The 72,089-nt window shown below is 36.8% G+C and overlaps 2 protein-coding genes across 2 annotated transcripts in view; both read left to right on the top strand.

Annotated features, from left to right (window-relative positions):
- Window positions 1-13,331: 13,331 nt before the first annotated feature.
- Window positions 13,332-46,491, top strand: LOC121320404. Its single transcript, XM_041258697.1, has 14 exons — window positions 13,332-13,435; window positions 24,240-24,563; window positions 26,462-26,758; window positions 27,801-28,094; window positions 30,731-30,893; window positions 31,941-32,104; window positions 33,122-33,403; window positions 33,627-33,911; window positions 36,564-36,845; window positions 36,942-37,074; window positions 37,544-37,704; window positions 38,130-38,214; window positions 45,987-46,020; window positions 46,241-46,491. The coding sequence occupies exons 1-14, from the start codon at window positions 13,387-13,389 to the stop codon at window positions 46,397-46,399; spliced, it is 2,712 nt and encodes a 903-aa protein (XP_041114631.1). The 5' UTR covers window positions 13,332-13,386; the 3' UTR covers window positions 46,400-46,491.
- Window positions 46,492-71,452: 24,961 nt separating this feature from the next.
- The window catches only part of LOC121321271 (T-cell surface protein tactile-like), a 20,541-nt gene continuing 19,904 nt past the window's right edge, over window positions 71,453-72,089 (top strand). The window contains exon 1 of the mRNA XM_041260172.1: window positions 71,453-71,560. Coding sequence (XP_041116106.1) covers window positions 71,500-71,560 — 61 coding nt within the window. The 5' untranslated portion in view covers window positions 71,453-71,499. The remainder of the gene's footprint in view (window positions 71,561-72,089) is intronic.

Genomic DNA, 72,089 nt, shown 5'->3' with positions numbered 1-72,089 from the left:
CTTGGTGGCATCTCTGACCAATGCCCTTCTTACCCAGCTGATCAGTTTGGGAGGTCGGCCTGCTCTAAGCAGATTCTGGGTGGTGCTGTATACCTTCCACTTCTTAGTGATCGACATGACTGTGCTCCAAGGGATATTCAATGCCTTTGAAATCTTTTTATACCCCTCCCCTGATCTGTGCCTTTCCACAACTTTATCCTGGAGTTGTTTTGAAAGCTCCTTGGTCTTCATGGTAGTCTTTGCTTTGAATGTACTACCCAACTGTGGGACCTTACAGAGACAGGTGTATTTAATCTGAAATCATGTGAACCACTTTTATTGCACATAGATGGACTCCATTCAACTTATTGTGTAAATTCTGGCAATTGGTTGCACCAGAGCTTATTTAGGAGTGTCATAGCAAATGGGGTGAATACTTATCTAATGAAGACTTTTCAGGTTTTTATTTTTAATTGATTTTTTTCACACATTGAAAGTAGGTTCAGTGGGTTGTGTAAATCAAAGGGGAAAAAAAATCCCATTTAAATGCATCAATATTTCAGGTTGAAATACAACAGTGAAAACGTCCAAGCGTGGTGAATACTTCCTATAGGCACTGTATAACCTATTGTTTCATTTTGAACTAAAAGTATCATTGGGCTAAAAGGAAAAATGAACTGGTATAGAGTACATTAAGATTTATTTCAGTTAAAAAAGATATGATTGTATTATTTACAAGTGTGTTTTCTGCTGCAATGTACACATTCAGCCGCCACAATTGTATAATTTCCATTCTAGAAATATTATAACTTTAAAACCCAGTATAAATCATAACAACACATGTGATGAATTTGACCTTGAACTTGAATTAGATGTTTTCTCTTCCTCCTTTATAAAAAAAATAAATAAATACCATAGTAAAGTTAAATAATAGGTAATTGTCACAAAGACGGCTGAGTGGAGACGTCAGAACCAGGAAATGAATACACAAAGGCAGGACATGGCACTTTACACCAAAACAAAAAGACTAACAAAACAAACACGGTAAGCAGATCGACACACTAACCAACACGTTGAGTTTAAATAAACAAGTATCGTGCTGGTCCCACCAGCACGCAATAGCAATTGATTTTAAACTCTTACTCTTTCTCTTCCTCTCACTCCCGTTCCCTACTCACCGAACACCCAACCCCGAGTGAGTAAAACGTGCATCTATATATATTGTTGTGCTGGGATTCAATTACCAATTAATTATTCACTTGAATCCCAGCACATAAATTAATTATGTGTAACCTCATGCTCACATATTAACTACTTTAAATGCACATGAAGTGATGTACAATCCCGTGCCTAAATACAATTATACATTTTTAAACACATGTGAACCACATGATATGCACATTTTATACTTGCTCCTGTCACACAGGTCAACCCTGCTTTATCAAAAGCAGTGTGAAATTGCGTACCCAACCCGAAATACATCAGGTCCTGCCCTGGTAGGTTCTGACCCAGGTAGATCATGCTAGTGTGAAAGGGGCTTATCACCTCAATGACAGTCATAAATCTTCGATTGGTATCATTCTCCTCAAGGTGTCTGTTTTTGTATTTCTTGCTACTTTTATTGAGATAAGCTGGTTAATCATGGTCCTTGTATCATCTTTTTATGTGGCCAGCTCTAGGATCTGCACAAGCAGCTGCTTGAACTGCTCCATGATACCATGCAGCTGGCCTTGAAGAATGTACAGATGCATAGAAGTACACAGATCTGTAGGGATATGCAATATTCAAACGCCGCTAGTCTTGCTTTTAATCAAAACAAAGCATGAAAACTCTTTTAGGTAAGATAACATTATAATTATGAAAAAGTATGATTGTGCAACACTGTGAACGTTAAATAATGATACTGGGGGCCCAATTTGCATGATGTGGCAAGTCTCTAATTCTAGGGCAAAACATGTTTGCCCTTGATTTTGATAAAAAAAAAATAATAATAATTGGCGCAAACGGGAACAAACAGCCTTTGTCCTGGAAAGTGATTTTGGTGACTTATTTGCCCTGTCCTTTTCTGTCTGAGTTAGAGCCAGTGGTTAGCATAACATTTAAGATGTGGCCTTATTTGCATGTTAGCTTTGAGTGATTTCTGTGACAATGAAGACAGCGGTGACTGCGTCTCAAAATAAGCGGTTAAGGGGAGGTTTATTACAGTTGGTCTCATTATGCAAAGGGAACAGCAAGTGATGAAAGTGAGAACACACATTTTCCAAACAATGTTCTATATATATATATATATATATATATATATATATATATATATATATATATATATTATTTTATTATATCTAAATATATCTAGTTCTTATATTTTAAAATAAACAATAAATAATATATCTGTGCGAACGGGCCTTGTTAACTTTAAGGCTGCTCTGAAAAACATATATTTATACGAAAAAAATGCAGACAAATATATATATCTTACTTCATAATTACAGTAATTTATTCCAAAGTGTTTTACATTTGAATATGTATGTAATAATTTTCTGTGTAGGGCCTTTGGGAACTTGCATATGTTTCAAACCCCACACAGGTAGAAAATATTCTCTTAAAAATGCATTATCTGGAGTACATTATTTTATACAGGTATGGACTTTATATTATTTAAGGAAACAGTTTTTCTTTGTCAGAATTTTTCATTAATATATGAAGCCAGTACAGATCATTCTGCCTGTAAGGTGTCACTTTGGAGACGTTGTAAAATCTATATCGAAAAGATGTGGTTGATACTTAAACTTCAATGATATTGTGAAAAGTTCATCCTTTTGAATGATGTATTGGATTAGAAAATAACTGAATTTATAACGATGTATGTACTTTCATTTATAAGCATAAGTAACAAATACCCCTAATATTATTTCTCATTGATGTTCTTTCTGTCTATCTGTGTTTGTTGCAAGCTGCCATATTATATTACAATGACGTGAGGAAGTGGAGTTGCTGCATCAGAACTACAAGAAATTATCTATGAGTCAATTAAAGCCAGAGGAATGGAGAAAGGCAACATATGAACTAGACTTTCATTGCTTTTGCACCATATAACTAACAGACTTTCTAAAATCAACACAAATGGTCATAACTCTTTACCCCTGGCAGATTTCAAAACGGGTCATCTTTGTTCCAGTAAAAATACAAATACAAGCTTGTAGCCACATGGATAAACTAACAGTTGGTCTCAACCTTGTGTGAAAGATTGCAGCACTCACTAAAACTCACTAAAGCCCGCCACCTCCCTCTCAAACTCTAAAGGAGTCATGGTTGTTTTATAGCATGTTTACACTTACAACTCGGACCTGAACTAGTTCAGAGTCCATCAGTTTAGAGCCACCCATCTGCACTTGAGCACAGACCTGAGCCATCATTGCGCATGCTGAACTGTAGTGTGTGTCAGATGACCTCATATCCACCACCCCTTGCGTGAAGCCATTTTCCATCCCCAGAACACAGAGGAAGTGTTTAACTCACCAACAAGCCTGTCATTTGTGTCACTTGTGTGTTTCTACTTCAAGGTGGTCATTCCCTGCTAATTAATATTTAATTTTGATATCGGAAATGGAGCGAAGTATTGAAAAATAGATCAGTTATTACCATTTAAACATGTGACACACAAATTATATAATTGGTAGTGCTGTGATGGATATAATTAAATAAGTGCTATGCGTAGGTCTAAAAGCACATTACTTTTTAACAAAAGAGCTCTATTCACCCCTTGAAGGGAACCTTTCATTTTCATAGCGTAATGGTTTGTTTAATATTATATAGAAGTACCAACAAAACCGAACATTTCATAATATTGATACATATCAAAATATGATCACAGGTTACATTTGTAGATATGTGGGAAAATTTGATTCTGACAATAAAGTTTTGCGGAAACTAGGCCTGTTACACATTTATCCCACATGAATTATTAAATGTCTCACATTATAGCACAAATATAAAAGTCTGTTTGTATGTTTGTCTCTCTCAGCCTTCTGTCAAAGATATTTTTGGTTCCACAAGTGTACGTGGCAAACATAAGCCGTCTCAGGGATCGCTGTGTTCACAGTAGACCAAAAAACAGACCAAAGCTGTCACAGAGCCCCTTCTGGAGCAAGCCACTTTTAGGATGGCTGGAAATGGGACAGCCACTGTATATTTACAAAAAAATAAATAAATAAATAAATAAACCGTCTCTGTGTAAGAGCTAGAGTAAATGGTATTAGAAAGTGGCTGCTCTTGTGAGTGATATGATTTCAGTATTGGCGTGTGATACATTAAAATATTATGTGGTTTTCAGTTTAAGAAATTTGCCATGGTTCAACATTTGGCTTTGTGCATATCCACTGCTGAAGATACACTAGAAATGAAATAGGTAGATGAACTTTTTCACAAAGTGGTGGAACTAAAACTGACCTACAGTTAGCAGTTTAATGGTAATATTTTGTTTTCATTTCATAGAATAATATTTACAATTGAGAAGCATGTTTTAAAATGGCCTTTGCTGTGTTTTAAACTGAAATGTTCATACATTTATTTTATTCATTCTGAGTTACTGCAAAAAATGTTTCTTTTCTTCCCGTCTATATAAAATTAGGATACATAAAATGTACAAGTAGATGACATGGCTTGCCACAATGTATAAAGAGAAGCTGGGTAAAGAGAGACTAGGACAAAAGTTAATGGGATGGCTGAAAGATAGTGCCAGTTTAATTTAATGATTTCCCTAATACATTGGAGGATATGCAGTAATTGGAAAGTAATCTGAGCAGCTCATGAATTTTTCCTTTTATTGACAGCAATATGTTGTGGGAATTCCTCAGCTTTTCCTTGACTGTATTTGCTAGCACGAGTCGCTTGATGCTTCTACTCACTTTTAATTGTTGGGGCCGTTGATGCTTCATGTATATGTGCGTGTTGTTATTTTGAGTGATTGGTCATAAAATGCCACGGAAGCATTAGTTTGTAAGACACCAGTGCCGGATAAGAAAACAGTGACAAAAACTGTACCCAAATCTGATACAGCGGTCATAAAAGAGAAATACATTTCTGACAGTCATGAAAAAGTCTTCCTGTTTACTCACCAGCTAACAGAATTTATGTGGTTTTTGTGGTACTATGACTGGGTGGCTATCTATAATTGTGTCACCCAGCTAATTTCTATTTAGATAAGCCTAACGACTTGCATACCTGAACCCATTAATAATGATTGTGACCCAGATTTATCAGGCATATTTAGTGAGCGGAAGACGAACATGAACAACAGGCATGGTTTGAATAAGTCTCTATTTCCCCATACAATTTTGAACTTGTTAGCTACTACAATTATGAGTAAACATTAAGAAGATTATTTACAAAACCTGTTCTCTTACACTATATTATAAGAGCGAGCTAATGAGAAGGATTTATGTGGGTTAATTTGTTTTCTGTGTTCAATGGAAGAAAATTCATCCACAGTTTTAGCTGTCTCTTTGAAATGTGTCTACTGTGTACCCAGGAAACAATGAGCGTTGTTTTTGTTTTTCAGATGAAATCTAAAAGTTAAAAGGCTTAGAATGTGCATCTAACAGTTGTGTTAGGTGTACACCTATGGAAAACCCTTGGCACACATTTACAGAAAATAAGTTCTGAACTTGTACTGTTTTAACAAGTTTTGAGGGACCACAATACAGTCCAAATTCTTGTTAGAGGGTTGGCTCATTTCAGTCACTGCTGTTACAGCACACATACAGATGCATGCAGGACTTTGGATAAGGAATGGTGGGGGCTACAGTAGGGAGCTTCAATGACCAGTGCTCATATAAATGTCTGGCAAGGAAAGCCTGGGGTTGGGTTGAGAAAATATCTGAGATCCACAAGCAGCTACAATCACATTTTAGTGGGTTTGCTGGCGTGCCACAGCGATATCTTTACCATTATGTTCTGAGAATGTTCTGTTGATGTATAGTGTATGTACTGGGATGTTAACGTAACAGAAATGTCTGTGCCAGCTCTAACAATGAACCCTAATACAGACTGTAAAATTACTGTTTGGGAATGTAAATATATCTGTCTGTAACTCATGAATATGTACAAAATTCAAATGTTTGAAAATAAAGCAGTTAACCGGTATACTTGACCTGTTCGCACCAGGGAGACTTAATCATTTCACAGCCAATTTGTTTCTGTAAGTAGACAAATATTGGCTTTTGTATTACTTTTTGCATTTTGGTACTGGCAGTTAATCATTTAATTGTTTTCTCAACATAGCACCTTTGCCTTTACCTTTTCTCAGCACTTTTTGCCATAAATGTCCTCATAGAAACCTTCTGAAACTGATGAATAGTCTATTACTCATACCGTATTAGATAAATGACTCAATCTATGCCAGCCGTTAAAGGTTCACCCTGCAGTACCCAAAGACACTTACAATTTTCCCACAGTCTAATCATTTTGTGAGAAACCATTTTTTGACAAAAGTATCTCATAATCATGTATTTAAGTGATTTTTACTCCAGCCCACTTTTTAAGGTTTATGCATAATTGCTGAACCTAATTAAAATGAAACAGTGCATATATATATATATATATATATATATATATATATATAATATATATATATATATATATATATATATATATACACACACACACACACACAACAGATACATAGATAAGACATCAGTTCAAGACATAAGAAATCTTGTGATAATGCATATTACACTGGAGACCATTCTTGTAGAAGTATTTTCTACAGTTGTTAGATTTAAAAAATACGAGAACAAAGATCACTATAAACCTGAAAGCCGCAAGCGTTGAGGTTTACAGGTAAATAAGGCCTCAAAAGGAAACACGTGAAACTCTCCATACACTTTTGTGGTAAGTGCATTTAATGTTTTTTTTTTCTTTGAAAACTATGTGCAATTGTATTTTTATTTCACTATTTTAAATCATGCAGTTTCATTCACTATGTACAGTAAGCCTCACATGTGCAGTTCTGAATGATGCAACATGTTTGATAAAAATCCTACATCTGGTATCAGGGACCACACTACTTTAAAGAAAGCTTTTAGTTGGCAAGACTATCACATGGTCTATCATACTTACACTTCCTAGGCCATTTCACCTCAGCAATTAGGTCAAGACATGTCAGCCATTAGGGGAAATTGCTAATTGTTTATTTACAGCAAAGAAGGCACTGAAATGAACTAAGAAGTGCAAGTGAAACAGAGTACCTGAAATATTTTTAATCATGTATGGTACCAAATGCATATTTTTGAACGACAGACAAGAATGAATTTCTTATCTGTAACCTCTTTCAGACATAGACATAAATAAAAAGCTTAGTGATATATATATCATGATCGACCAACGCAGCGCTAAATTGATGGAGTGTAAAGTAACACTCTGCCATGGCACAAATAAACGAACAAAATGACAAAACAGTGGACAAACAGACAAACAATTACTGTATTGGTGATTCCAGCACATTGTAGCAGTTATTACTTTCTTTTTATTTTCTCCTTCTGTCGTGCATAGTTATGATGTATATCTAGGGTTTATGTTACAACTGTGTCTTCGCCAATTACCATTAAAGAAAATACCCATTATAGCTCATAATGTAATTATTAATCATAATAAACACAATACCTCAATAAGAACTAGCGATTCTGGTTTAATTATCCCTAGATTCATGATGAAAAGAGATTAACAATTCATATTATCTATGTTTAAATAATTCAAATCAATCATAAATGTGTATGTGTGAAGCACTCTTAATAGTTCATCACGCATTGTCCAATTCAGTCACACATTACGTATTCAGTACATGCACCAGCTTCCATGTGGCTAAGTATGCATGTGACGATATCAATATCAATGCTTCAGTTCAGTTACTTGTAAACACACAATATAAGTTTGATACTTATTCTGTTGGTGCAATGTTTAAAACAAAGTCTTCTTAACACAGTCGTCCTCTCTTTAGAAGTTAGTTGGGCAGCGGCACAGTGCAGTATCTCTGTGAAGTCTGTAGGCAAAAGCTTCTGTCATTCCGGAGAGAGACTATTTTCTCCGGGACAGCTTTGAAGATTACATCATTGCGTCTTCGTTGAAGAACTTCAGAGTTTGAGTTAAGTGCGATGAGATGTTTTGAAGAAAGAGCGAATCCAGCGAGAGTCCAGAGAGAGTCTAGCGTACAGAGAGAAGAGCAGAGACGAGCTGAGAGAGTGAAAATTCTTGTTTTGAGTTTAAATAACACAATATATAGGTGTTCCCTTGTACCTGTAAACAAGTCCTTGTCAGTCCTTCCGTGGTTCACGGTATTTGATAGACAGTTGCGTGTCACAAAACAGGGTGTGTTAGAAATGGAATGTATCCGCCTATTTTGTTATCAAAGGATTTTACATTTATCATTTAAACATCCTATTCAATATAACTTTAGTCACATTCATAGGAGAAGCATACAAATTTCAGTTTCATTCTCTATACAAAATTACGACAACAAGTATATAAAACAGATCATAATACAATCAAAGGATAATATTTAAAAATAATTATTAGTTTATAATATTAATTTAAAATACAATAAACACCTCAGATTTATTGGGGAGCATTACTTAAAATAACTATTAAACTCGTGTCCACAAGTTATGTAATTAAAAATGATTCTTAAAGCATTTTAACTAACTTTTAACACAATAATGATACAACTGCATTGTAGCTATAGCTTGCCTTGGTAAGTTTTATGACCCGTTACAATCAGATAACATTTTGGAAGGTGAGCTTCAAAGAGGTAACACAGTTTGTGTTCTGTGCCTTATCTACTACCTTTGTAGTGGATCTGGTTAAAATGTTCTGGAATCGGTGTTAACAACCCAACCCCCACAGCATGCATACAGACAACAGAATTAAATATCTGAGAAATGCTTATATTAAAATGAATTTAACCATAAATTTCTTTGACACTTCTCGCTCCACACCCGTTCTCCACTCATCGAACACACAATCCATAGTGAGTGAAACGTGCATCTATATATATACAGCTGTGCCAAGATTCAATTACTAATTAATCATTCACTTGAATCCCAGCACATGAATTAATTTGTGCAATCCCCGTGCTCACATATTATTACATACTTTATCTGCCTGTGCCTAAATACAACTGCATATTTTAAATCACTCGTGCTGCACAGACGCATTTATATCCCGTGCAGCAATATCTATACACCAACATTAACACGCAACACAGAACACAAATACACAGAGGGGCAGGCACTTGGCCACAAAGACCTATACAAACAATTGTACATAAGCAAATAGCCAGTATTGAGATAGAAGTTCATCCTCAGGTAGATCAGACCCTAAATACTCTCCCTTCTTCTCAGTACTCTCCCTCTGTAATCTGGGTTGTTCAGGAAGGTTAGGAGCATGCAAAGAAATTGTGTATTTGTCTGCCTGCTGTAGCCTTATTGCCCACATTGTCAAAACAGGTAACCCAGCAATAACAGAAGAGCCAGAGCACTTGCAATTTTTATTTTTTAATCACTCTTCCAGCAGTGAGGACAGATCTCAAACCCCAGTGTACTACAGCGGACATTTTGAAAAGAGCTTAAAAACAGACTTTAAAGTTATAAACGTAAAAAGTTGTCAGAACCCAGCTTCTTAGTCTTTAAGGGTGTGAATGTATATTCAGATTCATTATTTAGACTATGAGTTTAGAAAATATAAATGCTAATAGCTGAAGAAAGAAATTTGTACTGAATTAAAACAGTGTGTTTCTTGACCACCCTAAGTACAGTACAAAACTCAAGCAAGGTATCATACATTTTGTTGTACATTTACCAATTACAAACACAATGAAATTGCAAGTGAATTGTAGCATACAAATTAGGTCAGTGCATAGATGGAAAATGCATAGAATAATATATTGTAGCGATCTCGGTTAATGCAGGCAGACAAATCACAAAGGGCGAGGCAATCCACACACAGATGGAGGGCGGGAGCGAACCCGGGACCTCTCGCACTAAAGCATAGCGGCAATACTGCTGTACAAAAGGAACGCAAGGAATGTATATCGGGCTTATGTCTCTGTGTGTGAATATGTCACCTACCAGCCCTGCCGCTGCCTTCCCCCGTGCGTATCTATAAAAAAGACTACACACCTCTACACATCATTATTTTATTGAAATCATACCCCACATTGCAGACCCCTGAGTTATGAGACGCTTTGACCCGGGTTGAGCAAGGCACCGGGTCCCAACCCGGGTAGGTTCCGACCCGGGTACAGCACGCCATTGTGAAAGGGGCTTAGGTACTTTCATCTCAAGGTAATATGCACCATACATTCTGCTTTAGAGTTTCCTTAAAAATCAGGTCAGTCTACAGGATGGAAAATGCATTTAATAAAGAATGTTAAACTAGTTATAAAAACAAGACACAAAATTATACACATCACTATTTTAAAAAGCTCACACAGCAAACCCCAGAGTAACAGCATTCTACAGTAGCCCCCAAATCATTTCTGGCTTTCAAATAAAATGAATACATTATTAATGTCCCCTTAATGTAGAATTGTGATAGTTGCAGAAGTAGGACAAATGCCTGCTTAAAACATCCATAAAGGCAAGAGGTCGCTACCATTGGCGGTGTTTGCTCAACAAAAGCCATAAATACCACATGTATCACTTAGCAAAATTAGCACCATGCTACAAAAAATTATCAGAAAACACAAAGTATTTATACAGGATTTTTTTACATAATAGAATGCCGGGCTAAAAATGGTCTGAAACAGAAATTCAAGTTGGCATAGCAATGCCACTAATCAGTCTCCCTGGAAATCCATAGGAAAACCTAGAAATACAATTTAAGTACTTATTATTGAAGGATAATATCACATAACTCCTCTCCAGCCACATTTTACTAAGTTTACCATGGATCTACTGAATCAAATCTTAACATTATGGATGATAATCAAAAATACTGCTAAATATAGGACTGTGTACTGTGTGGGCCATTTACAAAACCCTGGTTTATGTGTGCAATTGCCACTTTCTTTTTAAACATAATCATGACTGTTTTGATATGTACCAGGTTTTTAATTAACTAGGGGATTACCGCAAGTTATTTTCTTGCCAATCACACAAGCTGTCTGGGGAAAAATCTTCAGTCTCTTGTCTGACGCCACATTGTGCATTTTATTTTGGGAGCAATCGCCCAGTTCACTAATGACACACACCACAATAAGTCAAAACAATCATGATGTTTATAAAGAAATAAAGAACAATACATACTGCCAACTACACAATGCAACGCACTACTTCATATGAAATATGGATCATAGTTTCTTCTGGCTGACAGTTTATTTTTCCGATTACAAAAACGTTTTACTTGCAATCTGTCAACCAAGCATATGTTTGTCTGGGAACTCTACAAGTGAAGTCATGCATAACATGATTTTCATTAACTTGTCATTGCCCCCAGCTACTGTAGTTCTTTCTTTTGTCTTGATGTCCCCAGTGGTATTTTCACTGCATCGTGTTTATTCCCTTTGGTATAAATTAGCAATGAAATATGAAATATTAAGTGCATGCATGAAATACTCATGCAATTAACATGCTGTGTGTTCCCAATCTCATGTGGGATATTTAAGTGAAAAATGTAAACTTGCCTATGCAGAAATAGAATGAAATAAAGTTGCATATCACTGTGGTTACTGCTGTGTAATGAGTGTACTGATTGTAAAATATATTTTATGTAATGTGTGGGATGACGGTTAAACTTATGGCTTGTTCTGAACACTTTCTTTTTACCTTTGACTATTGAAAAATTGGTTGAACATCTGGTCTGCTTTTATGGCACATTTATAAGAAATACAGTACAGTATAATTAGGACTTCTGATTTTTGGTTTTAACTCAAAAAAAAAACGATGAAATACCCCTGATACAAAAAAAAAAAATCAGTGTATATCCAATAAACACTGGAAATGGTTACTCAATTCATGTTGACTTGATCCCTTTGTCAGTGAAAAAAATGAATGAAATGCCTACAAAAAACATTCCCAGTGCAGTTCAGCAATGTCCCGCCTTCCCGACTTGTTGTATCTCACATTGATTCGTTCTGAATACTTCAAATCCACCCCAACTACTGAGTGGCGGCACATTCCTACATTTCTATTGGAGGATTGTAACACGTTTTCGAGATGTTCTTGCGGCGAGACGTAACGGTATATCACAGTATGATAGGTAGTATTTACACGCCCATGGAATTTAAAACAGAATTGCAAATTGAGGAAAAAAGTAAAAAAAAACCAGAAGAATATGCCCGTACCCATGAGGATTTCATTGTGGACATCAGCAAAGGAAAGAAGATACAACTGAAGTGTACAAGTACTGTCGAGTTACTATACATATTACAACAGCAAAAACCTAAAGTAACCAAAAACATTCATACAGTATATAAAAAACTAAAAAAATGTATGATTTATATATAACACGGAAATAGCTAAAAAATAAAACCTGAAAAATGTAGTGAATAAAAACTGAAAAACAGAAGCCCTAAGTATAATAAAGCTGGAAAGCTGGGATTTAGCATTGGTTCTAGAGGCCTGCGAGAAGAATGTCAAACTGAATTGCTCCCTCACTCCTAAGATGGTGGTTTCTCTGGGGCAGGCTTAAGGCATGTTCCCAGGGCAACATACTACCTGTAATGTGTAATAAATAGAGTTCTAGCTAGTTAACCAAATGAAATAGAAAATGAAATACTGTTGTGCAAACTTCAGTATCAGGTTTCAAATTAAGCTTTATGAAATCTTTATATTAAAGTATTAATTAGAACTGAATAATACGCAAACTGTGTCTGTCTACATTATATACCATATGAATAACCTATAAATGTATGCTTCAGCCCTGTAGGTAAGCATTAATAAAGCCATGTATTACTGAGTTATTAATGGCTAATTATAAGGTAGGAACACAAATTCCATATAATTAAAATATAATCTAAATTTAAAAAAAAATCATTATGTATTGATAAAGTATAATATGGAAAGTGTGACTGATAAAGAACCGTTAAACCGTTAAATATCTGATCATTAAATCCCATACAAAAATGGTACTGCAAGATAGTTAGATTTCTTTTGAAGTAAAATAAGTATCTCAGAGGGCAGGGCCAGCAGGTAAGGATGAAACAGCTAAGGGGTGGCACTACATCCAAATTACAACATGTGGAAATTATAATATGTAAATCACACTTCACACACACACACACACTCCCTTTTAGGGTTTGGGGTTTAAAACAAAACAGGAGATGTGACTGTGACCACCACAGTATTTGTTTTGCAGCATGCCATTCTAGCAAAGCTCCAAGGGTGAAGCAGTCTGTTACTCCATCAGTGAATAAAGATGAGTTTCTTCATTTGTCTGCTTTTAGGTGTATTTCTCAATACAGTGGGTAAGTCATTTATAATTGGTACTGGACACAACCACACACCTACAGACAGACATACATACACATTATATATATATATATATATATATATATATATATATATATATATATATATATATATATATATATATAATTGTTCATTTCTGTCTTGTTTTTCTTGTTTTTTAACTGATATAAAGTGATATGAAAAATGTGATTTCTAATATTTAATGAATACATAAATTAAATACATTTACATCTGTAATTGTAAATTAATTTATGGTATTACAATTAAAGTCAATTGAAAATAGTATTTTGCATTAGTAAACTCTAATAACCATGCAAATTATATTAAGAGGTGTCACATGCATTTTGGGACATGGATAGATTACAAAACAATGTTAACAACTTTAATCATTTTTAACCCTTGTTAGCCCACTATTATGCAAACATGGTTAAACGAAACCATAAAACTAAATTTTAATACCTTTAGTGTTCTCATTTAAAAAACAGATCTTTGCATTTTTTATATATATAAAATGTTTAAGGTAACAATCGTTAGTTTTGCAGATTTGCAGTTGGCACTTTATAGGCGGATGTTTAACTGTCAACCGTCATGAGTAAAACTAAATCTCAGTAACTTACCCACCCCCGTCTTCCTGTCACGGAATCGTCCGTTTTGAACTTGAGGAAATACCACAACTAAGGTGTTTACAATAGCAACAAATTCCTGAAAAATGATAAGAATGTTTCAGTATTAGTGTAATGCACAACAGGGCTCCCCCAGTTTCTGGTTTAGCTTATTGTTTATACCAGGGGTGGCCAACCCTGGTCCTGGAGACAACAAGTCAGCAGGTTTTATAGATAACCCTTAATCATCAATTTCTAAAGACTTGAAACAATTAAATTTTGACTAGTTAAGCAGTACTTTTTCAATTGAAGTAGTCATTTGTTCAATTAAGTAATTTAGAGATAATTTGGAAGAAAAACCTAACCATCCTGCAGCTCTCATGGACCAGAGCTAATTTCATTGAACAAGTTAACTTGCTAAATTGATCAACAACTTACATTCTTTAGAAATTGGTGATTAAGGGTCACCTATATAACCTGCTGGACTGTGGCTCTCCAGGACCAGGGTTGGACACCCCTGGTATATACTGTACTAGTGTTCCAGAAAAAAAACAAAGAAGCATATAACACAATTGATACATGTTGTAAACAAAGGTGTTGAATGTACCATATCATCCACAGTGGACTAATTATATGATAAACAACCTACTATATCAGTGTAACTTTTTGTAAAGGTTTCCAAACCCTACATTTAAAACAACTGGAAAAAAATGATATCACCCAAAGATAGATGCCTTTGTAGAATAATATGTAACTGTCACTTTAAAGAAGATTCCCAAATGTTTTACTGAAAACATTACTGACCCACTACTGTATTAACTATTACACAGACGGTAAAGGAAATGGGCTAGCTACTTCAGACGAGACTTGTTAGATGTTGAGGGACTTTCTAATTAGGTCAGTTGCAGAAAGATATTTCCAAACAAAGATCAATCCAAGCAACATACAGTGTTTTGCAGTGCTTGTAAACAAATTCCATTAAAACTTTATAGAAAAAAAAAGTGAGATATATATTTCAATAACTTCCTCTGTAGCGTGTTTCCTTTATAGTGGTTATTGAGTCCACAGGCACAGCATTTGTAGAAAATGATTTATAAGACAACAGGTACTCTGGGAAATTGAGTGCCCATGGATCCTGTTTTACAATCTGCAGTACAAGTTTGTGTATCCCCCAGAGGCTGGTATACTATAGCATAAGTTCAAACACTTTAGTGTGTAAAAGATGTCTCTCAATACTGAGCATTGGCTGCTCAAACTGTGCAAATTGATTTCTCTTCTAAAACGATACTATATGCACAGTGTTGCTTCAATCACAAAAATGAAGGTTAAACTGAGGAACTGCTATTATTAATGAGTTATTATGAGTCACTCGAGACTGGATTTGAAGTACATCTTTTTGTAGCACTCATGTTTACTGCATTAGACATCACCAGCTTCTGCAACACACAATAGGCAAAGTCAAAACGGAAGTGAGGGTCCAGTTTCACATTTAGTTATGTGGCTACATTTTGTGTGAACAGGTGCTTGAGATAAAAATTTAACTTAGATGAGAAATACATTTTTTTGCAAAACACCTGTGGATTGCATGATGGTGATCTATTTTAAGATCTACAGTACTGTGCAAAAGTTTTAGTCAGGTGTGAAAAAATGTTGTAAAGTAAGAATGCTTTCAAAAATAGACATGTTAATAGATTATATTTATCAATTAACTAAATGCAAAGTGAATGAACAGAAGAAAAATCTAAATCAAATCCATGTTTGGTGTGACCACCCTTTGCCTTCAAAACAGCATCAATTCTTCTAGGTACACTTGCACAAAGTCAGGGATTTTGTAGGCATATAGTCAGGTGTATGACTAAACAATTATACCAAACAGGTGCTAATGATCATCAATTCAATATGCAGGTTGAAACACAATCATAACTGAAACAGAAACAGCTGTGTAGGAGGAATAAAACTGGTTGAGGAACAGCCAAACTCAGCTAACAAGGTGAGGTTGCTGAAGACAGTTTAATGTCAAAAGTCATACACCATGGCAAGACTGAGCACAGCAACAAGACACAAGGTAGTTATATTGCATCAGCAAGGTCTCTCCCAGGCAGAAATTTCAAGGCAGACAGGGGTTTCCAGATGTGCTGTCCAAGCTCTTTTGAAGAAGCACAAAGAAACGGGCAATGTTGAGGACCGTAGACGCAGTGGTCGGCCGAGGAAACTTACTGTAGCAGATGAGAGACACATCATGCTTATTTCCCTTCACAATCGAAAGATGTCCAGCAATGCCATCAGCTCAGAATTGGCAGAAAACAGTGGGACCCTGGAACACCGATCTACTCTCCGGAGAGGTTTGGTCAGAAGTGGCCTTCATGGAAGACTTGCGGCCAAAAAGCCATACCTCTGACGTGGAAACAAGCCAAGCACTCAACTATGCACGAAAACACAGGAACTGGGGTGCAGAAAAATGGCAGCAGGTGCTCTGGACTGATGAGTCAAAATTTGAAATATTTGGCTGTAGCAGAAGGCAGTTTGTTCGCCGAATGGCTGGAGAGCGGTACACGAATAAGTGTCTGCAGGCAACAGTGAAGCATAGTGGAGGTCCCTTGCAAGTTTGGGGCTGCATTTCTGCAAATGGAGTTGGGGATTTGGTCAGAATTAATGGTTTCCTCAATGCTGAGAAGTACAGGCAGATACTTATCCATCATGCAATATCATCAGGGAGGCATCTGATTGGTCCCAAATTTATTCTGCAGCATGACAATGACCCCAAACATACAGCAAAAGTCATTAAGAACTATCTTCATCGTAAAGAAGAACAAGGAGTCCTGAAAGTGATGGTATGCCCCCCACAGAGCCCTGATCTCAACATCATCGAGTCTCTCTGGGATTACATGAAGAGAGAGAAGCAACTGAGGCTGCCTAAATCCACAGAAGAACTGTGGTTAGTTCTCCAAGATGTTTGCCAACCTACCTGCTGAGTTCCTTCAAAAACTGTGTGCAAGTGCACCTAAAAGATTTGATGCTGTTTTGAAGGCAAAGGGTGGTCACACCAAACATTGATTTGATGTAGATTTTTCTTCTGTTCACTCACTTTGCATTTAGTTAATTGATAAATATAATCTATTAACATGTCTATTTTTGAAAGCATTCTTACTTTACAGCATTTTTTTTCACACCTGCCTAAAACTTTTGCACAGTACTGTATATTTATTAAACTATTCAATACTTTGCAATTGATAAACTGTTACTGAAAAAAAAAGTGTTATCAGTAACAGTAGCCGATAGTCACTGAGGAATCAATGCAGAACAATAAGTGCTACCATGGCTGTCCTGTTTACAATGTTATGGCAGGTTAGTTTTTCCTTCTTTTTCTGAGTATCTCTGGTGTCTCCTTGTACTGTATTCAAAGGCTGTGGGTTCAACCCTCAAAAGAGCTTGCCTTAGACAGTCATGGCTCAGTAAATATTCAGGTAAAGTCTTTTAATTACTTTAGGCTTCACAAGAGAAGATAACAAATATGATTGAAGAATATTGAGTTTCATTAATGAAATTTAGTCTTTATTGAATCTATCTTTTAGCAGCTGCTGTGCAGTTGTCAAGCGTGTCAAGAAACATTTTCATTCACATTTATTCACCAGGGCCCTGGTGCTCTTGCATTGATTATGAGGATTGAGGACACTCCTCAGTTACATTTTTTTAATTGCTGCTGTACTATCAGAGAGTGAATATCCACATGCCCTATTATGTTAATAGGCATATAAAACAGAAAGAATTTTGTAAGAAAAACATCATTAAAAACATTGCCTTTTCAGTTTTAAAGTAAATATATTACTTCAAAGATCCTGGTACATACCTCAGAAGGTGTACAAAGAATATCTTTCTAAAACATAATTAAATGCCGTTTGTGTTCTCATTCTTTTACAACAGCTTATTAAACCGAATATGACAGCTTATTAAAACTGTGTCTGCATTTTAAACTAAATTAGCTCAAATTCATTTTAGTGAGAAACTTAGTTTGCACATTGCAGAGCTGAATTAAAAGTAGACATGCCTACAATAAAATGAATGTATAATGATTGTACTGAATTGTTCAAAGCGGGTGTGCTTAATTAAGTGGTTCAGTAGTCTGTGGTTAGAAAAGAAAAAAAAAAGGCGAAATCATCAGAGTACCTGAACCCTTTCATTTGGGGACAATCCCCAAACGTTTCTGTGGGCCCACAGGTGGAGGCGCGGAAGTGGGCCATTGTAGCTAGAGAGAGCGGTACAGCAGCAGTGCTGGAGGCAGTCCTCCCAGCACCCAGCCAAACACAATGAAACACTTCTCACATTCTAACAAGTATTTATTGGAAATATATACATTACATATGCATATTTAGAAACGTTTTTATAAACAGCGGTGCTGCAAGTTTTAAATAATAAATATTTGTATAAAAACTAACCAAGCTGCAATCTTTATAAGTGAAAATACATTTTAAAATACTAATTCCTCCGTTTAAACATAAAAATACTATCTTGTCTATACATTTGCCAGCTTTTCTGTCATTGTTAAAAAGCAATCAATAATTACTACAATTTTTAGAGGATTACTTCTATTATCATGTCTCTTAATTCACGTCAACAGGCACAGTTGGGTGCTATGGCACATTGTACTGCAGAGAAGGTTGCTGACAGTCCTGCCTTCATCTGCAACACTACCCTGTTGTACAATATATGCTCGATATAGTGGCCAGTGTCAGCTGTCTGTCCTCATTCATATTAGCGCCCACACTCTCCCCCATTCATTTCTCAACATCTTACAAGTAAAAAATAAAGTATTATTGATGTATATTTTGTTGATTGTTTATCTGCAGTAAAATAACATTTAAAAAACAAATTGCCATGGTGAATCGAGCTTGCAAGTAGCCTACATAAAATACAATATTCACAGCATTTTATGGAATGGAGATCAAAAGTGAAAACTGCACCTGAGGCTTGTCTGAGCTGCTGGACAAAGTATTTCAATTTAGAAATGATAACGTGGAGATCAGAATTCAATCACTGTATTAATCATTTCACAAATACTATATCCAGGTTGTGTAGGTTGCTGTGGGATCCTGTGGGATCCTTTGAATATACAGTATATATTACACTTCAGCTATCAACACCAGGCATCATACAATCTACAAGGATATCTACAAGAAACACAAATGGATGGAGATGCAGATGGATCACATTAGTTTACTGTAAAGCTACGTCTTAGTTGGTGCCTATCTTTGCGAGAGCAGAGTTCAAATCAGCATGAAGTTTTCACATCTACTCTCTCATATATATATATATATATATATATATATATATATATATATATATATATATATATATATATATATATATATATATCAAGAAGCTGATTAAACAGCATGATCATTACACAGGTGCATCTTGTGTTGGGGACAATAAAAGGCAACTCTAAAATGTGCAGTTTTGTCACACAGCACAATGCCACAGATGTCTTAAGTTTTGAGGGAGCGTGCAATTGGCATACTGACTGCAGGAATGTCCACCAGAGCTGTTGCCAGAGAATTGAATGTTCATTTCTCTACCATAAGTCGCCTCCAACATCGTTTTAGAGAATTTGGCAGTACATCCAAATGGCCTCAAAACCGCAGACCATGTGTAACCACACCAGTCCAGGACCTCCACATTCCGTTTCTTCACCTGAGGGATCATCTGAGACTAGCCACTCGGACAGCTGATGAATCTGTGGGTTTGCACAACAGAAGAATTTCTGCACAAACTGTCAGAAACCGTCTCAGGGACGCTCATCTGCGTGCTCGATGTCCTCACCAGGGTCTTGACCTGACTGCAGTTCGGCGTCGTAACCGACTTCAGTGGGCAAATGCTCACCTTCGATGGCCACTGGCATGCTGTAGAAGTTCGCTCTTCACGGATGAATCCCGGTTTCAACTGTACCAGGCAGATGGCAGACAGTGTGTATGGTGTTGTGTGGGCGAGCGGTTTGCTGATGTCAACGTTGTGAACAGAGTGCCCATGGTGGCTGTGGGGTTATGGTGTGGGCAGGCATAAGCTACAGACAACGAATACAATTGCATTTTATCGATGGCAATTTGAATGCACAGAGATACCGTGACGAGATCCTGAGGCCCATTGTCGTACCATTCATCCGCCGCCATCACCTCATGTTTCAGCATGATAATGCGCGGCTCCATGTCGCAAGGATCTGTACACAATTCCTGGAAGCTGAAAATGTCCCAGTTCTTCCATGGCCTGCATACTCACCAGACATGTCACCCATTGAGCATGTTTGGGATGCTCTGGATCGATGTGTATGACAGCATGTTCCAGTTCCCGCCAATATCCAGCAACTTCGCACGGCCATTGAAGAAGAAAGGGGCAACATTCTACAGTCCACAATCAACAGCCTGATCAAATCTAGGCGAAGGAGATGTGTAGCACTGCATGAGGTAAATGGTGGTCACACCAGATACTGACTGTTTTTTTGATCCATGCTCCTACCTTTTTTTTTTTTTTTTTAAGGTATCTGTGACCAACAGATGCATATCTGTATTCCCAGTCATGTGAAATCCATAGATTAAGGCCTAATGAATTTATTTCAATTGACTGATTTCCTTATATGAACTGTAACTCAGTAAAATCTTTGAAATTGTTGCATGTTGCGTTTATATTTTTGTTCAGTATATATACCCTAGTGATGCTGCATCAATGATTTCACAGTGGCCAGTTGACTCTCTTATCCAAATACCCACCTAGGTAAACAGAAGATTAAGAACATAAGCACCCAGGTGCTACTTTGAACAAACACAGTAATTGTTTTTGTTTAAGATACACAAAGTCTACCCTCCAACGAGTATAGGGGACATCAGTACCTATTTTTGGTGTTACTGTATCCACAAAGCATTTAAATAGTCAACATATACTGTAGTTTTATTGAAAAATTGCTTCCAAGATATAGTGACCCTATTCTGAAGTACTGTACAAAGAAAACAACTGCCACTTTTACGACTTTACAATTGTTCTATTCCGTCAGAAAATGTTCTGAAAGACGATCGAGATTCCAGTACTATATTAACAAGTCATTCGCAGTTTGCAAGTCATTCATGCATACATCAAATTTGTGCAAGTGTCTGTCAAATTATAGCCTTTAATTACTCAGCCAATCAGGTGTCAATACAGAACTATGAAAAATAACAGTGTGTGATGATATATTGTAAAATCATGTCGTTTAATCAGATTCAGACGAGCATTTCCTAAGGTATAGCCATCAACAGCAAACAAGTTGTCAAAAGAAGTAGGTTACCCTACATCATTCACAGTATTACGATGTAAAATAATGTGTTTATCTTGTTCAAGCAGTAAACATATCGGGTTGTCTATTTATTTGGTTTTCCATAGTAAAAGCATAACATGTAATAAAACATTGTGAAAGCATGGTAAGTAATAGGTAAGCATTGTAAAACACAGATAGGTATATCAAACCAGGGTAAACCATGGGAAATGTGTAAAAATATAGTACCATACTGTGGTAAGCATTTATAAGTGGACCTCTGGTGGCTGGGTAACTAAAAAAGAAAATGTGGTTAGTTAGTATCTAAATAAATATATAAAGAGTGGTTGTTAAATCTACCTGTTTCAGTATGTAACAAATACAGCAATGTAGCAGGGGTGTTTTGTTACAGCGTGGGTATCCACCGAGACAAGAGAGAGACACAGAGGGTTTGATGTTGAAAAGCCGCTCAGGCGTCCAGGCTTTATTGAAGTACACATAGGCAGTTGCAGAGGTTGGTGACTGCCACTAGGATACCAACAATGGTAGGCCTAGTGCAGAAAGACATGTACATGGAAATACAACAATACAAAACACTGTACAAAAACAACTAAGAAAACAAAAGGTGGCCAAACTTGGGTCCTGCACTAGTCCCACTACACAGGGAGGTCCCGCACCAGGAACCTTCTTCCTAACACAGATTGATTATACTTTCTGGGGAGATTAAAATCCCCTCAATTAATCCCTCTCACAAACATTGCAGTTACCCCAGTATGCACACAGTGATAACTTCAACACAGAACACTGGGATACATGTGCTCGTTCTTGGTTGGTTCACTCACCCTGGTTCAGACACACAGTCATGAGGCTTTCTGCTTGAGAACGAAGGGCTGGCTTTTTCAGTGCCGTTTTAAAAGCATGTGGCCATGGTTAATTGATAATCAATTAGACAATTAACACCTGGCCACCTGCTGCTCATTAAGTTTCAATTAGGCAGTCTAATCTCCCAGCACTTTATTTTACAAAAATTAAACACATTATATTTCTAGTGAAACAAACCCATATTTTCTTTATAAACCCCACCAAAAAAAACACAATATTTACAGGGGTTGGCCTTAGCCTCGCCACAAGCAGTCACCTCTTTCTTTTTTTTTTTTACATTTTACCAACAAATCATTTAGGCATTGTCTGTCAATGTAAACAACTATGGGAAATGCTATAGTGGTATGCAAATGAGACGAGTAAGAATGTGCCTCCCTAATAATTGAAATTGTATGTGCTGATTCATGCCTTGTTCAAGCCATAGCCCGCTGAAAGGTGTCTCCTGTCAGAGTTTGTGAAGCAGTGGGATTTCCCTAATTTAAAATGTTGCCGAAGACTGAGTTTTGAACTGTGCGCTTAACCAGGCAATGTCTTTTCCATCAGTCACAGGTGTTTTGATGTGTTATATTCTCGTATGCTGAGTCAACATCAGAATTTATGTAACCACTGATATTAACACTCGACTTGACTCAAACTTTTCAGCTGATTGTAGTGTCTGTATGTTGTGTTTTAATAATAGCACCACTTTACATGCATTCTGAGCAAAAGAATACAACCGAGTGGTAGTTTCTAAATCAATTAGAAAGACACTGAGTGACGTTAAGCTGAAAAGTTCTCCAACTATATTGGAAAATATGTCACAGTATGTATAGCACAGAGCCTGTCACACTAAGGAAGGAGTTTGGTCTACTCTTTACACTTTTGAAGTGCATATGCAGCAGATTTTTTTCTATGGTGTTAAATGTTTATCTTAAATCGTATGTAGATGCACTGTCAATGCATTAAAGACCCCTTGTATATCCAGGTATACATATTCAATGTGTCTATAGTGACCACTCTGATAAATCCCCATAAAATACTACAAATATTTCCCATGTGAAACCATATGACGAAATGTTCAAAGGAGCAGTACCTGTGCCTTAATACCAGGGCTTCTCAAACTCGGTCCTGGGGACCCCGTGTCTGCTGGTCTTCATTCCAACTAAGCTCTCAATTACTTAACTATACCCTAATTTAATTGATAATTTGCTTAATTATATCTTTTTATTTGTTTTCAGCTCTTGAGCAGTTGCATATTCCAAGTTAGCCATAAAATTTTATAAGTAACTTGAACTGCAACTGTTTAAGAACTGAAAACAAGAAAAAGGGTATAATTAAGCAAATTATCAGTTCAGTTAATGGTCTAGTTAAGTAATTGAGAGCTCGGTTGGAATGAAAACCATCAGCCACAGGGGGTCCCCAAGTCTGAATTAGGGACCCCTGTTTTATACTGTATAAACAGGCTTGGCTATAATACTTAGAAAAATGTTGGGCACTTGACCTTTGTTCTTTTTTTTTTTTCCCAATTATTAATAAGTTTGGATGTTTACTCTCCAATAATCACTTTTGAGCCAACTAGTATTCTAAAAAAAAAAAAAAAAGATAAGAAGACGACAGTGAATCTGAAACCCAGGTACCCAGAAACCCAGGTAACCACCTGCTGCTGTGAATGCATTTAAACCTGGTCTATGTTCTAGAAATTTATAGCTGCTTAAAAATATATTTTGGTCTTTCAATTTTATTTAAATTGCTGTTTAAAACAAATGTTATTTTACATTATAATGTTTTAGAGTCTGTGAAAGCAGAAAAACTTGTGTTGGTCCACCATTTGTGAGTGTAAAAATTACTTGGATACCCAGATATGTTATTATTTTCTTTTTTTTTTTGGAGTGAAGTGCCTTCTATCTTTCCCTGGAAGTCTAAAGGTTATCCTGTTATGTTGTAAACGTGCTGCATGACCTTGTACTACAGATTTCTCTGCAGATCTGTTAACAATCACAGTTGTCTCGAAATATTTTTTGTGAAAGAAGTGTTAACCTTTTTTTCTTTTTTTTCTAATAGTATCTGAGAATTCCAAGAGGATCTTAATTCAGAAAAATGTCACAGGTCTGCTGGGTAAAGAAGCTATCTTACAATGTGAATATACTGGAATGGAAGAAGTATCATATTCCAACTGGTTTATAAAAAAAAACGGCGCAAAAGAAAAAGTTGCTGGCTATACTGCAAAGTCCTATGTAAAAAACCAACGCTTTAGTTCTCCACAGTCTAACAAAAACCTAACTGTCAAGATTAATAGAACTCAGCTTGAAGATGAAAAAATATATATTTGTGCTTTCTCTACTGATTCACAAGAACTGGAAGAAACACTCTATCTCACAGTTTTAGGTAAGACGTTTTTGCAAATTGTATTATTTTTGTGTGATTGATATTTTTTTTTTTTTTTTTTTTACAAACTGTCTCACACCTGATAACAGGATGTGGTGCTTAAAGAAGCAGACATATGTGCACAAATCACATCCTCTGGGGACACAGTCTGCTCTGTGAAAACCAATAGCTTTTGGAAACTATTTAAAGATCCTGTTGTTTTAAAACACCTCAAGTAAAAGTAACTCTTATTATGCATTTCAGTTGATCATGTCTGAGTTATGTGTTTGATTGGACATTAACATGGTGGCAGCAGATGGATTAGCTTCACAATACATTTCTTTCTAGTGCAAGCTTAGCACCTGATAGCACGTTAAAGTAGCTGCCCCTTACATTTTCATCATGTTTGCAATCAATCTGAGTAGTTCTTATTTCATTTACTGTTTTTTTCTATTTTTTGATAAGTCAGTGTTAAGGTGTTTTCAACAGTAAAGGAACTTTCAGTTCTCGACTTAGATACATGTGACAGCTAGAACCACCACAATGTCTTTGTAAACTAAAGAGCCAGAGACATCTAGTGATCTGTGACTTAGACTTTCATTTTTTTCTGGTACAAAGCAGTGCTCCAGATGCTGCCGGAACTATTGGTATCAATGGAACTATTCCGAAAGATGGCAATGGACAGTAAAAAACACATCTATGGAAATGTAATTTGGTGCTACTTATGTTTTTAATTACAAAAATGAATAACACAGATTGTTGTTTCTAGAGCTCATACATAACTATTAGCTGTATCTTGCTAGTGGTAAATTTGTTATTCATTAAACCCCCTCAAAATTAGTTGTTGTAAAATAGAGAACTAATGGCCAACTCAGGTAGTTCTGCATAAGAATACATGGGATATTTATCTGTCAGGGATATCATTATATTGCACTGACAAGGATCTGAATGCTGTAAAACATGCAAATAAATGACCATCTACAGTTGTTATGCATTTATTCAAATACCCCAAAATGTTTTGAAGACAGTGTATGTGTATCATAAGGTGTTAGGCACTACTACAGTGTGAGAAAGTGTTTTTTGTAGGAGTTATGCTTCATCACATTGCTCAGCCAGTGATTGTAGACTTTGAGGAACCTCTTGTCTGAGGTTGATTAACTCAGTTATCCTTACACTGTACCAACCAGGGTCTTTTTCTCACAGATCACAGCCAGTATGTCTAGACAACATGCAAATCATAACACAACAAAGTTAGCTTGCTGTGACAGCCATAAAGGTTTTTGTTTTTCTTTTGGAAGCTACACTACACTAACAGATATGAAAGTCTGTGTGCCCAAGCAAGATATGAAGACTTGAGTGAGAATATAGAAGCAAGTAGTACACAAAATGTTTGCCTACATTCTAGGTTAGGCTATAAATCCTTTGGTACAATGATGCACAGAGGAATAATAATTGGATCACTTACAGATACAGCCATAAATTTTAGCCTTGTCCTATGACTGCACCATAGCAAGGGCCAGGGTTGGGTTTTCCGACCTTTACATTATAAGCTACTATATGTATGCTAACAGATGACATTGTCTGCTATATATAGCCAGCATCAAAACATTTAAAAATGAAAAATGTATAGTGTTTTTTAAACAAAAAAACCCCAAAAAAACACCTAGGGCAGGAATTTGTAATCTAGCGAAAGTACACAGAACAAAGTAACCAAACCAGAAACAAACAGCTCAGAAATTGAGTTAAGATTGTGCTTCTGAGTCTGAAGTTGTTTCCTATTAGTTTTATAGTTGTAGTGGGTGTTTTTTTTCCTTTTAGACAAATAGCCCTAATAACAATTTTGAAAACCTAGCTTTGAGAATCCAACCCTTTATAGCCAACTGTTTAAATATATTTTCAATTCTTTTCAACTTTTAAAGTTCCACCAGATGTCTACATATCCAGCTCGGCACAAACAGAAAACGAAGATGAGCATCAATCTATTGAATGTGCAGCCTTCAATTCCAAACCAGCCGCTAATATCTCCTGGGTTGTATCTGGCCTTATTGCTGAGAGTATTAAACAAACAACAAATAAACACCTAAATGGCACATTGACCCAGAAGAGTGTATATAGATTCCCTACCTATTTACATGAAGGAAAGGATATAACTTGTATGGTAGACCACCCAGCATTTACTGAGGTAAAGACAATGATGATACAAGTGCCATCCTACAGTAAGTATTTTTAATTTAATTGAAACTCATTCTATGTGTCATTTGGTTTAATATGTTTCATTATGTCTTTCCAAAAGCAGTCTGGGTTGAACAAAACCTACAGTGAATATATAGTGTACAGGTCCTACCTTGCAAGCTTGGTTTAAATTTGCCATTTTAGAACAACAATTGAAAATGTTACTGTTTAGTATCTTAATTGCTTTTTAAACTCAAGAGAGGTCTGGGTAAGAGTTTATATGGGGCAGCCGTGTTGTAATGATGCAGTAAATAACTTTAGGAGAACAAGGCAACACAATGCAAAAGGGCTAGTTAATGTATCCTCTAACATGGCATTAAACAGGAAACACCTTACTCAAAACTATTAATCTTGATAGCACAGGTACAGCTGGTATTGGAAGTCTTCGTCTGGAACCATTTGTTTAGTCTTGGTGAGAGTTTCTCCCAGTGCTTATGGCCTATCCTGGATATTCACATAATCTCCTGTGCTCCTATGAGAAAGGTTGAAAGAAATGTTTGTGTTTCCATACCTGTAGAAGCCCCTTGTTAAATGTATAATAAGGCAGAAGCTGGGTGCAAACCGGTAACCACACACATACCTTAGCCACTATGCTAAAAAGCCCGACTCGTCCGCATTTGTGGCTATAGCGTTTTTAACCTCAGCTCACTGAAATGGGCAGAATCCTTAACAGCAGGGCATCACACAACCCAGCCTGTTAACTGTTTCCCTTAAAACTTGGTTATGAAATCTGAGTCACCGGTCCAGAGGTAACACAGGGCAGCAAACCCACAACCAAGCCTATGGAAGCGAGAGTCTTAAACACTTTTGAAAAGAGCCAAGCCAGTCTGCATTGGTTACTGAGCTTTTAACTTTATTTCCCCAGCCAGGGACAGAAACCGTAACAGCCCTGCATCACTCTGTTACAAATGTATTTATTTTTTCAGAAGTACATTAGGGATCAAATGTGTCCAGTATTTCTTCTGCAAACCTGAAATGTTACAAATTCTGACACTGCTAAAATGCATTATTTTCTTTTTACTAAAGCTGTCCCGAACACAACCGTTCAAATATATACAACAAATGAAAATGAAACTGAATATAAAACTATTGAATGCACAGCAGCTAAAGGCAAACCAGCAGCAAAGATCACTTGGGTCCTCCCTGAAAACAAAAGTGGGGAAATCAACTATGGTATTACAGCAGACAATGGGACCAAGACAGTTACCAGCACATACCGATTTCCAACACATCTGCATGAGGGGCAGAACATCACTTGTGTAATAGAACACCCTAAACTTTCCATTAAAGAGGTGAAAACCGTATCACTTCCAGCTTATTGTAAGTATTGATTCAAATGTAATTACCACATAATCCTGGCTTTGTTCTAATCATATATCATCTATGTTTGCTCTTGAAATTGCAGTGCATTATATAATTAGTTGAAAGGATGGTGAATGCGATCTGTTTGCTTTTTAGTTTTATTTGTATTTTAAATGTATAAGTCATTGAGCTTGAAATAAAACTAATGTGCTTTGGGTAGGCTATGCATGTTACAGTATATTATGAAAAATATATATAAAGCTGTACACTACTCCTATACAGTACAGTAGTAAAATCAAATGAAAGTTCCGGAAGACTCATTGTTAACTTAATATCTTTCACAGAAAATAATAATTTGAATGCTTGTCTGTTGCTTTCTGTAACAAACACATGTTGTTATTGGTTGCCATGTTTCATAGCTATGGGTGTTCATAGAATGCAAGCACACTCTGCTCTAACCGTTAAGCCTGAGTTCAGCTTTTTGGACCACAGCCTCAAGTTAAATAGCACAAGTTAAATACACCACATGGTCTCAATATAGCAGCACAAAACACTACCCAAAGTGTCACGACTGCCATTGAGCACAGTCTAAAAAAAGAGTGGCCAAGTATTGGATGAACATGGGGCCCAATTCCCCAATTTTTTAATGAACTATTTGTGACGGACCTTTTTGAATAATTAAATCAAGTTTTCTTTCCATGAAACCCTTTACAGCTGTTTTAGAGTTGATTTGTTATTGAATTTAAATTTTAAAGCGTTGTTCAACCAACAAGAATATTTCTAAACATACCTCAAAAAACTGTTTTGCGAATAGGGTTCCAAGGAGACAGAATTTCTCCCTTTCACATCTAGAGCGTAGTCCTTCCAGGGTAGGCTTGAGACAGCCAATCTTACAGCCAAATCTTATCTTATCCCTGTTCTGTCAATAAATAGAGATTTAGTCTCCTGTGCTGTCATGCATACCGGAATTGATTAATAGTTCTGGATTGTATTTCCTTTCCTTATAGGACAGTACACCCTAAGATAATCATGGTATTAAAAACATGCCAAGATAAATGTTGCAAAACTAATAGAGAACTATACAGCTTTGCTGCCAAGAAGCATAAACAGGAACAGATCATTATACAGGCCAACAAGGTTCATTTATTTGTTAAAAAATTTTTAAACTAGAGCATTCATTCTCTATGATTTATTATAGTATACACTGTAATGAGATTTAGATTGAAAGACACATATTCTCATCATTCCATAAACAGTACTGTATTATTTAAGTTTTTAAATAAATATACAATAAGGTTTGAGTTTTCTTTCCACCCAATCTTATTTTTCCATGTTGAACTCATGATGTTTTTCGTGCTCTCTTGATTTGAGTACTGACTCCATTGATGTGTGAGCAATGGTGATTGCTGACTGAAGGGTGTGCGGGCTGCACAGTGTTATTATCTTTCTCTGCTTATGTGTTCTTTTGAAATGAACAATAATCATGTTTATCACGTGCATTTTCTTAACTACAAAGCACACATATATGTATCGTCTGGCAGGTTCTCTTGTATACAATTAGCCCCCTCCCCTTTTCATTAAGTTTATTGTGGCATACCGTAACCACAGAGGGTTCATGTCACTGGTTTGGTGATGTCTTTCCCCACGCATTGAATATTTCTGAAGAACCCATGCTTTTTGTTACTCCCACTTAAAAAGCAGTACACACAAAAAAAAAAGAAAGAAAAGCTCCTTAAAGAGCAGCTGTTACACCAGAAACATTACATTTTCCATTAAAACAGATTAAACTCCGCTAGTGTTGGTAAAGGAAAAGTACAACAAAAATTGTACATCCACACACTAATGTATCTTCGCATTCTGTGTTTGGTTTTGATCCATGCACAAAACATTGTGATTGTCAGGTTACCACCTCATGCAAATAAATCCAGGTAAACGAACACATGCGCTGGATGGAAAGGGTAGCTATCAACTTACAAATGTAACCCTTGCATAATATTTTAATGTCATTATTAAATTATATATTTAACATGTAGAATAATATCACCATTTTCCAATAAGGACCTAGGGGGCTTCTTAAGTATGTTTCTGGTTCGCTGTAAGTCACACAAGGTGGGTGTCAGACATCAAAACCCAGCTTATCTGCTTACCGTCTTCGATGTCTTGGCTCGTCAGAAACAGCAAATCCATTTTATTGCATGAAGCAGTAAAAGAGTTTGACTTTACTGCCATCCTGTTGCACAGCTGACTGGTTGCTAATGCTTCGATATAGAGTTGGAGCCTAATAAACATGTTGCTAATAAAGGTGAGCACTATATCACAGTAGTGTGTGCATTCCTAGAATAAATACATAGTAATAATAAACAACCCTGAACTTAGGATATAGTGTGGTAAAGAACTAACAAGCACGGTTAGAGCAGTATTGTGCAGAATTGTAAAGCAAAAATATGCATGGTAAAGAGGAACTCTGACTTCTGCTTCAGTTCCAAACATATTAGATTGGCTGTGCTTCCCCCCCCCCCCACCCCCATCACTGTCAAATCATTATTGTGGGTACCGTAGAATGTTGCTTTGCGATTTACATTACAATGCTGTGTGGAGATTCACAACGTGAGGATGATTGACATATTCTGAAATGTACATTCCTGTCCCGGCAGACCTTTCCTCTATGCATGTGCGGGATGGAGAAACTGTAAACAAACCAAATCCCATTGAAAATGAGGTCATGTACAGAGTAGTGCTGAATTTGGGTCAGCGTAATCAAACCATTGTGATAGAAGTTGAAGGAAATGTCCCCCACTATACATTGAAATGCATCAAGTAAGGATTTTTTTATATTTCATATTACTAGAGTGCAAGTAATAATAATAATGATTATGCAGTACAAATAGGTAAATAATAGCAAGTTGTTTTGAAATCATTTAAATCTACATGCATTCCTTTTGCTTGGATACTCCAAAGATACTCTAAGTAAGATAGTTTTCTAAAGAATGGACTGTGACCTGTATTACCTGGGTTAAGGGTAACAGTGGTTAAATATATATATATATATATATATATATATATATATATATATATATATATATATATATATATATATATATATATTATATACTGTATTTTGGGTGAAACTACTTTTGATTTAAATATATTTGTTTTTTTTTTCAATGAAAACGCGCACACACACATTTACACACAAAGTCACATTACTCCTTGTTATCAAGATTACAGATGTTTATTTATGCTACATCTTCAGAGAAATAACTGAGCCATAACTAAGTATATTGCTATAACAGATAATTAAAAAAAAAAAAAAACTGATTCCAAATTGCTACTATTCAGAAAGGTCAAGTTAAAAACAGTTTATGTTTAATAGTAATTCACAACTGCAATGTTCATCTTTTGTTATTTATAATAAGTTAATACAATGTATGTGGGGTGTTGCTTTACAGTCCTCCAAACTTCAAGATGGCATCACTTATAATAGTAAGGGACGATCTGCACACTACTTAAGTTCTATTAACTGATGCTTACGGAAATCACATTTACCCTGTCTATAATAAACACATTTCCATTTTACAAAACTATAACCAAAATGAAGATAACAAAGGTATAATATTACTGTATTAATGATTTCCCTGTGTAAAGTGGCTTGAGGTGTTTCATTACATGAAAGGCACTACATACAGTAAGTCTAAGCAGAATTGTGTTGTGTTGTATAAAGTAGATTAGAGTGATGGCTCCAAAGTAATCTATTATCCTGTACTCAAAATATGACCAATTAGAGTGATGGCTCCAAAGTAGTCTATTATCCTGTACTCAAAATATGACTGGTTATTCATTAATACTATCGCAATTTTAATTTAGACAGAATAATTCACTTCCACTTGACATAAAAATGGTGAAAAATGGCATGTTTTTTGAAGGACCAATTAAGGAAAGCCATTCGGGGATTTTTATTTGTATTGCTTCCTACTATGGCCATCAACTGTCAGTCCCAGTGGAAATACAGGTCTGTTCAGAAAAGCCAGGTATGCAATGCATTCACATATATTATTATTATTATTATTATTATTATTATTATTATTATTATTATTATTATTATGCATGGTGAATGTTAATTAGCCTATAAACTTTGATATTTTATAGACTTATTATACACGGTGGTGGCACTAACCCATGTGGTACAGTATACTGTAATACAATTGCCTGTCTATAATTAGGTTGACGATAAAACTGCTCACCTGAATTATTAAAAACAAACTCCACCAGTTCATGAACACAATTACTCGTCATTTATGATTTCATTTGAACAAAGCACTGCCAATACCATATCAAACAACAATGGCCTGCCGATGTAAGTACTCTTAGAAAAACAAAGAGAAATGACCTCAGCCACATCCCCTCTGTGGGATTGCTAGGCAGTTTAGATTGATTCAGCTCCACCTTCCAAAAAAGACACACCACTTTTCTACTCCAATTCTTAGTAATAATACATGTAGTTGACCCACACTCCCTCCCACCCAAACAAATGTTAATAAAAAAATACTGAATGTCACAATGTACAGTATTAGAACAAATAATATACATCAAACTATATATATTATATATATATATATATATATATATATATATATATATATATTATAGAGAGAGAGAGAGAGAGAGAGAGAGAGAGAGAGAGAGAGATAGATAGATAGATAGAGCCTACAGCTCTCTCTCCTCTCTCTCTCTCTCTCTCTCTCTCTCTCTCTCTCTCTCTATCTCAGGTTTCTGGTGACAGAATATTATTAGTATTATTATTATTATTATTATTATTGTTGTTGTTGTTGTTTTTCATTTTGTTATTATAATAGAGCCTGTTATTTAGCAATGAGTTTAGAGGCAAGCAATGCCTTGCTAGATTTTATGATGTTCCAGCATTTTTTTTTTTTTTTTTAGAAAAATTGATTGTGTTGGTCATTGCCCGTGTTTCTAAATAAAGCCCTGTGTCTTTGGTACATATTAGTAAAGACAAATAGCAACAACTGTGTTTCTTCCACATTTAGTTCCACCCAACATTAGCACTCTGGTGTTCGATGAAGCAGAACATAAAGTCATTAGGTGCATAGCAGCCAACAGCAAACCAGCAGCAAGGATCACTTGGCATCTGCCTGGAAACCTGACTGGAGATGTGATGTATAACAGCGCATTTGAAAATGGAACACACACGGTTACTGGTGCTGTTAGCTTTCCAGCAGACTTGCCTGAGGAACACAATATCACTTGTGTGATTGAACACCCAGCATTTGAAGCTCCAGAGACCAGGATAATACACATTCTTACATCCTGTAAGTAGCTGATCTGTGGAGATCCTCTTAACTTATGCTTATGTATTTAAAGGACAACAGCAATATAGGAAACAACAACCTTTTGTTGGACATGATAATGTATTAGGCACGATTAGCACAGAATTTTAAATGATATATTTACGCCCTCAAACAACAAAGAACCTACCAAATGTGCCGAGTCTGTAAATAGTTGTAATTGTTTATTTCTTTTTTACTTTTACAGTAGTTCCTCCAAACATCAGTTTTATGGTATTAGACGAAGCAGAACAAAAAGTAATTCAGTGTATAGCAGCCAATAGCAAACCAGCAGCAAAGATCACCTGGAATCTGCCTAGAAACCTTCCTAAAGAAATAATGTATAACAGTACATTTCAAAATGGCACATATACTGCAATTAGTGCTTTTAGCCTTTTTGCATACTTGCCTGAAGAGCACAATGTCAGCTGTGTGATCGAACACCCAGCACTTCATGATCCAGAGACCAGGACAATACACATTCCTCCATGTTGTAAGTAGATGCAGTTTTTTTAAACTTTTCAGAAAGGGGATGTGTATGGTAAAGCATAAATAGTGTGATAGAGAAACATAATGTGTTGATTGTTTTGATGGAGAGGCGGGTAGTAAAATGGTAAAGCATGTTTAGGATAAATAAAGTAAAAGACCAGAATGCAAGTGTAAGCTAACCATTCAGAAAATGAGAAACATGTACAACTCTGACATAAGATTGACTAATTACAGGATCAACATTTAGATAGATGAATGAGAAAGGCAAACTGAGCAAATTGAGCATAACCTAAACACTGACATGGCGATAAGGCCTAACTGACTAAGTAGATTTAATACAGAAATGTCAACATAGAAATATTACGAAATGGTAAAATAAATTTACCATTTAAAAAAAAATGCTAAAAAGAACAAAGTTAATCAAAATTGTACATGTTTTAGAATCCCAAAATAATGGATCTGTTTCTGTCTTTGAAGTTCCACCCCATATTACAATACGGAGTGTGACACAAAACAAAAAAGACAAAGAATGCACAACTGTTGAATGTGTGGCAACCACCAGCAAACCTGCTGCAAATGTTACTTTGATTTTGCCAAGCAACAATACTAGACAACTGCAAACTGCAAAACACAGTCACAAGAATGGAACCGAGTCAATGGCATGTAAATGCACATTTCCTTCTTACTTACATTCTGGGCAAACCATAACCTGTGTGGTAAATCACCCATCACTTGCTGACACAGTCAAGAGAAACATAAGCATTCCTTCATACAGTACATTTTTATAGTATCTTAAGCTTCACAACTGTTCTTAAATTGTAGTCCTCTGTCACTGATGAACCCATTTTGGTCACTTGTATTTTTGTTTCTTTGAACATTGATATAAATCAATAAATCCATGAGACTGAGAAAGTTTAGAAACTAAGTTATATTCTCTCTGTAGTGCATGTGGGCCAAATTAACTTAAGGGGCATAACTGCCAAGCAATCTCTTTAAGTGGAATACACATTTAAAAAAAAAAAAAAAAAAAACTACAGTGACCGAATAGTTTTGTCTGCTATTAGGCTATCTGGAAATATATTATATTTGAAGCGTTTGTTACAAAAAGAAAGGTACCATATAATTCTTTAAAGGGAGTGGTGACAAAAAAGGTAAAGCATGCAGGAAATTAGCTTGTGAAAGTGTTTTGTTTTTGTTTGTTTTTTTTCTCATAGGACCTTCTCTGATGATATTTTTGAAGACAGTGGTAAATTACTCATTACTTATGATTGCATTGCTAAACTAAAGCTATAGCAATGTTTATAACCTTTTTATATAGTATACAACTCATTGATCAGCCAGTCGGGGTCTGTGTTGAGCACACATTATCCCATAGGTAAATGCCCACTATTAAAGCTAACAGACTCAAGAGTCTTGACACTCGCTTTAAACATCGACATAAAAAGGCCAAAATATAAATTTAAAACACATTTAAAAAATGTCTTCATTGGCAAAAACATGCATTTATTTACAAAATCATTAATATCCTCTGCAGCGGTTATTAGATAATTTACCTTGTTTTTCTTGAAGTGCTTTTGCCATCGGCTCGGGACTTCTAACTGTCACCGCGTTAAATTAACTAGCAGATAGTGGTTGTTGGCTTGAACATTGATGCTGAAATAATATTAAAGTATATATCTTCATTGCTTCCACCTGTCCTGACTGTCCATTATTGTAATAATTAAAGCAGACCCCTATGAATAAAACAAATATTCTATCTTGTATTCATATCCATAATGAATAATCTGATGTAGCTTGTTAAACATCAGTTGAACCAAGATCTGCTCTGATATTGGAACCACTTAGTAGGACTTACTGGCAGAGATCTGATCTAATTTCCAAGAAGAGAAAATCACTCTCGGTCTAACAATTGATAACATAAATCAACAGAAAAGCACAATTTACATTCAACAAGGCATGGTCTCCTTGATCCATGCTCGCAATGTGAAAATTAACTTGAATGCAACAACCAATGCCATCTTAATTTCCCAATGATGGGCCTTATTTCTTCAACATTATGTGAAAATAAAAACAGTATCCTCTTCCATCCCCATGCTGAACTGAGGGTCAAAAGAGGATCTTAAGTGTTTACTGGCATGCACATTAATCCTTAAATAAACAGAAATGAAGCAAAGCGGTGGTTCAGGCTGGGAACTCACTTTTAATCAGTTAATCAAATCAAGCTTATTAAGTGTCTATTGAAAAAGCTGTACCATATCACTAACAACATAATTACTTGTCCAGTGAATGTCAGGGAATGTATTAAACTCTTACCTGATCCATTACCTCCCCGCTGTGAGTCAGAGTTTGCCTCCTTCTCCCCAGCCTCCACCTGTTTTTTGGCTCATCTAAGGGGGAGGGCAGCTATCCTGCCCCCTGCCCATGGCTTCCCTACAGTCAGCCTCTCCACTTATCGGAGACAAAATATATGGGCAGGGGTTCCCCGAGGCGAGGCCAAAGATGTATTATATGTTAAATGCTTTATCCAAGAATGTATAATATGCATAACTATGTTATCGGGTCTTAATCTGTAATAAATATTTTATCTATCGCATGACTTCCCTGACTGATTTGTATTGTGAAATTTACTATAAAAGTCTTTCTTGATTATTTCCAGATCCAAATATTATCATTAAAAGTTTTTTGGCTACACCAAAAAACACACAAAATAGATTAGCTGTATGCCAGTCCATTGGGAATCCAACTGGAAAAATCTTGTGGGTCCTACCAAAGAATAATACTGGGAATATAACATACAAATATGAAAATGGAACAGGAACGCTTACCAGTATCTATGAATTTCCATTTGCCCTACATGAAGGGCAGAACATAACTTGTGTTATTAATTACGGAGAGCGTCTGGCTGCAGAGAAAAGGATAATACACATACCTCAGTACTGTAAGTACAGTACTCTTTACCAAATCAAACACTACACCTGATAATCTTTCAGTTTTGCTCCTGCAGCACACAAATAACATTTGGTTGTACTTGCAGATATTTCCTCCATAAAAGTATTACACGAAAGTCAACTGAATGGCAAAATAATCCTGCACAGGGGTCGTCAGAACCAGACAATTGTACTGAAAGTGAATGGCAATGTACCGCTGTACCATTTAGAATGTAGAAGGTAAGAAAAGATATTACATTCATAAAGCAAACCTACAGTTGTGAACCCATTATGTTTTGAATGGAGACAAAAATAGTCAGTTACATTACATATAAAAGCTGTAATAATGGAGAACTCCACCAATAAATCAGCAGCAGACCATGGGAAGACTGACACTCTGCTTCCTAAGGGTTGCTGTCTTAGCAAGTCTGTAGATAATTCATGTTTCCACAATGGGTCGGCCCAAGGAGTCATCCACGCCATTCCTTTCTCATGGTCTGCTGTTCCATTCAGTTTATAGCAGACAATATTATTACCAATAATATAATGATTGAAGGTGAACATTTTCTATGAAAAATTGGGCCTTATCAGTTCAAAGAGGCTGACGTATTGCTTGCCTATAAGAAATGTTTAATATACAGTAGGTTAGCTTTGATGATGCTGAATTTCATCATCCTTGGTCATAGATGTATATATTTTTATATCTTAGGATGCATGGTTTGTCTCCCGTGAAACTGCTGGGAAATGCAATATTCTTTGAAGGGCCTTTTAAGGAAAGTCAGTCTGGAATATACATTTGTGAGGCATCGTTCTACCATCATCGAGCTTCTGCTCAGATTGATATTAGAATTACCTCAGAAGACAGATCCTGTAAGGTTTTATTTAATTATTTTCAATTTCACAAAAAGTTTTCAGTCTTGATAACAATCTTGAGAAAACATGTAGTTTATTAAAGATTTTATTAATTGTTCACTGCCATATAGTGCATTTCATTGTGTTTTAAGTGGCTGATGGTAAGTCTATAGCTGATATGCACAATACAACTGGTACCATATTGAAGTAGCCATTCCAGAAACATTATGAAATAAATAAAGAACAAATGTCCAGCAAGTTATTCGTTGTTGCCTGTAAATGCATTATATGCGGGGTACAACTGCACTTGCTGGACTTGTTGGTTTTGTCTTAGTTTTTTGTATTATTATGATGTCATTCTCTTTTAGCAATCTTTTTTTTTTTTTAACTTAAAAACAGTATGCATGTTTTTATTGAATCTGTTGTTTTCATTTATTTTGTAGGGGAGTATATCCTGGTATGTTTTTCAGCAGCAGCAGGACTCATGATAATTGCAACAGTTTTTATTTACATCATTATCAAAGTCTGGTAAGTAGAAATAATACCACAAAGGTAGAAGGTGCTCCAATATAGTAGAACACAGTGCTGTGAGTGTTCGAGTAAACAGGAAATTCACTTACTCTGGCAGATGGCTATCAGACCATTTTTACCATCTCGGCATGTACAATTCATAAACAGGAAGACTTAGGGTAACTGCTGGCACGTAAAGTCACGTTCTGTATAGCTGAAGGAACCACAACTTACCATTCACACAATGAAAAAAAAGCTGTGTTTACAATGTTAAGTTAGTATCAGGTCAAAACATTGTGAGACAGTCTACTCTTATTTCAGGAACGTTTTAACTAATATTAAGGTCAAATTAATGTTTTGCTAGGTTTGTTCTTCCTACAGTCCATGTGTCATTACTGGTAGTCAGGACAGTGTTAAATATATTATATAACATGCCATTAACTCACTGCACATTCATACATGGACTGAGGTGTACAGTGTCCGATAGTGGGAAATGTGGATACTAGTGTGGACATTGTTTATATAATATATACAATAAGAAGAATATATAAGAATGTATTTCAGCCAGACAATGTAATTAACTAGATTCAACATATTATTTAAACTCACCACCTCATTCGGTTACAATTTGTTATTTTCGTTTTCACATTTCTGCTCCTCCTTTTCTCCTCTTCTGCTTTTCTCCCCCCTGGAGGGCTGTCACCAGGTGGCATCCAGCCCTTATTTCTTAAAGTGTATTAGTGACACCAGCTCCAAGGGATCTCAAAATATGTGGTAACTTAATGTCATTTTGCCATGTTACTGGCATGTCTGAATAAAAAATGTCTCTACTGTGGTTCTACAGTATAAACAGTTTTGTCTGTGCACAAAATGAAGACATTCAATGCTTTATCCGTAATGATTTTTAACAAGGCTGTAAAAACCCGGCTTGTGGAAACTCTCTAAATTTGAAGACCTTATAACATTGTAATCACAGTCAAGTCAAGCGTCGAAAAAGAGTGGCATTTTATTGCAGTGCAATTCTTGCATAATACAAATATGGAATTACTGCTTTAAAAAAAGAGGGATAAATAAATGTTCAAATAATCATTGTTAATGAACACAATTAGAGAGCACATCCTGTCAGACTCTTGAAACAGGTATGCTGTGAAGGAGTATATGACTAACAACTGAATGCATTGCCAAATAAGGCAGTTTGAAAACAGTGATAGATATCTATCACATCTAGATCAAACCTAGCACAGTAAAAAAAAGTATGATAATTACATGCTTCATCAGGTTTTTGCTGAAAAAGATTGGACAAATCTCTCTTGTAAGCTCTCTGTTTCCTTGATCTATTTCCTTACTATAGCAAAGCTGTTATTTTGCCATAATCCATCAGTTTATTTTCCTTTGTGAGGGAATATTTTACACACCTGATGCCCAAATAATTGGAGGGAAATTCTCAAGAGGATATTATCAAGAGGCTCAGATGTTCACGGCTCAAGTCTTATGCGTGGTATCTTGTATATTAAAATATTTAATTATCCGGAAGGCATAATAGTAGAGGTCTATCAGTTTCACTTCCTCTGCAAATACTATCAGCTTTGAATTTGTATTTTGACAGTGTCATGACAGTTTGTGGAGATAGGTACAATCATTATCTATAACTTTTCATGCATTTTCACATACAAGCAATTGTTTTAGATTATTTGAGATAACTATGCTGTAGCTCGTAGGGAAGGGTTACCATAACAGTGGTGGTTTCCAATCTGTGATATGCAATGCAACGCTTCCTTGCATTTTTAGACAAATAAGTCTCAAATACATCCCATTCACAATAAAGGCAAGGGCGATGTAAGGCTGCACCAGATGATGAATAGAAAACTGTACCCTCTTTAAAAATATGCAAAATATTTATTTTAAAAAGGTTACAAGTTATTACATTTTCAAGAAATACAGAACAGCTAGGGGCTGGTACATGTATTGCCCATTTATTTCCCTCTCAGATCCCTTGCTTACTAAATATCTTGGATCATTGAATATTAAGTGTATCTGAATCAAAAATATGCAAATCATTTTAATAAGCAAGACGCTCCCTGAATGTTACTGTGCAGAATTTTCCATCCCACAAGACTGTATACCTGTGCTAGTCATTGCAGAAACTACTTTTCGAGGTTAAAAGAAGGACAAACATCCTATCCAGTTAGCAGTAAATGGATAACATTTAGGGCCCGATTATGAAGAAATGTGATAAAACACAAACGTAAGCATTTTATGTTTGCTCCGTCCCCTTCATGCTGTGATTTTGAAGGGTGCCTATTATGAAAGAGATTATCTACATCAACATATTTAGTAACAGGAGCTCTGAGTGGGATCTCAGATTCACATAAAAATACAATACAACAACTGTCATGCACTGTTAGGGGTGCACTATTTATATTCTGCAATCCTTTAGAAGACAATAAGTGCAGAGGATAATGTGTGTCTAATGCATTTACAGGAAGCTATCAGTGGGGTGGTAGACAAATAATCTATTTTATGATAACATCATCAGGCAAGTCCAATTGTGTCAGGTCTGGTCACACAGCAATAGGAACTAAATGTCAAGAGGCAAGCAATTTTGTAATTAACAGTCCAGACAATGACATTTAGTTGAACCCCTACATGACAGTACAAGTGCAGTGGGAAATATAGTGTTACCAGTAGGATGATGTTATTGGGTTAGGTCCAGTGAAAGGAGTGACTCAACATTTGTGAGGAATATGCCATCAAGGATGATAGCTGGGCTTATAACTTAAAAATGAAGACATTCAATCGTCATTGATGAAATTTAATGTTTTCTTGTAGCTAGATTTTAACCAGGCTTAGAAAGTAAAGGCCAGTGGCTTATCCAGAGACACTTTCACTGTGCCAACAAAGCTGTTAGGTAATTCAAAAATGAATAGAGAATGAGAAAGTCTATACAGTACACTACAAACAGTATAATTTCAAGTCACAAGTGCAGTAGTACAGTACTTGATAAAGTTCCCTTTTTATTAACCATGAAATGCATGTCTGAAGTTATTGGTGGGCTGTGATTGTAGAATGAAGATACAACTTCTAGAAGACAACTGTTTCAGTCATTGTTTTTAATGGTATAGATGTCATTGAAGTTAACAGGGTCTTACACTGAGTAGGTACCTTAATGCTCTAACAGGGTATTTACTGTAATACACCTTCATTCAGACTTTGACAACTTGTATGATATGTGCTTGCCCTTGTCTTCAATTCAAATATATTGGTTATTTCTTAACCAGGGGTAAAATTTTGTCGGTACTCACCAGGACTCATTTCACTGGTACCGGGACTTACTTTATCTGCTTTTCACCCAACGTGCATGCATTCCATCCACTCTTATGCAGTCCACTAGCTTTCCATTAGAAAACAGTTTTGTTTCATAAACTAAACAATCATTAAAATATTTTCAAAATTAACTCATGGCAATGGATGATCGATTTACCTAAATTCTTGGCAGCAAGATCACAAGACGTTATTTGGCAGCTTTGGTGCCAATCATTATTAAACCAATCGGTCAGCCTCATCTATGACTGGTCAATAACGTTGTCCAAATATTGCACTGTCGGTACCCTCCCAAAGTTGACTACTAATTGTTTAAGAAATAGAAAGTAAAAGATTATAAGTGACTAGAAGCTCCTTTATACTGTACCTTTAAGTACTATAAGTCAGACATACTATCAATTCTAAACTTCACTGGGAGCCAGTGCAGTGAAGCCAGCACCGGTGTTATATGGTCTCTTTTTTGTTCTGCTGAGAAGCTTAGCAGCTGCATTCTGTAAAAGCTGCAGGTGATTTATGGCGTGACCGAGAAACCCAGCGAATAGAGCATTGCAGTAGTCAAGTCAGGAAGACACAAAAGCAGGAATTAGTTTCTCATGATCAGACAAAAAGAGAAATTACCTAATTTTAGCAATGTTTCACAAATAGTAAAAGGACACTTTGGTGACATTGCGAATATGCAACTCAAGGGATAAATCAGAGTCAAATTAGACCCCTAGATTTGTCACTTCTGTTTTTATGTTTGTTTTACTTTGTTGCTTCTAGTTGCTGATGAGGACCCAATAACAGAACATCTGTCTTATAAGAGTTTAATTGTAACAAATTGTGGAATTCATTTTCACATTTACTGTGATTACAATGTTTGGTGAAACTGCCTCCCATGTATATATCTTCAGAACAACATCAGTGGTTTGCAAGGGTGTGTTTTTCAACATTGTCTCGTAGATTTTAGTTGAAATCAATGAAACTGCAGCCCTTGTGTCCAATACGATTTTCAGTGGTTTTCCTTCTATTACCAGTGTAACACAAATAGGGTCTGTTTCTTGCACATGCAATGCTAATTCAGTATCAGTATCATCACTGGAAACTCTGTCCGTTTTGATATGATGCACCCCTCTCTTCTGAAAATGAGCAGACTGTGCTTTTTTTTCCCTTATGTGCCCTCTGTCTATCAAGCTTTTTTGACTTGCACACACGTCCTATATGACCTTTCTTGCTGCAATTTCAACACGCCTGATCTTTAAACCACCAATCATTGTCATTGTGATTGTCCTTTCCACAACGTCCGCATGTATTAGCCTTTCTAGTAGAAGAAATGGATAATGTATTTACCTTCAGGGAAGCGCTGAGGTGCTGTGCCTCTTGTGCAGCTGTTTCCATAGACACAGCTATCTTCACTGTTTTCTTGAACATTAATCCCAGCTTCGATAAAAGACGCATGATGCATCTTGTATGACGTCACTTTTTAAACCACATAAAAATCTTGTAATGTGCCATTTAGGTTATTGTCAAACTCATAGCGTTCTGCTGACTTCTTTAAAGCAGCCAAGTACTGCGTCTCGGACTCTCCTTCTTCCTGATTCCGTTATGAAAACGAAACTTTCAGTGATCACAAGAGGCTTGGGGCAGAAATGTGCCTGCAATGCTTCCACTATACTTTCAAAGGTTTTGTCACCCAGCTTCTCCGGCACTATGAGACTTCTTAAAAGAGTGTATATGTTCCTCCCTATTACACTTAATAACACCGTGTGACAGAAATACAATGATTCTTGGTGGTAAATCTCCCTCCCGATGTGTGAAGGAGCTAAGCAGCGAGAACAGAGTTCTTTGGACGAGCTGGTGTGACAGTTCTTTCCCCGGGTCAGGTTAGTCGGCCAATCTGGAAGAAGGCGAGAGTCCGTTGCAAGAACATATTGACTCGGAAGGGAAACAACGTAGCAGGTGTAGATTGGAGAGGTGGTTGCTCTAGTTTACCAAGGGGTCATGCGTGACAGCATAAAAGGGGATGGAGAATTGTAATCTGTTCCTTTGCATTGGTTTGTAGTGAGTAAGAACCAAGAAGGACAGTAAAAGTGAGAATATTCTGAAATCATGAGTGTTGTTTTGTTTGTTTGTAATTGTCTCGTCTTGTCTTGTATGTTACCAGACAGTTAACACAGTTCCGGAGCTGTCGCTAAGGGCCAGCACGAAACCAGACAACACTGCACCCCTGTCACTAATATAAACTGGTAATACCAATCACTAGCACTACTGCACGCATCTAGGACTGTTAACCGTGTTTGTATTATTGTGGGACGGATATTGTTTACTATTTCAGACTGTCTGTTCTTGTATTATGTACCCTGTGCTTTACACACTGGTGTGTATTGTTGGAGAATTATTGTTTGGTCGCCAGACCTGGAAATACAAAATAAAAACATTTCCAAACTGGATTATAATGATCTCTTTCACGCACTGCATCACTCCTGCACCTGTATACAATCAACCACTTTGCCACATACCGCCACTCATTTGCCTTCAGTTATATAATTTGTAGCAACAAAGTGCTCGAATCATTCGATATAAGTTGTCCACTGCTCCACACATCAAAAACATCAATAGGTCCTATGGTAGCTGCCATCTTTTCCTTGTCTGTACTAGCCTCTTAATTCAGTAATGTAGAATTTCAGCAACCAATATTTTAAGCTCATTATGTGATGACTTTAGGTTCAGTATGAAAGTCCTCATCACCACCTTATATTATGTACCACTGGACCTGTCAATATCATAAACTAGACACAATTACATGGAGCTGGGCTGTTGAACAGAATCCATTTTATTATACTCTTAACCTATTCGCACATACACATATGCGCAGTTCAAACATAACATTGTTCCGCCCCCATGCGGTAGTAAACAGCAAACTGTAACACTGTACCATTACTTTTTTCTGGATGGACAGAAACACAACAGAGAAGCACACAGAATATATCATTGTAGGATAAGTAATAAGTAAAACAACAACAGGGAATCTAAGGCTATCATTATAGCATGGGCAGGCCTTGTTGTAGGTGAGTACCCAGGTCTGGAAATTTATCATTTCAGAGGATACTACTATGGAGATTAAAATGGCCAAGTCAAGTACAACATTTTTTTTTTATAATCGTGCTGTCTGTTACATTAAACATTTCAGTCCCTATTGTGCACTGTTCGACAAAGACCTTTCTGCATCATTTATTTGTTATAGCATTTTTTTTTATAATATCACCTCTTTTTTAGGATATCTTTAAACAAAACTCTCTCTCTACAACAGTTACTGCATGGTGTAATATTTCTTAATACTAATCATTTAAGATTTAACTTAAGTGTTATATTACAGTACATTACATATATACTTATTTATACATATTTATACATTTTAGAAGTACTTGCACGTATGAGTACCTGTACTTTTTTGTTGAATTTCACTTCTGTTCAGAAGTTCAGATAAATCTTGGGATTACAAAAAGTAGGACAATAGCATAATAAACTAGTGTGTCTAAATTCCAAAACCAAACTCAATCAAAAGATGCACTAACTTTCTTTACATTCTTGATTTTGGTCCTGAAAACATATTTTTATGTTTAAGTTTATTTTAAGAACAGAGATGCTAATTAAAGCTGACTTCTGAAATTGTTATATTGTTTCTTGTCAAATTTTTAAAAGTTTATTTTTGATGAATAATGCAGACAAATTGGAAGATCTGAATCACTCTCAGAAGATAAAAAAGTTGGAAGATAAAAAAAAAGGATTTACAGTTTAGACATTGCATAAAATAATAGGCCAGGTACGACAGAAACTACTTTTAAACACATTCAGTTTGTTATGCCTTTACTGCCATGGAAATGCTAGGGAATGAACATTTGTCACATGTACCGTGTGCAAACAATATTCAGAGAATGAAAGACTTAGGGTTATATAGTTTTTACTGTCATTTACAGGTGATTTGTGATGAATTTCTCCATGCTTGGGACAGGACATGAACCTGTGCAATATTGCTGCACTAAAAGATCCAGGCTTTATTAGCGCAGCAGGACTCCTTTATACATACATGCTTAGATGCACCAAGAACCATTTCCTTTGTGTTCAAAGTTGAATTTCTGCCTGCTTAGTGTCTGTTACTAGGTATTTGAGTTGTTGATCAATTAATTTTTTTGCTTTTTGTTTTTGTTTTTTTCTGTTTACTGTGGTTTATGGTGGCCATGTCATTTTTGAAATATGTATTTCACTTACAAATGTTTGATTGTAAAATGTTTTTACTAGTACTGAATTCTTATACCTAGATGTAAAACAGTGTATTTATTTCTCTTTTTTCCAAAAGAGTACTTAAAGACAAATACACTTGCCATTGAGTTATATTGTTGTTCTCTAGAACACATTTTACTTAGGAAATCTTAACTTTAATAGTAGTTATTTGTTCTTAAATATATTATTTAATTATTTTGTTGTTTCAGTAAAGAACCCAGTCAAGATCATCCTAAATCTAAGGTAATATGCTGTTTGTTTGTTTTTTGTTTGGTTGTTTGTTTTTTTTACTAGATTTAAGCATCAATGCAAAGTTCATTAACAGATAGTTAATTGACCACAGCAACACTTTCTTTAGCTGAATGGAGCACAATTAATGAAAGACATGGTAAAATATCTACAGGTATTGACTGCTGCAGTGGATAGTAATGCTAAACATTCATGTTTTTCTCTTTTCACTCAGAATTCTTCCTGTAATAATTCGGGAGATTCTATGGAACACCTCACCCACATCTTGCTTGAGCAAAAATCACCTGCATTACAAAATATGCATAGAAAAGAGAAGCAAGAAGAATATACAATACATTACTCAGTAGTTATTGACCTAAAAACTTATGTTTAAAAAAGAATGTGATGAAACCACTTTGAAGAATAGTCAAATGAAACATTCAGACAAGAACCATATATGTGCACTTTTTAATGTACACACACACACACACACACACATATACACATATATTATATATATATATATATATATATATATATATATATATATATATATGTGTGTGTGTGTGTGTGTGTGTGTGTGTGTGTGTGTGTGTGTGTGTGTGTGTGATGGAAAACAGTTGCCTTCCTGGATATTTGTTATCAGGAAGCTTGAAGTTTTGGTGATAGATTCATAGATTTAAAAAAAAAAAAAATCACTTAAAATCAGACTTAGAAAAGGGCAGATTTTTTCAACCAACAGAATCTTCTGAATGTTTTTTTGTTTTATATTACGCTATATTATTGCTTTATGTTGTTTGTAGAATATAATTTTATCTAACCTGGGTTTACACCAAAACAATATTGTTGTTCAACAAGTTGCACTAGACGCATCTACACATTTTTTATTGGTTGTGGTGGCCAACTGCAGAGAAGCTTGAAAACAACCATTCAGAATATGGTACAGGTCAAAGCTGCATGTGCTTTTGCCTCAAAAATTGATACATTATATTGTAATGAATGTAATATGACTGTAAAAGAGTCTGGCTGCTTAAGTGGAGCAGAAGAACATGCCTTGACTATGTGCATGCATGCACCTGGAACCATCGCACATTTCAGCTCACAAATACTCACTTTAGTTGCAACATGATGAGCTTCCATAATGCCTTTTGTGTTGACCAAGCTTATCATGTTTGGCATATTTGGGTAACACTTTAAGTTAAGGTGCTGCTTATAAACATTTTATAAATATATATGCTTAATAACTATGTTATAGAGTGTTAATAATAATTACAGATGATTTATAACCATGAAATAGCCATAGACTGAATTACAGTTTTATAAAGGGGACAGTTTTTAAACCACCTACTGTACTTTGGGATGTTTAAGCGTAGTTATGTATATGGCTATTACATGGATATATACCATAAATAATGCTTAGTTAATACTCTATAACATAGTTACACACACATATATATTATATATATATATATATATATATATATATATATATATATATATATATATATATATAAACTATAAATAAAGAGTACCTTAATATAAAGTGTTACCCATGTTTGTTTAGCTCATGCTTGAAATCTTAAATACTTTTTTTTTCGCTTTTTCTTACATGTGTTTTACTTCAAAATGTGTACTGAATTTGATTTTACTGTTTTTACCTACAATGATCTTTTCTCAATTAAAAGATTGGGGTTTTGGGGGTCCCTGAGTGGCTCAGCAGGTAAAAGCCGGTGTGCTGAGTGAATCATATAGAGAGGGGAGTGCAAGTTAATTGCCCTGGCGCTCCTGTGGGTTGGGGAGGTAAAATCAAGAGGGACTGAGTCACCTCACAGCCCTAACTGACCAGGCACTGGGATCAGAGGATGCCCACTTCTCCTGAACTGCTCGTCTGCCTTTTAAAGAATTTGAATACTTTCACTTTTTTTGTAGCTTTCAATTTTTTGCTTTTAAATGTTTTAAATGTATATTTTTAAATTTGTCTAAACATTTTTTTGCATATACCAGTACTGTATTTCTTGTCTTAAGTTTAACTTATTTTAAATAAAATATAATAAAATCAGAGCATTATAACAGAGTAGAACTGAAAATGAAGTATTATTAGTTTTCATTTTAGTACTATGTGCATATGAGTGCAGATGTTTAAAATAAAAGTCTTTAATAAAACTACAACTTGCAATTGTGCTTGTATTTGTCCTAACGTTTCAATTCCAGGGGAAATGAGTCTAAGTATATGTTGGATTCACATTTAAGTTTGGAAATGGACAGGATAGGACCAAACCACATGATGACTTTGTCCTGTTGAATGTGGATGAGGCAGAAAAGAAAGTTTTGTAAAATATGAACACACCCATTCCAATAGATTTTCTATTTGACTCCAATTTAAATTTGTGATCGCAGATCCCTTCCAAAAGAGCACCCGAGTCACTCTGCCCTGACTTCTGTCTAATTAAGCCTGCACAAATCCTACAAATACAATTACCAGGCTGCATGACCCACACAATCCACAGTCCCTGGGAACACCCCAAAAATGGGAAAACAATAGTCTAGGTAGAACACCCACTTCAGAAAATCAGTGTGTTTAACTCATACTAAATAATACTTATGCAGAATACTTCAAACTAATCAGGTGATGTGCAATGTAATTTAACTTACCTCCAAAGATAGTCCAAGTTGTTAAGTTAATCACACTTGATTACATTTACATAATTGAATACAGAAAACATCAGACAATAAGTCAATTACTTTTAATTTCTATACTGATAATGATCTTTGAATTTCATCATGTCCCCAAGAGTATCATTGTTTTCATTAATATTTTCATTAATCAAAGCATGAGGCTGTGTTGTGTATTCATTCATGCAGGAGAAGCGCGATAGTAGTAATGGTGTCACCTTACAGATTATGTTATGTGTCATAACCTTCCATGGGGGGGGGTTGGGGGGGCTATTTTATAAACTAAACTGTGATGGGAATGAATAATGGTAATTGTACTTTTGCAGACCTCATTGTGCTACAATGTATTGTTTTTAGTGGTGTTAATAAAAGGTCCATATTTCCTGGAGTAAAACACCAGCAGGATGTAGATAAAGTGGCAGCAGTATTCAGATACCCGACTGTTTAGAGCATGTAAACCATTATGAAAGGTTACAACGTGGTTAATTATGTGCACAAGCATGCATCACACATACTGTTTTATATTCTAACGAGGGCACGTTCTCAACAGGGGACTAGGTTGTCAGGCTAGGCTGGTGTACGAGAGCCTGTTTACATTTTGTTATTGAGCTGTTTTAATGTCCCTAGGCTGCACACCTGTGGTAAGTGTGGGGATTGTGGACAGAGATTGAGTTAGAATCCTGTCCATCAGTGATGATTAACACTGTGCAGGATAATTTATTAATATAGGTGGAATGGCTGGGGTGGGACAGAGAGGTTCCAGCAGGTGCAAACTAGGGCTTCATTGTGAAACCTTAAGAAAGCGTTAGAATACCCAGCCCATCTTATTAAGGTTGACTGCTGCCTTTGAGTCAGTTGTGTCAAGTGGCCTCCTGATGAAGCGACAGACCCCAGCTTGTTATAATATGTTGTCTTGTATCAGTAGTTGTTACATGTCTGAGCTGCTGGGCACTATGTAACCTGTTTCTGAGGTAAAGGTTGTTAAAGAGTAAGTAGAGGGGTGAAAAATATAGTGTAACATATCCCCACGTGCTGCCACAACTGTTTAAATAAGGTACCTAGAATTTTTATTTTCATTGTTAACATCCTGACAACTTTTTACACGTATAACTTTAAAGTCTGTTTCAAAGCTCTTTTCAAAATGTCCGCTCTAGTACACTGATAGTGTAAGGGTTATTGCCCACATCGTCAAACAGGTAACACAGCACTAACGATCCATGATGTTTTATGGAACAGAAAAGCCAAAGCACTTGTTGTTATGTTGCTGTTTTGATTTAGAGGACAGATCTCAAACACCAGTGCACTAGAGCGGACATTTTGAAAAGAGCTTTGAAACAGACAACAAACAGAAACAGACGTTAGTTGTAGCAACACGTTTGTACATCGCTATATTTTTTGGAACCCCACTACTTACTCTTCTGAGCACATATGTTGAGCTTAGCCCTGGGTACAAACATGTATTTGTCACTTTGTGTTTCAAAACAGAAAATAAGCTTTGCTTTCATGTGAGCCATTGCAGCCCCTTGATTCATTACAATAAGCATGTTTTTTTGTGTTTTTTTTTTCCAATGATTAAATGCAAAAGACTAAAAAATGTGCTGTAAATATGTTTGGTAAATGTCACTTACTGATATGCAGCCTTAATGAATTCCAAAATGCGAAGTGAATCCGTTCCCAAAGAGGTTTCTATTATGTGAAAAACAGAGTAATTTGATTTTCTTAATTGTCCCACAGTCATACTATTCAACCCATATAAAATACTTTATTTACATTTTCATTTGCCATTGAAAGCTGAAAAGGAGATTTAAAATCAGTTCTGTTTGTTTCCATTGGCAGCAGATCAAGAACAGCCCCGTTTTTTAAATTAGACTTGGTCTGTCACACTACTTAAATTATACCTGATCAGCACATGTTGAAAACGTACAGTGAATGAAGTGAAGAGCAATCACATGGCTTCCGTATTTACTATTGCAATTTTATTAATTATTGCATATGATACTTGGCATATAATGGCACAGTAATCTGGTAATCAGAATGAATATGTGTTTTATTGTAATGCATGCTGATGTATTTAAATGATCATCCAGTTCAGAATAATGAGGTGAGCTGTATTCACATTGTATTTACTAAAGGATGTTAATCTTAGCATGCACATTAAACTGATCATTTATTAGTGCATATGGAAAGCACGCTATTTAAACCGCTTTTTCTGGCCTGAAAACAAGTGATGTGCAGTTCGATTCTTTTTACTGACTCGATTCCTTGGATTCATTCAGTTTAGTGAATCAATTCAACTGATTTGTTTGTTTGAATCACTAACACAAAATATATACACCTTGCTTGAACTGAATATTCTGGCAGCAAGGGCCATTTAAGTTAAGACTGTTCACTTGGTGGGCCGCACCGTAAAAAAATATATATATATATATATATATATATAGTATATATATATAGGAGGAGTAGAAACATTGTAGGGGGAGGAGTAGAAACATTGTAGTCCAGGAGGGGCTGCAGGACTACATTCCCTAGAAGGCCATGGGATTACAGGTTAATTTGAAACACCTGAGGTCCCTGCATAAAAGGGGAAACCCCATACATGGGGCTTACGGAGAATATGTGATGTGTGGAACAGACCTTTGTGGTCAGAAGGAAAATTTAAAGGTAGTGTGTGAAACGTGAAACTTGTAAACTAGTAAAACAATTGTTTTTGGGACTGGTAAATGGCTTAGCCGTTCGGTGAATAGTTAGAAACTCCAAGTTTAGTTAGCGCTCCAAAGTGGAGTTAGGTTTTTGTTTGTTTATTTATTTTGTTTTTGTCATTAATAAAAGTGGTAGGCTACAATACAATATATAAACATCATAATGTACAGAAAATGTCTATATAGTTTATAGTACAGAAACGGTGGTGGAAGAAGAGGCAGATGGGTCTTGGTGCAGGGCCCACCTCCCCATACATTAATTTACCCCTTACTTATAGACATCAAACACACCAAATCAAGTGTTCAATATTGAACTCTATTTAATTATCTGAATGTTAACATGTATGAAACAGTACGTAATAAGAACATTTTGTACTTGCCTACTTTATTTTATTCTGCATACATCTTTACATCCAACACTAGACTATTTATTAATCATAAACAAACAGGTTTAATCATTAATCCTACCAGGACTCCCCAATTCTGCGATCACAGAAATTATTACAGAATTCACAATTCTGCAGACATTTGCAGTAATTGTTTCACATAGGAAACCATTAGTTTATTATTATTATTTTTAACTTATATTCCAAAAAATTATGTTTTTAACAGCACTGAAAAAAAAAAGATAGTGACAAGTTGTGAAAATGCAAAATAGTAAACAGTACCACTATGAAATGTACCTTTTCATAACTTCTGTCCGGACAATCCACACTTGATAATAATGCTCATTACATGTTCTAATTCTGCAGCTTTCCCACATAATGCCTGTTGATGTAGAATCCAGTGTAAGAAAATTGGTACTTCGCATTTTTTTCAGCATTCTGCTAGCCAGCCCTTTTGTCAAGTCATATATAGTGCAGCCTGTTGTAATCCCAGTTAGTTTCTTCCAAGGTAATTCTGCACTTTCCATGGCTTCTTGAAGCTTAAACAGTCCCTTCCTGTGGTTGTGCTGTACATGGAATCCATAAGACTTTTATTTTTTCTTCTCATTTTCAGAAAAACCTTTAGTTGAGACTCCATAGCTTCTTTCATTTCCAGTAAACTCAAAATACATTGCTTTGTGCAGCGTGTCATAGTGACGTTGTATGTTAAAATCTTTCATAACTGCAACTGTTGCACTGCAAGTCAGACACAGTGCCTTGCTGTCAGCATTATTCGTTGAACAAAAACTCATCTGGCTAACGATTTAGGAATCTTATTGTTCTGCCTCCACCTTTTGCTTCCGTGACATCTCCAACTACTTTTTGGCTCCTGATTTTAAATTTTACAAAAAGTAAAATAACTAGTTTAAACAAGCCTTCGCTTCACTATCAAAATTATGTGTGCAGTGCTGTTACACGTGTGTGTGAGGAAACATTTCCTGTGTGCTTTTTGATTGGCTATTTTACTACCTAAGTAAGCTGCGATTGGTTTCATGGGAATTTCACTCATACAATGCAGACTGCACAATTTGAATATGTGTGTTATATTAATGAGGTGGGCTGTTTTAAAGAAGAATTCAAGAACGATAAGTATATCAATACAATTTTAGAAACTAATAGGCAGGCCGCCAAAAATTGCTCTGCGGGTCGAATGTTTGACACCCCTGCTTTAGAATATTAACTATTTATTATAAACTATGTCATTCAGTTTTAACTGCAACCTATGCAAAAAACTGCAGTTTACAACAACAAAAAAGCCCTGCTAAAGCTCACAGGAATTTATATTCAGTTTCCCAGAGGACTGGTTTACAGGATGTGTGCAATTGATTGTACGCACATAGCATTGTCACTGTGAACCATGGAGCCTGCTCTGCAAGGTGACAATGCCGACAAGGAAGAGAACTGAGGCAACGTCTCATCAGTCATGATTTCTCAAGTAAGCAGAACAAAAAGAAAAATATGCCATTGCACGACATGACTTTTATTGTATATAAATTAAAGGAGAAAGGAAAAAGACTTTATTTTTTTACATCGGACAAGGAATACATGTTAAAATGAATAGGTAAGCAGTGCAGTTTCACTTTATGTTGCCTCTGCCTGTCCCTGCTGAGTGCTGTGTCTGTTGATCGCTCATTTTTGGTCAGTGTAAGCCGTCTCTACCCTCACAATAAAGTACTGACTAAAAGATACACCTGGACTGCCAGGGTTTTTGATATCACAGGTAAGTCTGTGACAGTATCGCACAGATTAAAGTACCGTACACAATGGGCCCGGGGCCCGATCTTCACGCAATCTCCTCACTAAATTTGTGCCTCGCAAAAAAATAGTGCTTTGGCACAAAATGAGAGATATTCCAAAACGGCACAAAGCAGTTGAGAGACATTGGAATATAGCAGTTTTTTGAGCAATTCGCAAATCTTGTTTGTGCACCGCAAAACAGTCTGTGCATTCACTACCAATATAGCAACTGCACACAACAGCCAAGCGAGAATGCAGAATGATGGGCAGTCACCATTAGTAATGGCATTACCCCGACAAGCTGCTATCATTGGTGTTGCTACAGTATGTACCGATATGACAGCAGACGAGACCACACAATATATCATGCACACATACATACAGACCATTCAAATACACAACTGGCTCCATAGCTAGGAGTCAAGTTTTCAAATGAATGAAATGATAACGCCACTGTTTTATTGAATGTGGACAGTATTGTATCACGAGGAAATACTATATAGGTTTCTTTAAAGGCCATCTGATCCGACATAGCTGCATGTTTTTGAAGTAAAATTAAAAAAAGGCTTTTTTCTGAATGATTTTTTTATATATAAGTCATGTCGTGACAAAGTCTACTGTGGTAGCGAACTCTCTGATTTGTAAATGTAACGAGTTCATGCACCTGCAAATTAAACATCAATCAAGCATTTTTATATACACAATACACAGAAATGCGTTATGTTATTCATTCTACTCACCCATTTGAACATCATGATTAAGCCCAGTTTGTAAGGTTTTGAGTTTTGCCAGAATGGATTTTTTTCATTATGACTTTTTTTTCTTGTAAGAATAATAATTAATTCTAAAAATACGCCCCTAAAATGTTAATTGTAGCCTACTATGATTTATTGTACGTTTGTACTATTGTACCCAACTCCAGAGTGGACTGTTACTCTGACACTATTTGAGCCAGCAGTACGCAGTTATTGGAACTAACGCATCGCAATTATCGTCCAGATACTGGTATATTCAGATGAATTAGGGCTTTCGCCCAATTCAAATTTGATTGCACTATGTGCATATTGAATGTCCACCTAGAATACATTTGCATCACATGTTTCTAATTAACGATGCTTTACCATATGCTAATAGGACCGTATTAAGGAACAGAAGGAAGGCAGTGTGCTGGACAGAGGTGAGTGCATGTTTCCACACTCTTCTGTTGGGCATGGCAATACGCTATAAACCTCACTATGATATGAATATGTTATATGTTATGGAAACAAAAAAAAAGAAGCTTATTGCTTGTATGTTTTTGCCACAAATTGACCATGGTGATGCAGTATATAGGTTTGCATCACCATCAACTTTAGGTAAACTGGATTTGCTATATCATGCAGTATTGCGGTACAATACAAATACAAGATTTAATATTCATCATTGTATATTATACGATTTGGTAGGCTGGACTTCTTTGGCTTTATACAGGTTGAAGCACTGGTATATTCTGATATATAAGGCTATTCAATGTAAATTATATGAATATACTTATTTAAATGAACACCTTATAGCTTCCCATAGCCTCATATCTCATTCTTTTTTGCATTTTAAAATCCCAAATGTACATACTGAGGCTGGTAAAGGATCCTTTGCTTATTATGCCCCATGGTCCTGGAATGAGTTCCAGTCCAAACTAAAGCTGCAGACCCAGATATCTTTATTGCAATTTAAGAGTAAACTGCATGATTTTGTGACTGAGAGTTGTAATTGTTTTAAATAGTTGACTACTTTTGTGTGTTTTGATTATTGTTTTAAATGTGATTTGCCTGTGTCTTAATTGTCTTTTATTGTGAGCTTGTTCTTGTTGTCCGAATAACTTGCTTCTAACTGCTTGGTTTGCAAAAGAGGTTTTAATCTCAATGTGACTACAAGGATAATAAATAAATTATATATATATACAAAGCACTGTGTTACTAAGTTGCCTAGTCCTAGTCACTCTATTCAAGGCACACAGTCCTCTACAAGGATCACACAGTGCAGAAAAAAATTACTTAAATGTAAGCACTCACAGTTGATTATTCAAAGATTTTTAAAATCCAGCTATGTTTTCTAAATATTCGTTACGGATCTCATTCGGGTTAATACAGAGCATTAAGTTTGCTGAGGTGCGCTGAGTCAAATCATTAAAGAATGGTAGCAGCAGCTATCACCTAGCTCTACACGATCTGTCAGTAAAGTTAAAAGAATGCAGAGCATGTCTTGTTATAATGTTCCTCAGCAGAATTTTAATGGTGGAGTTGAAAGGAAAATCAGACACATTCCCTGAATTTAAATGATGTTACCTGATCCAGGGTATTTCTAGCCAGGGCATGATGTAAGGATTTTTTGGGTGAAAAGGTAACATGATTTTGCTTTCATTATATTTTGTAGTAGTACATTATTTCTGTTATGGTTGTGGCTGATATGACAGAATAACAAGGTATGTATGAAAGTAACATATTTGTTCCATGCCATTGATTTAAATAACACATTACATGTGTCATTATATTATATAAAATAAAGCCACTATGACTGAATAACACGTTGACCAGAAGCTCATAACAAATATGTATTACTTTTCTTGATCTAGCCTTCAGTAGTCATGACTACAGTCCCTTGCGTCGACACTGTCAATACCTTTTAAAATTTAGACCTACATAAGCAATACAGTATGTGAGGAACTTGTGTTCAAACAACGTTTCCTAGATTAAACGAGAGAGGTTATGAATAAATAATATTTGTTTTCTTAGCCAATCAGGGAGCAGAACAAATAATTGGTTTTCTGAGCCAGGGTGTATTGTATGTATACATGCTATTATGCTATTATGTTTGTGTGTTTGTTTTTCGTACTTGATTAAATTAGTTTACTTGAAACTAAACATGCCAATTCAACATATTTGAGCTTTATGATTCAGTTTAAAGCAGCACAGTGTTATCTAATTAATTAAGCTTTACATACATCCAACAGCTCCCATGCTAATGAATAATGAACTGTTTACGGCCTATTGAAGCAGAAACAAAAATCATTCTAAAGGTATGTGAGGAAGTGTGGTGTCCTTCGTCAAATTACAAATGTAAACAATTGTAAATATATTATTTATTGTGTGTTTGGGAAAAATCTCTGCAATTCTGTAGTTCGCCTCCAACTTCCGTGCTAGCAAGCCATGTGAGAATGTGAATGGACTGTGTTAAACCTGATCTGTTTGAACGGGAGCTGAAAAGCCGTGTGAGAATGTGACCAGGTTAAACTGAATAATTGACCGGCTATTTAAGCTGGCCATTTGTATAAAAGCAGAGTTAATCATTTTGTAAGGGAGTTTCAACCGGGACTCCCAAGACCAAGGTCTGTCCTGGTCACCGAGGTAGCTTTAGCTTGAGTGGTGTGTGTTTTGTTGCTGCTCTTGGAACTTTTTCCATATGGAATTTTTGTTTATTTTGTTTAATTATTGTGAATAAAACTTCACCACTGGGCACTGTGAAGCTGCCCTTCCACAAGATATAAAACTAGCAAGAAACTGAAGGTGAAAAACAAACAAAAAACATGGCCCACTCTGTCTTATTGTTATTTATTTAAAGGAATTGAACCTTCTGCCAGTACAACAAACCTTTCGGATGTCTCTCGCATGACTAATTCATTTATTGTGCAATTTCCATTCCTGGCGTGTAGTGTATAAAATTGGGCGAGACAGCAGATCTGAAACTTTGTTAGTGGACTAACAATGCCCAGTGTTGACAGGTTCTTCTGTACCAATTAATGCAACAGGCCATTCTGAATTTTTACAGAATGCTAATGTTTCAACCCCCTGCAGGTATGATTAGTAATAATAATATGCAGCAGCTCGGAGCTGCATTAGCTGCATCACTGGCCCACATTTAGACCTGAGGAAATGTTATTGTTTACCTATTTATGCATTCTGTAGGTTATGCATTGCACTTAGCAGACAATTGGTAAGCTGTAGTGATAAAATACTGGCATGCTGTGCAATTATGTTTTAATCTGGTGTTTTATTATCCTTGTTTTTGCATTTAAAATAATACTTCTGGAGTTTAAACTTAAAAATAACATAACTATACAGCATGGAGTCTTCAACTCTTCTTGAGTGATGAAACATTGCCTATATTATATGGATGGGAAGAATGCATCAGCAAGAACAGATATCTATTCACATCATTAATGTTAACAATTTACAATGAAATACTATAGCATTTATTGGCTGGTGTTCTTTAGCTAGATACTAGTTAGATGTTTGAACAAAGCAAAGATGACTTTAGTTGCAAAGTTGCACATTTAAGGTAGTTGCTCCCCCATGTGGTTATGTAAGGAAAATATTTGGGTCATAACTAGAAGCAGTCTAAATCTGGGAAAATATAAAAAAAAAAAACCAGCAGAGATTTTAAGTAGATGTCTGCTTAGTGTTCTGCGGAGAATCTTGTGTGTTTAGTGCTTGTATTAATAATGGCTCATAAAAATGTAAATCAAGTAAACATAATCATATCAAATGTAATCCATATCATCCAATTCTATAAGTTAAGTACTTTCAAGTTGGTTATATATATATATATATATATATATATATATATATATATATATATATATAGATATATAATCTCAAGCATCTGTGTCAGTAAAATCTTTAGAACAAAAAAAAATTACATCACATGAGACTTCTTATTGAGCCACATTCTCAAAGCCTTAACTCTAGTCTTTATGAACTCCTACATTTTGAAGGAGACAAACATCTGTTAATTCAACAAAACTAGAACCGAACAACTAAGTTATATATTTCAGGCCCCTTTAGCAGTCTGTTTATGATATTATAACAACAATGTAACTTGGTGAAAGACTGCGAATTCCATGTTTTCTGAGGAATTCCGTTATCTACAGATTTGGCTTCTAGTTATAACCACATTTTTGGATCTTCCCTACCTTACTGTCTCTGTTTCTTTTCATATCACACTTGGAGGTACCTGGAAGTGTTTAAGAAAGAATTCCAAAATATTAGATCTAAACATATTATTTTTAAAGTTATGGGCCTATATTGGAGGCTTTGTGGTCCAGTGGTTAGAGCAAGGAATGTGTTACCAGAAGGTTCTCAGTTTAACCTCCTTGTGCTGTGTCCTGAAAATGGGCCATGTTTGACAAGTCAGCTCTTTCAAAGTATTTAAGAAATCTTGATACTTGCCACACACACAAACTGAACTTCTAGTATAATGATATGTTACCTATTGGTTACCACTGATGTTAATGTGACAGAGCTTAAATTTAGAAATAAATGCAATGACACAATAAAAAAAGCCATATTGTACTTATGAGAACTCCTGAACCACTGTAGTTATCACACCCTCTGTAGTTTCTCCAGGTTATCTAATAAGAACAAAGACTATATATGCAATAATAGTGTCACTTGGTAATTTGTTACTTAGTTATGAGACAGCAAAGTAGATGTCAGGCCAGAAATTGCATCTTTATATACACTGAGTGTACAAAACATTAGGAACACCTGCTTTCCATGAAGTAGACTGACGAGGTGAATCCAGGTGAAAGCTATTATCCCTTATTGATGTAACCTGTTAAATCCGCTTCGATCAGTGTAGATGAAGGGGAGACAGGTTAAATAAGGATTTTTAAGCCTTGACACAATTCAGACATGGATTGTGTATGTGTGCCATTCAGAGGGTAAATGGGCAAGACAAAAGATTTAAGTGCCTTTGAACGGGGTGTGGTAATAGGTACCAGGCATGCCGGTTTGAGTGTGTCAAGAACTGCAACGCTGCTGGGTTTTTCACGCTCGGCAGTTTCCCGTATGTATCAAGGATGGTCCACCACCCAAAGGACATCCAGCCAATGGCAGGCCAGTGGTCAAAAATGGCTCTTTGATGAAAGAGGCCAAAGGAGGCTGACACAAATTGTGCAGAGCAACAGACGGGCTACAATTAGTCAACTGACAGTCTAGTACAACATTGGTGCCGAAAGACCCATAAAAGAATGCACAACTCGTCGTACCTTGACACGAATGGGGTATGGCAGCTGACGACCTAACAGAGTTCCACTTGTTTCAGCAAAACACAAGAACCTCTGGTTGCAGTGGGCTAAGAAACGAAAACACTGCACACTGGAGGATTGGAAAAACTGGAATTGCCTGGTCTGATGAATCCCGGTTCCTGCTGTTTCACGCTGATGGGAGGACTAGGGTATGGAGAAAATCACATGAGTACATGCATCCATCATGCCACATGTCAACATTGCAGGCTGGTGCTGGTGGTGTGATGGTGTGGGGTGTGTTTTCATGGCACACATTGGGCCCCTTGGTAAAAGTGGAGCAACGTTTGAATGCCACAGGATATCTGAACATCACTGCCAATCAGGTGCATCCCTTCATGGCAGCAGTGTATCCATCTGCTAATGGATTTTTCAGCAGGATAATGCCCCATGCCACAAGGCTAGGATTGTCCAGGAATGGTTCCATGAACATGACAGTAAATTCAGCTTACTGCAGTGGCTTGCCCAGTCACCAGAGCTCAATCCAATTGAGCATCTGTGGGATGAGATGGAACGAGCTATTCGGAGTAGAGATCCACTACCAGCCAACTTGACACAACTGTGGGAAGCATTGGAGTCAACATGTGCCAGCATCCCTGTGGAATGCTTTAGACACCTTTTAGAGTCCATGCCCTGACGAATTGAGGCTGTTCTGAGGGCAAAAGGCGGTGCAACTCAATATTAGGAAGGTGTTCCTAATGTTTTGTACACTCAGTGTATATATATATATATATATATATATATATATATATATATATATATATATATATATATATATATATATATGTTATACATATTTTTTCTAAATCTGGAGGAAAAAAAAATTATAAAATGGTATTTTGTTAGAATGAATCAATTTAGCAAGGTTCACATGCATTTGGACAGCAATAATTGATGGAACAGCAAAATGTGGCTTCTAAAATATATTGTAAAAAAACTGGCGGGAAGTGTTACTTTGTGTAGATACTTTTGGGAGAAAAAAAAAAAAGACAATAACCAGAACACAAAGCAGGGACCTACCAGGGCACCCAAGCTATCTCATTCCACACTGGCTGAGGTATTCCTACAAAACCAGGCCAGGAAACCAGCAGTAGTGACCACTTGAGAACTCCAGCCATGTTGTGGTGCCATACAGATAAGAAATGAAGATGTTATAATTTTATAATTTAATTTTTTTGTGCCCTCTGATACCAGTCATTCATTCTGAGGTGCCCCCCTAAATTCAAAGCACAGCACTTTAGGTTTAAATATACCTGGCTTGATTAGGGAAGGAATGGGGGAGTAACCCTCTAGTTCAATCTCTGTTGAGTTGCTTTTTGGTATCCAAAGCCTGAGATAAAGGCTAATTTATGCCATCCAGTGGATTATTTTATTGCACTAAATGTGGTAATACTTTGTTCTATTCAAATCCAGTTAAATTTATCAGTCACTCGTACAGTGCCAAACTAGATAAATACGAATTGTATTAGTTTTTTTCTGAAAACCCAGTTACATGTTGATCAACAGTCAATAGATATACAATCTGTGGGTGCTTATGTGCATCGACCATTATACTGCCATTCCATACTGTATGACAAGAAGTTTACATTTTAATTGATCTCAGTTTCCAGGAATCAAACAATAGGTGCTGTGGACAGTGACAAAAATACCTATTTGGATGCATGCAGTCTGTTTTCTATGATGGAAGCAGTGCTGACGCAATCCCGGTCACTTGCAGTGTCCCTCAAGGGTCTGTTCTTGTGCCTCTTCTCTCAACATCTACATGCTTCTCTTGGGTCACCTCATCCGCCAACATAGCCTTATGTTTCACTCCTATGCAGATGACACCCAGCTCTACCTAAAACTAGACCCTGGATGTCCCTCTGCCATGGTCCGGCTCTCAGCTTGTATCCAAGACATCGAGGTCTGGATGTTTGACAATTTTCTTCTGCTCAACACTAACAAATCTGAACAACTTCTTGTAGGATTGAAAACTCAACTCAAGAATCTCAATATTGCTACCTTGAACCTCGGAAACTACTGCTTTCCCCCACTGTATGAAGCCTCTGAAACATCTCAAAGGTCCGTCCCTACCTTTCCCTGCCGGCTGCAGATACTCTGTCATGCATTCCTCTCGACTCGACTACTGCAACTCTCTCTATGGTGGTCTTCCGTCACGCACCATATACCTATTGCAGCTGGTTCAAAATGCCGCTGTTAGAATCCTTACCAGATGTAAAAAAACATGATCACATTACCCCCTGTCTTACCCAGCTGCACTGGCAACCTGTAATGCTCAGGATTACTTTCAACATTATCCTGCTTGCCTACAAGGCCCATCATCACACAGGTCCAGAGTATCTCTCCAACCTGCTGACCCATTATGTCCCTACATGCAAGCTGAGGTCCTCTGACTCTGGATTACTTGTTACACCCAAGCAAAAGTGCACCACACTCGGAGAATGCTCATTTAGCTTCATGGCCCCGACTCTCTCGAACTCTCTCCCAGCTTTAGTGTGAGTAACTCCTACAGTCGTTCACTTCAAATCAACTCTCAAAACCTACTTGTTCTCTCTTGCTTTCAATGCTCTTTAAGCCTGATATATGTTATTAGCTGTTGTCTAAATTGTTATTTCAGGTTTTTCACTCCATCTTATTCATATGATTCTGTATGACACCTGCATCCACAATGTTTAGAATTGTGGCCTTGTATTTAATGTATTATGCCTGTATTTATGTATTTGCATTGTTTTTTTTACTGTTTGTATTTAATGTACTATGCCCTATATTTCACTATATTCAATGTATTATGCATTGTTCCTCACTAAAGCACTTTGTGATAGTGGTCCACTATGAAAGGTGCTATATAAAATAAATATTGATTGATTTACTAGTATACTGTACCATGGTAAAACAGTAGAACTAATTTAATCTTTCTTTAAAATATACTATTTTTAAGTCAGGTACTTGTGTAGGGTTCCTACTGTACAAATCTGATGATTTATCCCAGATAAATTTAACTTTATTTATCATTCCTGGTTTATTTGTAGAAAAGGTCTATCTGTATGTTGGATTTCCCACAGTAAACTGGTTAAATTTATATGAGAGGCAATGTGAGAGCCAGTCTGGAGTAATAACCTTGCAGAACCAGTAAGAGCAGAATTTTAAAGCCTGGAGTGTTTACAGCATAAATGTAAGATAAGAGTTAGATTAAAGCAGCTCTGTAAAAGCTCATCTGCTACTAAAGTCCACAGTACCCACTGGAGACGTGCAGGATAAATGTACTGGCAAATTTAGCAAGAATATACTGCATCGTTTGTTAAAAACCGATAGTCAGTTCTCACTATCAATATTCTCAGAGAAAAATAAATGTAATATAAATATACATTATCTCAGTGGAGAAAAACTGATACAGTGTAATGAGTGTACACTTCCAAAATGTTAACTATATTTTTCTCATATCCATCAACCACCATATATAGTAATTAGACAACAAGAACCAGAAGAAGACTTTACCAAAGGCTATGTAAGAGAACAAGGCCTAAAATGTCCTTCCATTTCTATTGAGACCAGAGAATAAAAATTACCAGACACAACAAACAATTTTAAATCACAATAATCAGGTTTTATTATTAACATACATGTAAAATTATACAGACATCCACTACTACTAGAGTTTTTGCCAGTAACAGCTGAAGTAAAATATTATTCGCGCTGGACAGTTGCCGCGTGTCAGCCGGCAACTGTCCAAAGAGAGAGATGGAGAGGGGGGGGAAAGGTGGGAGAGAGACAGACAGAGAAAGGGGAAGGGAAAGAGAGAGAAAGACACACAAACAAACTGTGATGCCCACACACACAAAGATGGAAATCAGACTCCTGTTGCATAGCACTTTCACCCATTCCTAGCAACCATTACACATATTTAACTAATTCAGTTATCAGCAAGAAAAATAAATGATTGTTAAAAGTATATTACAAATACTAAAATGGTCAAAAATACCAGAAGTTACAGTCGACATCTTGAAAGGGAAAGAACAGTCTTCTGACCTTTGATATTCATAAACCCATTTTAGTAGTAAAATGCAATATAAATATTAATGCTTATAATTTTTTTAATGAAAAGTTAAAACCACAGCTAAACAGCTCCTTTAAAAAACTTATCCCAGTAAGGACATAAAAAATCAAACTTATCAGAGCTATTAACATACACAGAATGTTGAGTTGTAATGTAATTGCTTGTGTATTGCCCTTCATTATTGTATTGCCTTTGTATGCATAGTTTACCACTTGCTTCAGCCAATCTCATTTTTGCATCACAAAATGCCTTTATGGTTGTTCAATACAGTATTATTAACATTTGTTTCATTTACATATGGTATGAGTTATGCAATGAATTCCCAGTAGAAGTTTCTTTGTTCCAAACTGTTCTGCTGCACCCCACCATGTATAGCCAAACAACTCAGCAACGTCCTCTGTGACCTTGAAGCACATTGCTCCTTGCAATGAGCTCAGATCACCTGCAGTCATTATCTTGTCTTATTGCTGGACTACACGTATACTCCTGAGCAATACACATGGCTATCTACAACACTAATGGCAATGCATCTCTATCTTCGGATGCCTAGGTGGTGACCCAGGTCGTGCCAGACATTGAAATACGTCCTTGTGGCAGAGCAAAGCTCTGCCCTTTTTAAATTGGCAGGGATGGGGTTAATTTCCCTTACCTGCCTGGGTTTATTATGTTCAGGTGGCTGGGGTTGATTAGTTAATTAGGTTAATTAACGATCAATCAGCGCCCAGCCACCTGACATGAAAGGAGGCCTCTGCTTCTCATTTGGGAGAGGGAGCTGAGGAAGCAAAGGTTGTTTGTATGTTTGTATGTTTGTATGTTTGTATGCGTTTGAATCCAGTGAAGGCATTGCCCAGCCTGGAAATTGTTATTTTTGTTATTTTTGCTTTTTGTCTTGCTTTATTTGTGTTTAAATCCCTTTATTTTGGCCCCTGTGCCCTTTCATTTTTATGTTTATTTATAACAAAATAGTTATTTTTTTGAACTACTCTCTGGGCCTCTATCCACTCACCAGCCTGCCACATTTGGTGTGAAAAGTGGGATAGCGCCACCTAGAGACTCAGAGAAGTATTTTTTTTTTTTTTTTTTTTTTTAATTTTTGGGAGAATTATTATTATTTTTTGGGGGATTATGGGAAAGAAGAGCAGACAGTGACAAAGGCAGCACAAGCAGCAGCTGAAGAAATGTAAGCTGCTGCAGCCACCGCTGGAGGACCCGGCCAGCCTCTTCCCCTGGTGTTCCTGGTGCGGGAAGGAGGACCATTGTTGGCGGTCCTGCCCAGATGTGCCACCGGCAAACTGGTGTGGCCGGTGTGAGGAGGACGGCCACAACTGGGCAGGATGCCCCTACAGCCAGGCCCAGGAAGAGATGCAGTGTTCACCCCATGCATCAGGGGCCACCCCACTATCTCCAGCACCACCACCTTCACCACCGTCCCAGGAGATCTGGGACTGCTTGATGCACCCTGAGGCAGACCTCGTCCACGATCTCCCCATAGTTATCAACACGCTGTGGCGTCGAGATGGGGAGAGGTGGGAACAGTGGGAGGAACAACACCACCCAGCGTCCTTCCCAGAGGTTGCCCTCATGGTGGTTAATTACCTGGTGGTAGACATGGGAGATGCCCCGGTCACTCCAATAAAGAGGGGTGAGCTACCTTCCCGAGAGCCAGAGAGGGGTGAGCCGCCTTCCCGAGAGCCAGAGAGGGGTGAGGAGTCGTCTTCCCGAGAGCCAGAGAGGGAGGAGGAGCCGCCGTCGCTCCCAGAGCCAGAGAGGGGTGAGGAGCCGCCGTCGCTCCCAGAGCCAGAGAGGGGTGAGGAGCCGCCGTCACTCCCAGAGCCAGAGAGGGGTGAGCCGCCGCTCTCAGAGCCCAGAGAGGGAGGAGCCGCCGCTCTCGGAGCCCAGAGGGGAAGAGCCGCCGCTCTCGGAGCCAGAGAGGGAGGAGCCACCGCTCTCGGAGCCCAGAGGGGAGGAGCCGCCGCTCTCGGAGCCAGAGAGGGAGGAGCCGCCGCTCTCGGAGCCCAGAGGGGAGGAGCCGCCGCTCTCGGAGCCAGAGAGGGAGGAGCCGCCGCTCTCAGAGCCCAGAGAGGGAGGAGCCGCCGCTCTCAGAGCCCAGAGGGGAGGAGCTATGGCCCAAGGATGCCTGCCTTGCACCGCCCAGGGGTGCCACGCCCACTCCGCTCAGGGATGACTCATTTGGATCGCCTGGGGTTGCCTGCTGCTCCGCATCGCTTGGGACTGCTGGTGTCTCCTTTTTGTTTTCTAGGGTTGCCAAGGGAGCCGGGCCGATGTCGCCGCAACCGCCACCAGAGGGAGCCGGGTCGCCGCCGCCTCCGCCACCAGAGGTAGCCAGGCCGCCATCGCCGTACTACCTTGGAGATCCAGGGCCCCCTCAACCAAAGAAGGCTTGGGGGCTCCGACATCAACCCCACCCACCACCACCCACCATAACAGCCCATCCAAGGGACATAATTGGACTCTTGGGGGGAGGGGGGTGGGGGGGAAGGGGCAGTTGGCTGATTGCGGCCGGTGTACGTTGTACATGGGGGGAGGTGTGTGGCAGAGCAAAGCTCTGCTCTTTTTAAATTGGCAGGGATGGGGTTAATTTCCCCTACCTGCCTGGGTTTATTATGTTCAGGTGGCTGGGGTTGATTAGGTTAATTAACGATCAATCAGCTCCCAGCCACCTGACATAAGGAGACCTCTGCTTCTCATTTGGGAGAGGGAGCTGAGGAAGCACGGTTGGTGGTTTGTTTGTATGTTTGTAAAAGTTTGAATCCAGTGAAGGCATTGCACAGCCTGGAAATTGTTATTTTTGCTTTTTGTCTTGCTTTATTTGTGTTTAAATCCCTTTATTTTGGCCCTTGTGCCCTTTCATTTTTGTGTTTATTTATAATAAAATAGTTATTATTTTGAACTACAGACTGTCTCTGGGCCTCTATCCACTCGCCAGCCTGCCACAGTCCTACATTCAACCAACGAGGGGCAAGTCATTCTGGGGTGCATCGTTTACATATGGTACATGATTGAACGGAATACTTGCAACATTGGGACCTGTAAACCCTATTTTTGGGAGTGAAAAGTTCTGTATGGTCAGCTGACTGCTCCTGCTCCCTGTTGCAGGCTGGATGTCCCTCTTGACAGCATTGTTGTTTCTGCCAAGGACCTGTTTCTCAATGCTTGAATTATCATCAGAATTAGCAACCACTTCATTTCAGAACCAACCTAGAAGAAATCAAGCGATTTATTCTTTTGTCAATATCTTTCACATTGACCTCAAATGGGGTCATTCACTCCTTTATAACCACCAGAATGATTGCTGAATTCTGTTTTCTTTTTTTCAGAGCATATGCCCCCCACCCCCATATGGGGATCATACTATAAAATATCAGTTTGCAACCATCAAGTTGGAATCGAAAACTAGACCTGCAGTGCCTCAGGCCTGTGCCAGTGTCTGTCTGTACTCTGAAAGTAACTCTAAAGGTTACTATCTCTATAGGTGTGGTTATCAGCATCCTTTTTTCTGTAATGGAAAAAGTCAGACAGCTGCTCAAAAAGACGATTTGTTTCCCATTTTAGGGTTAAGAAATTCACAAAATCTTTAAGGTAAGTAAGTGCTGCTTCCCTTTTATAAATCACAGATATTATACATTTGTTTCTCTGTTGGCAAAACAATTTCTCTCATTGCTCACAATAACCACACTAAATTATCCACTCCACTGCACATGGAATTCTAAGGAGAAATTCAATCCTCCAGAAGTCTTGCTTATCAGTGTAGCTAGCCATTATTACTAAGACAGTCTCTTTCTGAATCCTTATCTCTCTTGAGGCAAGATGCCCAAAGCACATACAAATGAAAATTAGAATGTGGTGTTGCTCTAACAGTCATTAAACACAAAAATGCCAGCCCACGTTGTTGCATGGTCTGTGAGATACATTAAGTATGGATGAAAAGAAAGGTTCAGGTTTCTCAATGCACACACAGACATAAAAGTAAAAAGTGTGTGTACCATGATTGAGAGAAAGGTTTAGAAATAAAAGCAACAGCCTTAGAAAAAAACATAAAAACAAAACTGTACAGCTCTAGTTGACAAAGGAGCTGCAAGGTTGTGTTGTGTGCTGGATGGACACAGAAGCACCAGTAAGTGTGCGCTGCAGGCCTATGGCAGCACTAATAACTGGTCGGATAGCTTGAGTCTGAGGCTGACTATAAACCCATGTCTCTCTTGATTTTAATGGTGCAGGCACTATTTGGTCTGTGTGCTGCTCTGCTAATTTTGCCTTGCACTTAATGGCTCCTTATGCGTCATTAATTTGCTCTTTCAATTAATTTTCTTTTCTAAAATTTAATTGGATGTCAGTATTAAGTGCTGAATCGGAGATTAGTTTTTGTTTGTCTTTTTTGTTGTTTAATCTTGCGCGCATTCTCCTGACACAAAGTTTTTTTGTTTTTTTTTTTTATCTGCACTTTGTAACTTATCTGCAAGCCCAGCAGTGCGGTAGCTCCTTTACTTTTTTCTCAAATTGGAGCTGAAACCAATCACTCAGACTGTTTTTATGTTCCATGCCCAAAATAACATTATTTTTTTTTTCCATGTTTATCCTATACTTTGCAATAATTTCTCTCATTTTCCTTAATAACGAAGACCAACTACAGCAAAATATGCTGCTCCTATTCTACTAGTTCTGGGACTCCGCTATTGAGCCCCGTACCCTAAGATTAAATTGTCCAGATGCTGTGCTCTGACTCTCGTGGCAATACAAAACTGCCAATTTTTCTGCTCTTTACGGCAGCAAAAACTGTGGAACTTATACCCCCTAACAGCTCTCTTCAGCCACTGTTTACACAACCCATTCGTTCTCTCACTACATGCTTAAATCAGGGGTTGGTAAAACCAACACTATTTCCCTACCAACAGTAATTTGGTTATAATCATTATTTACCAACAGGTTCTCAATATGCAATTCACTGTTAGTCCATTCTAAAAACCTGTTCCCTGTTCACTGCCTACTCCCGACTTCTTATTGAAATCGAATAACTGTTATTCTATATTTTTTTGTATCAGGGGCATTTGTGGTCTCCGAATTGTAGGAAAACAAGGCCTAATATTTTCGTAATATCTAGAGAGAGAGAGAGAGAGAGAGAGAGAGAGAGAGAGAGATACAGAGTGGAAAGATGGGAGAGAGAGACAGACAGAGAGAGAGGGACAGAAAGAAAAGATAGAGAAAAGGAGAGCGAGAGAAACACAGACACAAACACAAACCGTGATGCCCATATCATCAGGTGACTAATCACTGTTGAACTTGTATTTCTTTTTCTGATCACTTACTGGTATACTATATTTAGTTTTATTATTATTATTATTATTATTATTATTATTATTATTATTATTATTATTATTATTATTATTATTATATATACACACCTTTGATGTATAAACGTTTTTTTTGTTTCAAAGAACTGTATGATTTATTTATGTTTTCACTTGTGTTTTTCTTTATTGATTATTTGTGATTTGAGCACTAATTGTTTTTCAGACATTTTCCCAGGAATCCCCATGTAGAATGAGCCCATATTAACCGTTTTGCTACTGCACACCAGCATGTGATAGGGAAACTAATAGGGTTGACGGTATAAAGGTAGCCAAGGCAAACACAAAAGGAGAAAGAAAAAGAGACAGAAAAAAGAGACCATGAACCAGACACACAGGGGGAACGGAAAAAAAAAAATCACTAACCAGGCATACAGAACGAGACACAGAAGACAATATGATGACATGCAGAAGATACCACCAAGGCAGGAAGTGTAACACCTCAAAATAAATTAACAGGAAGAGAGAATGAAAGCAAGGACAAGGAACGGGATGAGAAGTAAATAGGAACACTGAAATGGATGTGCTGTTTTAAACTATTTAAAAGGAATTGAACCAAAATAAATTTGTTCTGTTTATTTTTTTAACAATTGTTGTTGTTTTTAACCACTCTGCAGTTTCTTTCTGCATGCAAGTTTTACCATTGTTTTAAAATCAAACTCCCTATTTTTATTTAATAAAAATACAACTTTTAAATTATTTACCTGTGGTGTCTCCTGTTCTGTGCCTGAGGAGTGGACATAGACAAAGAACCTGATAAGGAAAAGCAATGGTTACAAGTAAGGACTAATGATTAGAGAATATTTGATATTATACTTGAGGTGTCCGGGAAGCATCTTTCCCCCACATACTCCAAAGGGACCTGATGCTCGCAGATTCTCCACCAGGTGGCGCAGTCTGCCTTCAAGTGGTGACACCCCCACACACAAGGATGGACACACTTCTATTGCATAGCACTTTCACTCATTCCTAGCAGCCATTTCATTCAGATAACAGCAAGAAATAGTTAGTCAATTAAATGATTATTAAAACTATATTACAAATACAATTGTCAAAAATATCAGATGTTACCTCGATTATTTCTTATTTGACCATGCATCTGTGTGGTTACTTAGTACTTTCTGCACAATTTTCTTATTGTTGTAATATTTCACATAGTATGGGTAATGTTATTGTTTATCCATTGGTTTAGAGTAAAAGTAGAGCACAGGTGAATATAAAAAATGGTATAGTTTGTTACGCAATGTAATTTATTGTAGGGCACACAACACTTTCGCTGCAAAATGGTCATGTGCACCAAACCTCTACAGTAATCCTTATTGCCACTACCACACAAGGAAACAACCCCATTGCAAACCTGGAATGGCTACAAGCAGCTGACTCTGTTGCAAAAGCACAAATGCCCCTGCTATTCGCTCCACCACCGCTGCTCATCTCAGGCACACATTATGTTGGCACGGTCTGTTATCTTTGACTCGAGATCCTAAGAGAGTACATATAGTGTGCTATGGCATAAGCACTTTATTTTGCTGTTTCCGTTATGGCTTTGCAATGAAGTTGTTTTGTTTCAGAGCCTGAGTTAGCTAGCTCGTGCAAGAAAGCTGGTAAAACACAAGCTGGCTGAGAACATGGATGCAGACAGACAGGGCAGGTGGCCAAAGCACAGATCAACTTCACCTAGGGGAATATGGTTTTTAACTCTTTTAAACCATGTAACACTGAGGTACTGACTTGCAAATGAGCCTTCAATTATAAGTTGTTAACCCCTTTGTGTTTTACAGTGTGACGACCCCTATTTGTTTTTGTTTAAGGAATGGATCAGAGAGCATACTGACTCGACACTTGCTCTGCCCACTTAGCATGTGTGGTTGTTGTTGATCAGAGAGCTAGCGACAGCACAGTTATATTTGCTGCTGCCACTTTATCCCCTTTTGAGACTTTTGTAGAAGTCTTAAGGATTATTAATAGTTAAGTAAGTAAATAGTTAATTAAGTTATATTGTTGCTAGGTAAACTCGGGTCCAACAGTAAAGGAGGCTTCATTATTGTGCACTTGTCTCCTGTGTGGCCTTTTGGAAAAGGATCCAACACCATTGAAGGTTTGGGACCCCACCTTTTGGACCCTTTTCACTTTTCACTTTTTGATATTTGATGTGTATTTTTGAATGTGTCCTAAATATCCAACCTTTGTCATTTTAAAGCAGTGTTTATCAAAGTATTCTCTATTTCTCTATATGAAGTGTGATTAACTTTACTGCGTAGATTTCATAACAAAGTAAAAAACCTATGTAAAATGTTAAACAGCTAATGGCTTCTTTGGTGTGAAGAAAATATAATGTTATCCAAAGCCAACCAAAGGCTGGGGCTTTTTATACTCTGAAACTGACATATTAAAACTACCAGCACGTGTGGTTTCAGTAAAGGTTAGAAAAGACTTCCTGTACAGACATTCAACTGACATTTGCTACAATTGGGCAGACATGTCTATCAGAAGAAAGATAGTCTATGCTGTTTCTTTGCTGTTAATATGTATTGTTGAAGGTAAGTTTGAACAACATTTATGGAAATATTTTTATATTTATTCTGCTAATGATTAGCCTATTTGTAGTTCCTTAGCTGTTAATGTTTGATAACTATAATTCAATCACTGTTGTAGCAAGAAATGTAATAATGTAAGGCCTTCCTGATTGAAAATCCAGCAAGTTACATACAGCCTGTGCCTTGATTTTCAGTATCAAATTTCAACTATCAAATTTGACCCACTTGGAAAAATGGTACAGCATTTCAATTTATATAGTACATGACAGAAAGTAGGGTTCACACAACCTTCTGATCACTAATTCTGGTCATGTAGTTTCAGTTTGTATAATACTGAGAGCAATGTATTCAAAATACTTTTTAAAACAATGAAGTGTAGGTGCCTACTTCTAGAAAAATATCACAACTAAAGTTCATCCCGTTGTAGCACAAATATCTCAAATCATTCAAAATGTTATTTAGAATAAAAATCTATTATTAGGCATTGTGATTTCATGATCAGTGTTCTAAATTCAATGTCAAAATTAAATAA

Source organism: Polyodon spathula, chromosome 9 (genome assembly GCF_017654505.1).
Source record: "Polyodon spathula isolate WHYD16114869_AA chromosome 9, ASM1765450v1, whole genome shotgun sequence".
In the NCBI taxonomy this organism is placed as follows: Eukaryota; Metazoa; Chordata; class Actinopteri; order Acipenseriformes; family Polyodontidae; genus Polyodon; species Polyodon spathula.
This window is presented reverse-complemented; position numbering and strand designations above follow the sequence as displayed.

Bases quoted from the DNA above. Each gene is read 5' to 3' on its own strand.
- LOC121320404 (XM_041258697.1), top strand. From the start codon at position 13,387: ATGAGTTTCTTCATTTGTCTGCTTTTAGGTGTATTTCTCAATACAGTG. The intron at 26,759-27,800 runs GTAAGTATTTTT...TTTTTACTAAAG, and splicing joins GATACAAGTGCCATCCTACA to CTGTCCCGAACACAACCGTT. The intron at 36,846-36,941 runs GTAAGTACAGTA...TTGTACTTGCAG, and splicing joins AATACACATACCTCAGTACT to ATATTTCCTCCATAAAAGTA.